The 72,089-nt window shown below is 39.5% G+C and overlaps 1 long non-coding RNA gene across 1 annotated transcript; it reads right to left on the reverse strand.

Moving 5' to 3' along the window:
* Positions 1-31,975: 31,975 nt before the first annotated feature.
* On the reverse strand, positions 31,976-45,322 carry LOC102011851. Its single transcript, XR_259986.1, has 3 exons — positions 45,171-45,322; positions 33,737-33,853; positions 31,976-32,326 (listed from the first exon to the last, which is right to left on the reverse strand). It is a non-coding gene; the product is annotated as an uncharacterized LOC102011851 (long non-coding RNA).
* Between the last annotated feature and the right edge of the window lie 26,767 nt (positions 45,323-72,089).

The raw sequence follows: 72,089 nt of genomic DNA on the forward strand, positions 1-72,089 counted from the left end.
ATACTTCAGCAGTACAGCTGTCCCGGCTAATTTTCCCTTCCTTCTTCCTTTCTTCCTTTTTCTCCTTCCCCTCATCCTAGTTATTCCTTCCTTTGAGCAATTTCTTTCCCTTTCATATTATCTATTGCATGTTTTGGGGTTTTTTTTTATGTTTTGGGTTTTATATACTCTTCCAGGTTCTTATACTAGGGAGACAATATGATGTTTACACACGTGGGTCCGATTTATTTCGCTTATGAATATGGTCTCTAGTTGCATCCATTTACCTAGAAAAGCCTCGAGTTTATCTTTAATATTATTTTCATACAGCCATTAAAACCAAAGTTCTGAAGACTACAAAGCAGTATGAAAAGTAGTTAAGATTTAATACTTAAGTGTGTACTCATGCACACACACATGTAACTGCCTCTATACTATCACTGAACATTTAAAATTATATTTACAAATGGGCAGTCAGTAGTCCATGAAGACAGCTCATCTGTCATAGTAAGAGAATGGCTTTCCTTAATTTAAAAATCTCAATTGTTCAATCATGCTCTTAAAAAAAATATTTACTGACCTGAATCAGTGACCAAAATAAAGCCCCTGTCCTTCTGGAGATTATATTCTAATAGGGGAGACAAATGATAAAATCAAGGTATTACAGAAAATATACTAGTGATAAACACTATGAAGAAAATAAAGGTACAGGGCACTTTTAATAACAGTGGCCAAGGAAAGCCTTCGTGCTGCCACTGGAAAGTGAAGAGGGAGTAAGCACCATGACCTGCAGAAAAGCATGATTGACAGGAGAAATGGAATGTGCAAAGGCACTGAGGCTGGAATGGAATGCTGTATAGGCATCTTGAAGATACGGACAAAGCTCGTGTATGCATGTGAAGCACAAATAGGATAAGGAAGAAGGGCTACAGTTATACCTATCACTTAACAACTATGTAAAAAAGCACAGAAAAAAGATGCTAAATCAATATAACAGGATGTTGATAGTGAGTTCTCTTGGTATACAGTTTTTGTGACCTCTCCGTGCTTCCTCTGTAAAGTGGGAGTGACAGTAATAAGTGTAGGTACTACAGTAAAGAAATAGGACAGGCAAAATAAAATGCCTATTTGTACACGTTTTAATCCCTGAGGCCTGTATACTACCTTATGTAACAAAAGGGGAATAGCTCCAAATGGATTAAGGTTGTTACAGCTGACCTTCAAACAGGGAGATTAAAATCTAGCTGGGCTTAATATGATGATAGTGGCAGGGAGTTGTAGTGCACACTTATAATCCCACACTTATAATCCCAGCACTCAGGAGGCTGAGGCAGGAAGATCACTGAGAATTCGTCAGCCTGGACTACATAGGGAGTTCAAGGTCAGCCTGAACTGAATACTGAGACCCTGTGTCAAGAAAAAGAAAAGAAAAGAGAAATAAGAAAAAGGGCAACAGAAAAAAGGGAGTTAGAGAAACAGAGAGAGATGGCAACTGAACTGACATCAGGCTGCAGGCTTTGAAGATAGAGGAGGAAGCCATGAACCAAGGAATGTGAGCTGCCTCTAGAAGACAGAAAAGCAAAGAACAGCCTTTCCTAGAGCATCTAAAAAAACCCTTCCCCACTGACACTTTGATTTCAGCCAAGGGAAACAATATTAGGCTTCGGAACTAGAAATTGTTAAGATAATAAATTTGTTTTGTAATCTACTACATCAGTGATCTTTTGCAAAGAAAACTTATGCAAAGAATTAGGTGGGTTTTAATCATTCATACCTAGCAAATGGTGAGCATTCTGTAAACTGTTATAATATTTGGAGTGATATTTTCTCCCACATTTTCCATTAAAGTACATGTGTATTGGTTAAATTTTCCCTTTAAAAATAAGGGGCTAAGACTAAAAGGGAGAAAACATTATTAGTACTATTGACTAATACATGAAAAGAAAGATTTTAATTGCAGGAAAAGCGAGTTGAAATTTAAATAGGAATAATGAAACGCAACACAAAGAAATTCCTTCCTAAATGAAAAAGACATTTTGTTTTTAAGTTACATTTTTGAGTTGCTAGCAAAATACCGACAAGTGGCTGGGACTGGAGTAGATTAAAAGGGGTTTCATTTTGGATGTGTGATTTATAGACTATGAGGAAAACCATGAATCCATCTAAAAATCCAGATGTGGGTCAGTAATCTGAGGCATGGAAGCCAGTAAGTTCCTTTACAGACAGGATCATAAAAGCTTAGAATTTTGCTCCTAGTAAAAGCCTCTAGGAATTTGTGAATTTCATTTTCATTCCAGCAGAAAAGTGACAAATCAAACTGTAGCAAGGCAAAAAGAGCACCTCCTCTCTCCATTCTTGGCTCAGTCAGGTCCCCAGGGCACTCAAAAATTTTGATTCCATCCAAACACTTGATAAGCATCTCCCATACGTATGGCCAGACCTCGTGTTAGTAGCGTACAGTTTACGAACAGTACATAATCAGTAACCTTTACAGTTGAAAAGAGAGAGCTTTGTTGTTTTAAAAAAAAATTGGAACATTTACTGTTCGTGCTCAATTTTTATTAAAAAATATTTGTTGAATGCCTTTCTGAATATATTTAGATAGGAAATATTTTCAAATATGCTGTGTGGATTGTCATACAATATTATGAAAGGAACAGGAAATTTTATAAATTTTCTACTTTACTACTTTGGAATTACTTTCAGATATATCATCATTTTTGCATTTGGCAAAAATAACAAAATATTTATAATTCCATTAGAATTGCATAACAAGATACTAGTCAAAGACAGTAAATTTGAAGACCTTTCTTTTTAAAAAATTCATTTTTATTCCTATTGGAGTAATGTGCGTGTGTGTACACACACACACCACACACACACACACACACACACACGTATACCTGCCCTGGACATCTGCTTTCCTAATCCCCGCCCCCCCCCAGGAACAGCCACTTGCAGTGACTTTATCTGTTTCTTCTGGTGTTTACTTCCATTATTTCTAAATTTTATTCTTTTTTGATTCTTAAAATTTAAGCCACGTCTATGATTCCTACATGAGATGAGAATTTAATGCGCACAGCCATGCCCCTCCCCCCAATTACCAACACAGTTACCTTCAGAATCCACAGGAGACTGGTTCCTCCACCCTCCAGAGGTACGAAAGACCAAAGGTGCTCAACGCTCTTGTATGAAATGACGTAGTATTCGCTCATATGCTGTGTATATCCTCTCGTACGTCTTGTCCTCCCTATATTATTTATAATATTTAATACACTGTAGATATTATACAAATAATCGTTATGCTGCGTTGTTTAGGGCATAGTGAGAAGAAAAAAGGTCAGTGCGTGTTCACTGCAGGTGCAATTGTTCTTCAAATAGTTTTAACCCCTAGTTGGTTGAATCGTAGATGCAGAATCCACAGATACACAGGCCCCACTGAGAACTCATCCTCTGTTCCTCTGAAAGATGTACACCGCTTTTCAAAGCTTAATCAGTTTTTATTGTTTATATTTTATGGCTATGGAAAGTAGTGCTGGGTAGACCAATAGCATGTGTTCTAATTTCATTCTCTTCTATAATTATTTTTTCATGGAATTAATAGTTTCCTCATTTAGTCCAGTTATTGGGTTTACTATGTAATTCCCTGACAGAGCTGAATTCAAGCTCAGTAGGAATCTCTGTCTTCCTCTGCCTCTGTCTCTGTCTCTGTCTCTCCACCTTTTAGACAAGGCTGCTGTGGTCCTTGTTTCTTTGTTTCTCTGCTTAAGCTGGACTGGTCATTTTAGAAATCAGTCACACCATAATCACCCTGAAAACTGCCTGTACCTTGTAGGTTTTACCTTCTTCTCTCTTGGATAATTTCCTAACTATACAGGCGATACACATCCTTTGGGAAGCTCCTGGAAAGGATACTCAGGATCTAGCATTGTTGAGAATGTGCAGGTCTAAACATGTATTTCTTCTACTCTCTTGCCCAATTGTTTGACTGGATATAGAATTTTGGTCTGTAAACTGAAGGAATTAAAATATGCTTTTTCGGGGCTGGGGATTTAGCTCAGTGGCAAAGTGCCTGCCTGGCAAGCACAAGGTCATGAGTTCAATTCCTGGTACTGGAAGAAAAGACAAAAGACAAAAACAACAACAACAACAACAAAAAAAAAAAATAAAATAAAATATCCTTTTTCTGGCATATTGACTTAGTTAAATGAACTTGAAAAAACAACAGGTATAAAAAGATCACTCTGATCTTCCGACTGTTTCTTACCAACAGAAGATGAAATTTTGAAGCAAAAGATGTAACATCCTCATCCCCAAGGATGAGAAGTCCAATCAAGACCAACAGAATTCTGCAAAGGCTTCGCTAAAATAATCTGTATCTTGTAAAACTCCCCACATAATTCCGTTGCTCCTTCAGAACTTACTGCTCTTTCCCAATTCAGTATATTAGTAAATGACTGTTTCTTTGGGACTTCACTTCCTTATGAGAGCTAAACATTTCTAAATAAATTTGTATGTTCTTTCCCTGTTAATCTATTTTATGTTGATTCAATTCTCAGGCACAGCTGTGACCCTAAGTGGATGGAAGTGGAGTTTTTGCTGCCCCTACAATATGCATTGTCTTTTAGCTTTCTGTATTGGTTTTAAGAATCTAATTTTATTCTGATTCTTAATCATTAATATGTAAATAATATGGTTTGAATACACTCCCCCAAATTTGTGTATTATAAACTTATTCCTCAAGGCAACAGCACTGGAAGGTGGGGCATAATATGAGGTGATGAGATCAAGAATTCTGCCTCCTGAGTGGATCATTACTGCAGGAGGGGATCAGTTTCACAACAACAGGATCATTACCAAGAAAGTCCAGCCCTCTCTAGCACACTGTTTCATTGCTTCTTGCTCCTTTGCTTTCTGCCAGTGGATAATGCAGTACAAACACCCTCACCAAATGCCAGGCCAGGATATTGGACTTCTCAGCCTCCAGAACTGTGAGCCAAATAAACTTCTAGCGCTTATTAACTACCCAGGCTCAGGTATTCTGCTATAGTAGCAGAAAATAGACTAAAATGTAATTTTTAATATCTTTTGACATGTAGAATTTTCTCTTTATCTCTAGTATCCCAAAATATTTCTGCTGATATACCTTGCTTTAATCTTATGTTTTTCATCTTCCATTTTGCTGGCCAATCTCTCAAAGTTTTTGAAAGTTTTTCCTATAATTCCAGAAATTATCTTTAGAATAGAGTTGAATAATTTTTTCTTTATTTCCACTGCTCTTTTTTTTTTTTTTTTGAGACTTCAGCTATCATTTCTCATATGGTACCAACTGCTCCTTTAATTTTCTTGTCCTTCTGCACCAATTTTAAGACATATATTTGAAATATTTATTTTACAACCTTCCCACCTTCACCAAACGTTTAATTTCTGCTATTACTTTTTTAATACCCACAATCTTTAAAAGCAACCTCTTCTTTATAAGCATATTTTCTTCTGTTCTTTAGAACATTTGTTTGTTCTTGTTGGTCCAGTTCATTGTTGGAGTCTTTCTCCAAATGTCTGATGATTTTTTTTTTTTTTTTTTTTTTGGCTTTTCTCCGGTACCGGGAACCGAACTCACGACCTTGCGCTTGCCAGGCAGGCGCTTTTGCCGCTGAGCTAAATCCCCAGCCCGTGTCTGATGATTTGTGAGTAACTGTGAGAAAATTACATGCCCCTGGGTAGGATGTGCTGACTAGTGGGCTTCACTGCGTGATGATCTGCCAGAGACACAGCGGGCTTTCTGATGAACTACCAAAGCGTACTCTGTAGAAATTCACTTCCCGGCACATTAAGTTCCCCAAATAAGAACCTTTAAGATAAGGCAAATCGTTTCAGGCTTCGTGGTTACTCTCCAGGCAGCTGAGTGGGACTGGATTACAGCTCTCATTTCCAGGGTGCAGATCTCCACCTAACCTTCTCTTTGCAGTAAAGCACCTTTATCTTGCTGTAAGAGTATATACTACAGCTCCTCTAATTTGTGAGCCCTTGTAATTCATTCCCCCTAGATAGTAAACCTCAAATCCTCAATCAGAGAGTAGAGGGGGAGTTGCCCTGAGAGTGAAAATCTGAAGGCCTAACTACTAATATAGATGCAAATTTCCAACCAATCCATCTATTTTTAGCTCCATCCTATGCCTCCTATTTTTCCAGATACTCCTGGTCTCAAATTCCTGAGTGTTTTTCAAGTTCTGAAGGATCAATCTGTTTGCTTTTATTGGCTTCTTATGCGGCAGGCTCAGGTCTTCGATTTTTCTGGTCAGTTAAGTTAGCTATTTCTAGTTTCTCCAACTTCCTGCTTCCAATTTTTGAAAAATTAACTTGCTATAAACTCATACCTTTAAGTTCTTGTAAACATATACCTTTTAAACAATTCCTTTATTGTCTAGTGACACTTGGAGAGGAAGAGGGAAACGTCTTTATTTTACCATACATGCTAGAACAATGTCTTTCATTTTACAAAATTTAATTTTTATTATAATATTTTGAGATATTGTAGGCATGAAGCAGTCTCAAAAAACTATATCATTGAAAACAGAGGCATTCTTAAGCTTCTGTCTTATTCACTTTCAATAGGTAGTAGCTAAAAGCACTTTTCAATGAAATAGTACTAATGGTGGTGTCTATTTCATAGTAAAGATTACGTGAGAAAATTCATAGAAACTATCCAGCCCTTAGGAAGGTGTCAAGTGCTAATTCTATTATATAGCAACTCTGCTTTTGCAGGGCTCAGAAACAAACTTTGTCTTTATGCTCGAAAAGTTCATCAGACCCAACTTAAGGTCATTTATTTTTAAGAACTGCAACTGCATTATATTCACTTTTTCATTAACCTTCAGGTTGAACAGCAGATTTATTTTATCACAACATGCAGGCAATTAATGACATTTGGATTTTGCAGTATTGAAATACAGGATAGGGAGAATATTAAGAAGGAAAAGGGCACATTGGTACATTCTAACTTCACGAAGACGGCTGGGACCATTTTCAGGGTTCAGTTATGGGTTCAATTATGCACCTCCATTATTCTCCACCTCCATCATTGGATGAGGTCACGGTTGTCATCAGACACAAGAGTTATGTGCAATTCCAACACTTTGGAAAGGATAGTAGACATAGTGTTTCCGTTTGTTCACTATCAAAATTCTCTGCCTTCTTAGGGAATTCCTACTTCCAGTGTGAAAGAGAATCCATCTCCTGCTGGAGAAGCTAAACATCTCTGAAACTACCTGTCCCAGGCTGGCTTCCAAGAAAGACAAAGACACATGTGCTAGGCTCTTGCAAAGACATCTACCCACCCCAGGCTTTGAACTGAGTGACAGATACTAAGGCAAAACAAGACAGAATGACCACAAGCAGCCATTGCTGGTGGCAACAGCAGCAGGGTTACAAGGTTCATATGGTTTTGACAACAGCTATGCCAGTGCTGGTACCCAGCATCCAGTGCTTAGCAGTGTACACAGAGGCTGCCCCGGCTGTCAGCTGCTTCTCCGTTACTCCTCTTGGTCCCGCTAGCTGCGCAGCATCCTCCTTTTCACTCACTCACTTCTGATTTACTCATCATCCATAGCATTTGGAAACTGGTCACGTAACACTGTAAAATTAGCGATGTTTTAAAAGTTTTGATATTTAATTGAAATTTGTATGAAATATGAAGTCCAGTTTCACTCAATCCAAAAGTAAAGTTTTTTAGAAAAAAAAAAAAAAAAAAAAAAAAAGGAGCTTGCCCTATCCCAAACACATAATTCATCATTTAATCATCTTGGCTATTGGGATTTCTGGTAGGACAGTTTATGTTTTTCTCCCACAGTTTTTGATTATCAGAAGCCCATGTATCCCTTTGCCAGAGGAGTTTTGTCCTGTTGCTGTTAGTTTGGTCCTTCCAACATGCTTCATTTTGGAATTTGTTTCTGGGGAAATTTCTTCTGGTTCCCTTGAAGCTCCTGCTACTGAAAGTGTTCTGAGAGCTGAAGAAGTGTAGACCTCACAGTGAGTTCCACAAGGCCTGCCAACTTGGACTTATCACAAGCAAACAGAAAGGAGCCATTAGTCACATCTGTCACACTAGGATCAAGAAGTCTAAGGACTCTGTCTACACTTGCACCCAACACAAGGATGGAGGTGGCTAAATAACAGAAGATACAGCACCAACTTACTACCAAAGGAGCCCTCAAACCAGTATTTTACTTCTGAAAATGATTAGGTCAGTATTTCTTATAGAAGAAAGATGTTTCCAAACCAATATGAAGTCAAGTTCCATGATGTACATGAAGGGTCACAGGGACAAACTTTCCTTTCGGCAGGAGATGCGCGTGGCCTCCTCATCAAATCTGCGAAGACACCACCTCTCTGAAAAGAATCACTCTCTCCTTAGTGTGTGTCACTTTTTAACACTGATTTTTATTTAATGGCTCTAGATTATATCAATACAATACAGAGAATTATTAAATGGGTGACATTATAGTGCAATACTAAGAAAAATATTAGCAAGACCCAAGTATGCTTGGCATACGTAAAGTACAAGTTAAATTTTATGTTTGTCATAAACATACATTTGAAGAGCTAAATGATTACTCTCAAGGGATGCATTGAGATGGGCAGAGAACTAAATATTACTTAAGACTCAATTGTTACTTCTTTCATCAGAAAGCTTTCTCTGATCTTCTGAGGTTAGATTAGGTTCCTTTTCTTTATGTTTCTGTAACCTTGTGCATACTGCTATCTTTGGGGGAAAAGATATCATATTTATGTGTCTGGCTTCTTTGTACAACTGGACACCTTAGAATTTAGGACTTACCTGTTGTGATGACAATGCTTAGTACATAGACAGCCCTCAATCACACTTTGATGGCAGACTGAATGTAATCAAGAACTATGTATATTGCACCCAAGGAGCTGTGCATGGTTCAGCTGACTGTGGAACTCACTCACTCCAAAAGTTATAGAGGGTGTTCATCATTCATGGATGATATTATAGGCCATGATAGGGAGCTTGGGTTTCATACTGAGGCCAATGGTTCTTTTCCAACAGAATGGAATAATGACCACATTAGTAGTTTTGAAAATATTTTTGTGTTGCAGTACAGAGAAGAAATAAAAGGAGCAGGGTTCCAGAGAGACTACATAATTACCTTAATCCCTCAGGCTTAAGAAAGAAAATAGAGCCAATGCAATAAAGTCAATAAGAAGAAGAGATAAATTTCATAGATATTAAAAAAGCATATTGACAGAATTTGGTAATCAATTGAATATTAGGAGAAGATAAAATTTTAAAATGTCAGTTTGGGGCTGGGGACATAGCTCAATGGCACAGCACCTGCCTGGCAAGCACAAGAGCCTGAGTTCAATTCCAGGTATATAAAAGAATGTAAGTTTCAAGCTTGGGAAACCGAGTGGACATAAGGGAAAGAAGAGGACAGATTTGTTTAAGAGAAAATGTTTCTGACTTAGAGTCACCAAGTTTGAGGAGCACCATGGCCATTCAAGTAAACACATCATCAGATTGTTCAGTGTCTGCAGCTATAGATCTCCATTAGACTCATGAAACTAAATTTCCATTTCTGTTCCAGGAATAGAGAAGTTGAAAATTATGATACCCTTTGTGGAATACTATGAAATATCAAAAACCCAAGTTTACCCATAATACAAATCTAAAACCAGAATAACTATCAGTAATATTAAAATAATATCCAGCACAAAAGACTTCTAAATACATACATGGGAGAAAATATGTACCCTTCTACCTATCAGCTCATTTTTTCATGAAATCCTATAAGACCACTGTATTAAAAGTGTCAAGACGCTAATATTGAACTTGACTTTTTAAAGACATTATTTCTAAGGTAAACAGATGTTAAGAGAACTTGTTTGTGTTTCCAAATGGCAAATGATAACACCTTACCTTGTGAGCGCACCTCTTTTGATTTATTTTAGTAGTCTAGTAACCCTAAAAGCATCTAAGCCAACTAATAGCTCTTTTGAGTGCTACTTTCAAGGCTACTTCAAATTAAAAAGTGCTTAAAGGCTTTTTCCCCTACTGTCCACTCTGTGCTACTTTTGAAAAGAGTCTCTATTAAGACTATGTATGATCTGACACCAGCATTGCTATCCCATGTGTAACAGCAGGCAATAGAGCAGTGGTGGCGAACCTGTGGCACGTGAGCCACAGCGGGCTGTTTGGTATGACTGAAAGCGCTAAGAAGTTCGCCATCGCTGCAATAGAGGCTCACCAATCACTGCAAAGATTATCTAAAACTATTTGTGTGGGCCTGATATAGTCATAAGAGTCCTTACAGAGTCAGAGTTGAGAAGCTCAGGCTGTACCACTAAAAGTTTTATCATTCACTCTTTCTTCTATTCATTAATTATCTAAATATTTACTAAGCACCACTATGTCCATTATTGTAGGTACAGAAGAATTAAATTATACAGTAATAACAATGATACCTCTGTGTATCTCACAAATTAGCAGGGAAGACAATTATTAAAACTGTTAGGAGGGGCTGGGGATTTAGCTCAGCGGCAAAGCGCCCGCCTGGCAAGTGCAAGGTCGTGAGTTCGATTCCTGGTACCGGAGAAAAACCAAGAAAAAAAAAAAAAAACTGTTAGGAAAGGAAATATTATGGGCTTTCAGAATTCTTTATAGGGGAACGAAGGAGAGAGAGAGAGAGAGAGAGAGAAAGGGATGGGGGAAATATAAGTGAGGCAACGAGAGAGATTACCAAGGCCACTTAAAGTCCCACAACTCATAAAGAAATGAAAATTAATTTACATTTTGGTTTCATTGTTTCTGATTTTTATTTATGGCTAAATATACACATATACTGTTTATGATGTATATTATTTCCATACATACCATAAAACTTAAGGGCTTACAGCACACAACATTGGGGATAACTGAGAGAGTGAATGAGCAAAGGAAGCCCCCTTAGCTTGCGCACACTCTGAGTAATGCCGAAGTTGGATCCCGCAGAGTGCGTAGAAAGTAATAAGGCAAAACGGGGAACGAAGGAAGGAGTGTTCCAGGTGGAGAGAAGAGCAGAAACAAAAGTCCCAATGCAGAGAGCACATGGACCCTTCAGAGAAATAGAGTAGAACATGACAGCTACTTCCCGGAAAGCCAAGGGAGACGGGTGTACAAAGAAGAGGTAGGAAAATACTTGGTAGTAGAGGGCCCAAGTAAGCCAACATGACAGTTAAGACTTATTTCAAGCACAGTAGGAAGCCCCTGAAGACTTCAACTAGGAATCAATCAAGATCAAGTTTATGTTTTTTAAAAGGTGACTGCAATTATTATCATGTGGAGACTGGAATACAAGCAATGAGGCACAGCAAGGTAAGGGGAAAAAGCTTGGTGGTAAACATCCAGCTGAGGGATTCAAGAGGCTTCTTAGTAAGACCTAAGTCCCCTGCTAAATAATGATAATTCTTCTCATTAACTCAGAGGCTCATATGTGCCAGGCACTGTTATAAGGAGTTTACCTATAATAACTTATTTACTCCTCCAGAAACTCACTGAGGCAGTAACCATTACTATCCCCATTTTAAAGAAAAAGAATGGGAGACACAGAATAGTCATGCATCTTGTCCCAAGACACCTGCCTAGATTTGCCTGTCGCTCCAATTTCATCTCATACCACCCCCACGTTGCAGTTTAGTGGTGTCAGAGTGTATCTGTGCAACCACCATGCCCTGCTGCCTCTGGTGACTATTGGACATCCCAGGGAAGTAATAAACTACAGTCTCCCCTGCCAGGTGAAGAGTGAAGCTCCCTGGGCCACCTCGGTCACCTGAGGAGATTGAGCCAAACCAGCACTTGACTCCTTCCGGGTCCCATTCTACCATTTTGTGTGGGAAACCAAGATTCTGCAGCCTGTTCTTTACCCAGGGGGAGTAAATGGGGCTTGAAGGTGTAGCTGCCGCCCAAGACTATGCATGAACTTGACCCTGGCTCCCAGGCTTGAAGATCTGAGTAGATGGTGTCTGCACCCTACATGTTTCTCTCTGATTGCAAACCTGCCTCACTATGCTGCTCTTCTCCCCTGCAAGACAGCTCACTGCCCAACCAACCTTCAGAACCCTCTTTTTACCTTACTGAAACCAAAAATCTAAATTTATCCTGGCTGTTTCTAAGCTGCAAACCCATGAATGACTTTCAGTTTTGTTTTTAGATTTTACATAAGGAACATGTGTTAGCTATTTAATCAGGGAAATAAAAACATATTTTAAAAATGTGTTCTTAATCAGGTATCTAATTTTTGGCACTCCGTCGTTTCTGAAGATTTAATTCAGTAATTATATTTTTAATCTGGCAACTCCAACTAACACTTAATTTACAAAAGATCCAAATTTGAAACAGGCTATGCCATAGAGCTTTCAAGTAAGAAATCAATAAAGCTACAAATAATAAAAGTTGAAAGTGTCTTCATAGCATCCACTTCCATGACTTTTAAAATACGTGTCTGTGAAACTTGGGTTCTGTAGATAAATCTCTGGATCGTAGTATAAGGTCAAGTGATGACAAAAATGAGTCTGGATCTAGATCTGTCACTTCTTCAACCAAACTATCTCTATCTTTTCTTCATAAAAGGAATTTCTCTTGACCGCAATATACCTAAAGTTAACTTCTTTCCATCTCAGTTACCATCTCTGTAATCTGACCATCATCTCTATAACTACATTATTGTAGTAACCTTATTAACTAGTCTTTTTTCTTACACACTTACCACTCATTCCAATTTCATCTCATACCACCCCCACTTTTTATTTTTTTTATTTTAAAGAGAATTGAAAAACAATGAAAACAATACAGAATTTCAAAACAAGATGACAGGAAATCTTCAAAGTAGTTGCTCAGACAACCAGATATAGGCATGTAAAACGGCTCAAACAATATAAGCACTAACTGTTTCTTTCAATGAATAAAAATTAGTAATATAATTATTTTAGCTATCTTGTGTGTATACACATATATATTCTTCTTCCTTCTTTTCTGCTTTCCCCCACCCCAGTTGTTCTTTCCTTTTGAGCAGTTTCTTTCCTTTTCACAATATCTATTCTACCTTTTGGGTTGCATTTATTCTTTCAATTTCTTACACTAGAGAGAAAATACAATGTTATACATGTGAATCTGTTTTATTTCACTTATGAGTATGGTCTCAAGTTGCATCCATTTACCTATAAAAGCCTTGAGTTTATCTTTCTTTATAGCTGAGTAGTACTCCATTGTATAAAAATACCACATCTTTTTTATCCATTCCTCAGTTGATGGACATTTAGGTTGTTTCCAAGATTTAGCTATGACCACTTGTGCTTTTGCTTACTATATTCAAGTCATATTTGCTTTTTATATAGCCTCTAAACACACTTATACTGCTAAAATAGAGTAGAATATGCTGAGATAAGAACAAACCACTCAAAAATATCAGTGGCTTAAATTAAATGATGCGGAGTCTGTAATACATAAGAAATGACTCAGAGATTCAAGCCCATTCCCTTTTAGGACACCTTCATCATCTATACGTTGCATTCATGATGTAAAAGGAGGGGCTGTACAGGCCCAGAAACAGAGCAGTGGCCATTGTCAAGAACTCAGCCACAAGACATTAATTTAAGTGCAAGAAAACCTGGAGACAGTCTTCCACGATGCCCAGAAAAGCAGAAGTGGCACAGAATTTGATGAAGAACTGATGAACCATGGCATGGTTTCTATTATTACAACTCAGCACAATTGCACTTGCTTACTTTTTCATAAACTGTCCTTTCCATAACTCTCTGGCCATGAATCTTTCTTTCCTTTCCAATTTAAGCTGTTTTAATCTCTAAGAGACCTTTTCTAATCACTTTATCCAAAGTAGTCCAATATGGCAGAGAATGCTAGTTGCCAAGCATTATTCTTTCTCTCTTTCACCTTTGGCAGAAAAAGCCTGTGTGTTCAGCTAAGTGTATTGTCTCCCAGCTTTAAAAAAATCTACATCTCCTACTTTTCTTTGCAGCCAGATGTATCAGCCAGCTTTCCTGTTGCTGGGACAAAATATCTGACACCAGCAACTTAAAGGAGAGACTTAGTGTGGCTCAGGGTTTTAGAGGCTCCAGTACATGGTCTGCTGGCTGTAAAGCAGAAACATCACGGTAAGAAGGCAAGGTAGAGGAAAGCTGCTCAACTCCTGGCATCTGGCAAGCAAAAGGCAGGGGAAGAGAACCAGAAAAGATGGGGCCAGTGGTCAGATATAGTCCCCAATGTCATACCTTCCTGACCTGCCCAGACATACCTAAAAGTGTGTTTCACTAATCTTGGAGGCATCTCTCAAGCCGGTCTAGTTGGTGATCAAGACGAAGTGTCACACTGGGTTTGTTTCAGCCAATGAGATTTAAGCGCTGCATAAAAATGTGTAAAATGTGGCTATTCTAAAATGGCTAAAATGTGGCTACTGCCCTGCCTTGATTTCATCAGCCTTCTTGAACTACGAGGCGATTTTCTAAATACAGGAGAGTATCAATTCAGCGAATGCGTCACGGGTGACATTGTAGTGTCACCAGAACAGACTTGGACTGCTTGTCTCAGCACTTTTTGAAAGAGGGAAATTAATTTCTGACTTAAAATGTGATTATTTTTATAAACCACCTATTTAGTACAATTTTACTACTTACTATAGATAAGGAAACAGGTCTTATGACTACGTGATCATAAAGATAAAAGGCCAGGAAAGAATTAGTTCTCTGACTTCCAGTTTAGTACACGTCACACATCAATCTTTACATGAAGATTTCAGTGAAACAAAACCTCAGCCAAAAAACTACTTCTGTAAGGCAAAAAGTTCAAGACATACAGAGTCCCTGCCCTTGTCATGACAAGTACATAAGAAATAAAATACAACATAATGGGCAATACAATAACAGAGACATGCAATTTAACACAGAATTATGAGGAATAGGGGAAGTTTAACTCTGATTCACATTATCAAGAAGGTAAAAAGTAACACAATGATCAGGTCTTGAAGGATAAATAGGATTTTTCCAGATAAGGATTAAAGGTAGGGAGTGAGAGAGGCATTCTAGGTGATTAAACCGGAGTACAGAGGCATGAAAGGACATGGAATTATAAGGAATGAGAAGAATGGAAAGATCAAGAAAGTAAATGAGTGTAGAAATGGAAGTTAACAGCAGACTCTAAAGGTCATGTATACAAACACAGCACAGGACTAGATCCAGTGCCCCGGGAAAAGGCACAATACGGATAGAAGTTCAGTGGATTTTTATTCTAAAAGAAGTCCAGTTTCTATTATTGCAATTGACTGTACAACTACATATGTAGATGTTGCTTACCTTATAGTGAGGTTATGTCCTTAGTGAACTCACTATAAGTTTAAAACATTCAAATCAAAATGTGTTTAATACACCCCATGTACTAAGCATCCTCATTTGACAAGCCAGTAAACTATAGAGTGTTCTGCTCAGGACCAGAAGGCTGGCTGGGAGGCATGGGTGGCTGCCCCTGCCCAGCAACACCAGGGAATATCAAAGAGCATATTGACAGCCCAGGAAAAGATCAAAATTCAAAGTACAGTTCCTGCTGAATGCGTATGGCTTTTACACCACTGTAAAGCCAAAACTTAGAAGTTGAACCTTCATAAGTCAGAGGCCATCTGTAGTCTAATGGGACCTACCACAGAGCCTCCACTCACCCTTATCCATGGAAAACCATGTACCTCAAGCTAGGGCATTCAGACGCTACTGCATTGGACCCTGAATCCTGAGCAGAAACCTGAGAATATGTAAACTGTACTTTCAGCCAGAGGATTTTGAGTATTTGAATAGATACAGCAGATAACTGCTACACTAGCTCTGCAACCCAGGGAAAGGTACATAACCCTTTGTGCCTCAACTTTCTTACCTGTGAAGTATGAATAACTCTTTCAAAGGCAGATGAAAAGATTAAATGGGATAATACAGATAAAAAGGCGATCCAGCGGATTGACAAAGCTAAGTACATACTGATTTTGTGTGCATGCGTGTGTGTGTGTGTGTGCATACTTGTGTGTGGATGTGTATGTGTGTAAATGCACATGTGTAGATGTATGTGTGGTACTAGGAATTAAACCCAGGGGGTGGCATATGCAAGGTAAGTGCTGTGGCACTGAGCTATAATCCCAAGTCTGAATACTATTAAAGGTGAATACCGGAAAATGCTATTATCATACTCCAATTCCATTATCTCTTCTTAATAATCAAGAAGGATGAATACAGCTGGGCATGGTGGTACATGCTTGTAATCCCAACACTTGGAAGGCTGAGGCAGGAGGCTCCCTGTCAGGCTACATAATGAGTTCAAGGCCAGCCTGAGAATATATAGCAAGACACTAACTGAAAAACAAAGCAAGAATGAATAGGCCATTATGAAGTATATTTTAGAGTATGTTCACCAATGTTAGAAGAAAACAGCTTTCCCCAATATTAGTGCTTTCCACTCTGGACAATTTTCTCTAAATTCATCTTTTCTCTCGCCACAAAGGTGAATGGGCTTGGGTAAAACACACACACACACACACACACACACACACACACACACACACACACTTTCTTTGATGTAGTGGAGTAAAGGTATTAAAGATCCTGAACATGTGGGTTGGTCTCTTCCCTCCTAATTTGCCTAGCCAGGAGAATGGGTCTGAGCCTTTGAATTCCCTCAGAGCTATTGTTCTACAATGGGGACTGGGGAGCAGAGAGCAAGTACCCTAAATTAATCAGTACACAAGGCAGCGTTCATCAGTCTACCTCTCTCTTATCCATAAAACCTCGCTGATTCTTTTTATCTTACTTCTCAGTTAGTTCAGAGCTTAATCAAGGAAAACAAAGCCCATGTATTGGGTCCCTGAAAGACCCCAAACAACCTACATTGCTGGGGTTAACTTAGCTTAGGACAATTCCACGGGGAAAGTACTCTCCATTCAATATCCTTACTAGCAGCAGGAAGCTCTGACCAAGCACAGAGCCCAGGACTGAACTCTCATCTGCTAACTTAGGATTCTGTATTATTTTCCCTAAAAGGGATTGTCCAGCTGGCTCCATGACCCCACTGACCCCTCTGGTTACTGTCTCAAAACTTTTTCTACAAATTCAGAGAAATTGGTGATCGTTTTATCTTTGTTATGGCAGGAAATTCATGTTTCCCACAAGGAGTCTTTCAGGCTTGACCTAGATAAAACCAAACGGGCTGTCTCTGCATTCCTCTGGATCCACGGAGCAGCAGCAAACTCTGAGAAGGGAGTGTGCTTTAGCACAGGGTGCAGCGAATTTCCAAGTCTTCCTTAATTAAAAAGGGATTTAGAGAATTTATTTTATCAAGATCCTCAGATGATTCAAAGAACACATTTTTTGAGATAAATGATCATGTTACCAAGAGTAATAGGAGATATTATTAAGGGTTCCATAAATATTTAGAGAATGACAAAGAATTTTAATGATGCATAGTAGAAAATTTTCCTTCCTCTAAAAAATAATTCAGACTAATAGAATATCTTGAAAGACATCTCAACTATCTCATTCCAGTCCTCACATAAAAACAGAGAGATAGATCCTGAGATGGTACTATGAAAAAGGAGCTACTTCACAACCTTTTCGATATTTCAATCCTGACTTTAACGGTTAAGTGAAATTCAAGTGGAGTGAACTAGAGAGCATCTTCTCAGGATCACCTTTCTGGATTCAGAGATAAACTCCTATGAAAAGATGCCAGCAGCTTATACTCTCAGCCTTTCTGCTACCTTTCATTAGAAAGGTTTTCCTGTTGTTCAGGGGTTATCTGCAGGCTGTCATCTCTGTAAATCATTGAATCATGTACTGCAAAGCAGGAACTGACTTTACAAATTATTTATTCTGCCACTGCACTTGACCAGCAGATAAACTAGAGTATAAACCAGTTACTTAGGCCCTCAGTCAGTTAAAGACACCATCAGGAACCACCTCCACCTGCTGAAAGTCACGAGTTTTTCACTACATAGGGTACTGAAGAGAGAAATTGCAAAACAAATTTTTTTGTCTTTTGCCATTGGAGATTGAGGGGAAGTGGTGGAGGGAGATGTATGACAAAGAAAAGTTATCCTAACATCTGGTAATAACATTCCTAATGGTAGCAGGGTGGAGGAATTTGAAAAAAAATACGTGCTATGAATGCCATTGACTAGATGACTTAAACTACAGGTGTTTATTTTCTGACAGTTCTAGAGTCCGCAAGTTGGAATGCAGGCACAGTCAGGCTCTGGTGAGGTCCCTCTTCTTGGCCTGTAGATGACTGACTTCTCACTCCCCTCACATGCAGGAGAGAAGAAAGAGGCAAAAAGAGAATTCTGTGGTATCTCCTCTTAAAAGGGCACCAATCCTATCAGGAGGACTCCATCCTCATGACCTCACCTAACCTAATCATTTTAGAAAGGCCTCCTCTCAGAATATCATCACATAAGATCAGGACTTCAAATTCGCATTCAGGTTGGGGGATACAATTCAGCTCACAGCACGAAGGCACTTGGAAGGAAACAAGCTCTAAGAACACTGGGAGCTGAAACATCCAAAGTGATGGTTACATGTTTTAAATGAGAAAGAACTTTTTTCTGTACAAGAACTGTGATTGGATGTTGGTGGTGGTGGAGGTGTATGGATGGTATAAGAAACAAGACAACAGAAGACTGTGAGAGGCTAGGAGGGGAAAACTGCCAAGCTAACCTAAGGTGGAGGTATCAGGGATGGGAGAGGCATGACCAGGGGAAATCCAGGGTGAAGTACCTGAAGGGCTTTGATGCATGGAATGCCTAATATTCCATTTTAAGTCTGTTTACATTTGCTTTAGTGAAAACGTCCTCTGCTCCTCAACTTTCCGTTGATCTTACTACACAAATAATATGCTCTGTGAAGTATGTCTTCTTGTAGGAACCAAAGAAAGGGCCTAGTTTTACACCTTCAGCTTCCCTACACCAGGGATGGATGCATACACTGACAAAACCATCCGTAAGTTGTGGAAAAGCCAAAGATAACCTAGAAAAGGTAATCCCTCTCACTGACCTAGAAGCCAGTGTTATTTGGATCCCAAAAGCAGGGAGCCTTCAGCTAACACGGCTTAAACAAAATATCACACGCATTTATTCCATGTGGACCAAAGACATTTTCAAGGCCTATCCTGAGAAGACACCATGTGGAGAAAGACTTGCCTCCCTGAATGTCTTAGGGTTATGCCCAGGCTCCCAGCTCTCAGCTGAGCAATTCCTAGTGAGACAGCTGCTGTATCAACTGTCCTCCTGCTCTCTTAGTCAGCAAGAAAAGCCAAGGGTTTCTTTTTCTTTTCTTTTTTTCCAGGCTAACATATACATGTAGTGTTTTCTTTGTTTGAGAGCGGGGGAAAGGAAAACCTTTCAAGTAAGTTGTCCTTTCTGTCCCATAAGTGATCAGACAGTCTTATTTGAGTATTTGCAAAAACAGTTACACTTCGGAGGCACATGTATCATTCCTTCTCCCGGTCCTGATGAAAGAGGACTCCAAATGTAATAAAATGGGCTCCAGAGAAATCTGTTTATTTATCCCAAATATCTCCGCTAATGAGAAAGCCAGTTTGAACTCCTTTTCCTCAGAGCCTTTGCAGCCAAGCTCCCTGGCAGCATCCTTGCTGTGGGCACTCTGATCTGCTCCTTCTGCCTACATGATTCTGTGAGGCCCACTCTCACTCCAAGCTTCTCGTTATTAGAAACACCATCACTCACCCCTGCTGGTGCCTTTACTGTGCTCGCCCCACCCCACCAGCCTCTGCAGTCTCCTCTCCCTCACTCCACTCCACCCCTCCCACTCTGCAGGGCTCCCTCCCATTCTGTCATCCTCCCGTGTGGCTCCTGGCAAGAAGCTGCCTTTGATGGATTCCGCAGACCCCTGACCTCACTTTGAAGTCCCCATAGTTTAATCAAACATGCCCACCCCAAGTCTCAGCACTGCTCCCTTGACTGGCTTACAAACTCGAAAGGATCTAAGGGAGCCAGTTTGCCTCCTGTGTGACAGAATAAAAAAGGTCTGAAGGAAAGAGAAGTGAACTGAGTGTTATATTCTTGCATATGCATGATCGAGAAATCTGAGCTTCCTTTTGGAAGGAAGTAGGACTGCCCTTGCCTAGCTCTAGCCAGGACTGCAGAGCTCAGGCTTTAAGGACAGAAGGATTGAGATAGACAAGGGCTAGATCCCAGGTCTGTTTGGTTGAGACTGACCCTGGGCAAGCTGTGTCCTCAGAGTTTTTCACTGGTAATCATCCCTTTATGTCTTTGTGAAGATTAACTGGCTAAAGTACTCAGCATAGTAGGTAACAAAATGTGATATCACAAGCACTAATTATTACTCACACCTTGGTAACTGACTGCTTTGAAACTCATCAAATTTGGTACTTGATGCATTCTGTCAGAAAAATTTGGTCCTGATACTCACCATATGTTTGGAACTCAAGTGCAAACTGCAACCTGTTGGTGTCAACTGTCTTGTGACTCGCTACCCTTTCCAGTCAAAGCAATTGGTGTGGGATTCCTTATTTTTCATACTCATTTCGCCTTCCAGAACCAATTAATGGCAACTACTGAAGAACCACTGCATTGTTCTTTCCAAAATTCAGCCACAGTGAATGGCAGAGCATTTACTGGGCCGCCCACAGAGACACACTTTTGTCCTCCCACTGAAATTGCTAATAGTTTGAGGTCAAGGAATAATTTCTATCACTTAAAATGATATTGTACATTCAGATACCATAAATCATCAGTGATCCAAGTCTAAGAGAAGAAAATAGTCATGAAATCATTTAAATGGCTAATATCTATGGCCCATTGACTTTGGAGTAGGTACTTGGATGAGCAATTGAAATATAACTATGCCATTTTGTTAAGTTTTACACTCCATATTTTACATAAAAGCAAATAGAGACTCTGAAATTTTACATGACCTGTTTAAGGGTCTGTATACTCTACAGAAATCAGTGCACCCCTTCTTGAAGAGATGATGAAGTACCCAGAAACTAACCACAGCAGTGTTAAACTGTTAGCATCGCTAGGCTTAAAAGGACTGAGTGGGGTTTGCTAGGGGAGGAATGACGTTACCTTAACCCAGGGGGATCCACAGTCCTAAAAGAGCAGCCACCCAACAGGACATACTGCTGTAAGAGGGAGGCAAAGGGGTAAGAGCTGTACTGGAGCTAAGTATCTATACCCCAATTGTGATACTCTCAAACCCTGATATCTTTCTGGTACTCCTCCCCCACCCCCACTGAGTGATCCCAACAAGAAACCAGAGGACAAGGGAGCTGGGGTGAGGCAGCCCGTAGATGTCAGAATCCCTAAGCACAGGGAGGAATAGAGGAGGCTGAAGAAAGGACCACGGGCCTAGGGGTACAAATAAAAATGGAGAAAGATCAAGAGTCACTTGGCTTCGAAATGGGAAACATAGGACCTCACTGAGCTTGTAAGTCTAACACCAAGCCCGTTTTCCCCTACATAGATTCCAGTACAGGTTTCTTCAGTAAATGAATCACCCCTGGCTATACTCCAAATATAAGGGAATAAAAATTCTAGAATGCTATCAATTGGAGTGTAAGAACTAAACAAATCTGAATTTGAATCCAAAGACCACTATTCATCCTTCTTTGACCCTTCGGGAAAGTGGGTGTCTTCTCTTTGGCTCATTCTGGGACTCAAGCCTCCTCTGTGCATAAGGCCCTTTCGGGGGAAGCAGCCCGGCTGAGTCACCCGCCTGGCCTCCCACCTCAACCTCACCCACCCTCACAGAATTCTGGGGAATTAGATCGTCTCCATCTGGTTACACAGTGCAACAGAGTGAACACGCACCTTCCATGTGCTAGAAACTCTTCAAGGCTCTCGATGTCAGCAGGGAAAAAATAGACAACAATTTCTGCCTCCGTGGGGCTTGCATTCGATAATCTATCTACTAAGCAAAATATTTCATGTACTAGAAGATGACAAAGGCTAGGAAAAAATAAAGCAGAGAAGGAGCATGAGGGGTAATAGCATAAAGAGGTCTTACCCCTTCGAATAAGGTGGTCAGAAAAGGCCTCAGTAAGAGGTTGAAAAAATATGGAATGTTTCCCAAATTTGCAAGTCACATTAAATGTTAGCTATTATTACTGTCAAAACTGAAGTTTCTGACAAGCTATACCCTCAGTTGCTTTCCCTCCATGGATACCAAGGACATGTACCTGGAAAGGTTTGAAAATCACTCTTTAGATATTGTGGGTTTAGTACAAGGGTACAACAGAATATCATACATTTCTCTCTTCAGCTGTTCTCAGATCCAGCTGTTTTCAGGCTGAGATACCGAACAGCCTTCATGGAAAAAGTCATTGGCAAAACAGACTTTGAGCTCATGTAACTCACCCTTCCTAAGTGTACTTGGGAAGAAAGTGTCGGCTGGCTTGGGTTGCTGATCTTCTATATGGACTCCCCTGTTGGGGAGAGCTCTTAAGCAAGTTAGGTGAGAAACAGCACCTTCCCTTGTGATCATCTATCTTTGGATGCTCTTGGTTTGATGCAGAATGGTGTCAGAATAGGGCAGAATACACTCAAACAGTAAATTAACTGAAATCCCAAGAGCTTAACCCAGTAAAAGTTTATTTGTGACTCATGCAACATCTACCCTTGGTTTGGTGACCAACAAGGTCAGCTCCTTCCAAGGCTGCTTCAGTCTTACGGTTCCACCAACTCTACACAGAGCTTCCTCTTCAATAGTAGAGGAAGACAGTACATGGGAATTTCACATGTGCTCTGGCATTTCATCCTGGAAGTGATGCTCATAAATTCATAGTTCAGGTATAGTGACATGGCATCATGACCTTACCTGCTGAAGGTAAGGTCTTGTGACTACTTTTCTACCAATAGCAAAACAGACCAGATGTTCGAGAGGTTTAGCAATATCCACCAGAATCGCTTGTCCCTGCTTCAGACAGCTGGGCAAGGCAGTAGAAATGGTTTTATGTTGTGAGTGCCAGCTTAGCTCATTTTGTACAGAGCGCATGACTGAGAGCTGTTTTCTCCCAAAGGTTTCTGTTAGAGCTCCCTGGATAACTTTCTACTACCTACCCAAAAACCAAACATGCCAACAAGCCTTTTGAAAATTCTTTGTATACCCATTGATCTTGATGTTATTTCTTAAGTGTGATTAATGTTATTTTAATATTCTTTCTTAAAGATATATAAAAATTACCATGAAAACCACACAGCAGTAATTTCTCAAAATTCATACCGAGTGAATATGTAACTCCTCCCAAGGGCAAGGGGTTACTTAATTAGTCTCTTTCAGAGGTTGTTGACAAAATGAGTCAGATACAAGAAATACTCACAAGCCTAATGACTTATATCTGACAGTGACTTGGCTTCTACCTGTTAGAAAAGGTCTCCTAGAAGAGATGGTCTAAGTGTTCTTCATCATGGTCATCTCTGTGCACATCAGGGATTCCTCAACCTCAGCTGGTATGCAAAAGTGTTGTGTAAAAATTTAAACTACTGGTTATTTTTGATGAGTGGAATGGAGTGGGTATAACTATGGCTGTTCATCAGCTGAGGTATATACGTCACCCAAAGTGGTGATACCAGTGTTTATAGGATCTGCTTTCTCTGTATTCTATTATACACGAAGTCTACTATCCAGAGTTGTCCTTATATCAGTGACAGCCACAATACAGTATTTTCTTCATCAGTTCTACTCTCAGATACTCAATAATTAACATTTCCTGCTGCATTGACAGCTTCAGGAAGAATGCTTTGGCGCTTAAAAATTCACAAAAGGACTACTGGGCAAGTGTGGTGAATGTAACTTTGCCTGGCTCCAGCCAAGATTCCATTCTAGGTAAGGCGCTACCATCAAAGCAGCAAAGACAAATACAATGGCTCTAGCTGCCATCCCACCTGCAAGGTTCTGCTGCATCTGCTCTCTGCACTATACCCAGATGCGTATTACTGGCAGGCTACAGAGGAAACTCCACAGTTCCTACACCCGCCCAACCCCAAAACTTTGATCACTCGGTACTGTCAGGACTGAATGTGTATAGCATGCCAGGACACAGCTTCAGCTCTGTCTCTCCTTATGCAGCTGCTGGGCTTGTACCACTGACTAGAAAGAGACAAGGACTTCCTCTCCCTCACAGCTATTGGGCTATCAGTGACATGCACTCTTCTCTAGTGTCAATAGTGCCTGAGGAAGCTATCCCCTGATAGGGGTCACCATTCCCATTGGAGAATCATTCCCATTGTAGAAGCAGCTACACAGTTGAGTACCCTACACCTACTGTTGTCTGCTTCATGCATGACTGAATGCTAGTGTTTCTAGTCTTTCATGATCTGCACAGACAATGGGTATAAACAACTCTATCATTGTATCTACTATACCCAAAGTAATTAATTACATCTGACAAAATCTGTAGGAAGACTGGTAGTTACCCAGCTAAAATCAAAGCCAGCATTATACAACAAACCAACACTTACAGACACACAATCAGGAGACGCTTCATATTACCAAGACTACCTCACAAAAGTAGTAGAGATATCTGATCTATAAGATGTGTAAATCTCAATGCAGTAGCAACAAAAAAACACCACATGAAAAACCAAGTACTATGCCAACTCCCCCCACAAAAAAAGATAATAACTCCACAGTAACAAATCCCAAAAGAAATTGGTTGTAGATAAAATGCCTAAAAAAATTTAAGTGATTATTTTAAAGTGCAATGAAAAATATGAGAATGCATAAAGACAGCTAAATGCATTAGAAAGAGAATGCAGGGGATGAATAAGAAATTCGTCAAATAAAGACTGATAAAGAGGCAAACAGGTATCTTGGAAATGAAGAGCTCAATATGTCAAATAAGAGGCTGGGGTTTTAGTTCAGGGGACTGAGGATTTAGCTCAGTGGCACAGCGCCTGCCTGGCAAGCGCAAGATCGTGAGTTTGATTCCTGGTACTGGAAGAAATACAAAAAAACAACAACAACAACAAAAAAAATCAAATTAAAAAATACAGTTGAAGGCCTCAAGCACACACTAGATCAAGCAGAAGAAAGACTATCTGAACTTGAGGAGAGGTCTTTGCAAATACCCCACTCAGATGAAAGAAAGAAAGGTGGGGGCAGTGGGGAGAAAGAGAGGGGAGGGGAGAGAACGAATAAAGAGCATTCAAGGCATTTGGGACACCATGACACAAATATCACATTTTCAGAATAACAAATGCAAGGAGAGAAAAAGTTAATGATGTAGAAAACCTGTTCAATGAAATACTAGAAAACCTCCTAATTTGAGGAAGATATGAACTTCTAGGTACAGGAGGCTGACAGAACCCCACATAGACAGGAACACGAAAGACCTTCAGTTTGTATGCTACCCAAACTGTCAAAGGTACAAGACAAAGAAAACATTCTAAATCCTAAAAGAGAAAAGTGCCAAGTCATAGTGAAGGATATCTCCATTAGGCTAACAACAGAATTCTCAGTTGAAACCCTAGCAGCAGGAGGGAATACTGTAAAATTAAACACTCCAAATAAAAATAAACTATGAAAAATACAAGGCCCACAAGGCTATCCTTCAGAAGTTAAAGAGAAATAAAAGTCCTCTGAGCACAAGCAAAAGCTAGGGGAATTCATGACCACCAAATCAGACTTACTAACAATGTATAGGGAAATCCTACATCCAGAAGTCAAAGAAAGAAAATTACCATCTTAAAAACACGTGGATGTTTAAATCCCAGAAGAACAAATGCAAAACAGAAGTATAAAAGAATCAAACATTATCAATATAGTAAACTATCAACCCACAAAAATGAATAAGAGACGGAGAGAAGAGAGCAAAGAAATATTCCAAAGAAAAATAATGAACAAAATGATAGAAGCTAGTTCTTACTTATCAATAATAACCTGGAATGCAAAAATTCTCCAATTATTAGCTATGATTTGCTGAATGGATTAGAAAACAAAGTCAACAATATTTTGCCTACGAGAAACTTACTTCCTCTCATGACAGTTCAGATTACTTCTTCAGAGGGGAGACTATTATAGGCAGCTGAGTTAGATAGAAATATTATAGGCAGTCAGACCGGGCCAGGTCCTTGAAGGAGCCGGTATGGAAGACAAGATACCTTGCAAATGGAGAGAAGGTACTTGCAAGCAAGATCTCAAGACAAAAGATTAAACAAACACATCCACATACCTCCCTAAGGATGGACATTAGGGACTGATATTCTAAATAGGTAGTGATCACCTTGAAGAGTCCCTGACCCAACCCCTTACAGGAAAAGCCCCTGTTCTGTATTCATGCCTACTTGCTACATATTCGCTTCCCCATTTGATCCCGATTTAATCAATTTTACCTGGCAATTCTTATTGGCTGGCCATAGTTTTGTCCCACCTCATGCTTACCTTGTGATTTCCCATTTGTCCCCCACCTTGGACCCACCTCAGCTCATGGTTTTGCTCTATAAAAATCTCTGGAAAAGACAGATTCCCTGGGCAAGCTACTCGGGCCCCTCTTCTGGCCCTCTCAGACAGAAGCTTGCTTTTTCCTAATAAATATATTCTGCTCTTAAAAAAAAAAAAGAAACTTTTTTTCATCTATAAACTGCACACAGAGACTTAAAGTGAAATGTTGAAAAATATAAAATATCCTATGCAAATGGAGCATACAGCAAGAAAGAATAACTGTACTTACGTTAGACAAAATGGACCTTAAGACAAAAACTATAAGAAGAGACAATGAAGGTTACTAGGTAATAATCAAGCAATCAATTCAAGAATAAGATGTAACAATTGAAAATCTATGTTTCCATAATGTCAGAACACCAAATTTAATAAAACTAAACACTATTAAATCTAAAGAGAGAGATGTTTCAAGATGATAATAATGGAGATCTTCAAAACTCCATTTGCTTTGGTGAGTAGATCATCTAACCAAAAAACAAAAGAAATGAAGGAAACCTCAGAATTAAAGTATACCACAGAAAAAATGACTTAATAGACACAGACTATTCTACCCAATAGCTACATACTCTTTTCCTCACCTTACGGAACTTTCTCTGGAACAATCCGTATATCAGGTCACAAAACAAATCTTAAATTCAAAAATGCTGAAATCATATTCTATAACTTCTGATCACAATGGAATAAAATTAGAAGTCAACAACAATAGAAATTATACAAACGTGAAAGCTGAAAGAAACACTTTTGAATACACAATGGATCACTAGAGAAATCAGAAGGAAAGTTGAAAGTTTTCTTGAAATAAATTAAAGTTGAAATATAGCATACCAAAATTTAAGGGATACAGAAAAAGTAGCACTAAAAGTGAAGGTGATAGCAGTACTTATACCCAAAAAAAAAAAAAAAAAAAAAGGAAAAGTTCAAATGAATGTGCATCTCAAGAATTTAAAAAAGAACAAACTGGGAAGTGAATAAAATATTTTTCATGGGACTAGAAAAAGTCCTAAAATTCATATGGAAGTACAAAATACCCTGAATAGGCACAACAATCTTGAAAAAAAAAAAGTTGGGGGCATCATAATATCTGGTATCAAAATATTATAGAGGAAAAAAAACATGATAGAGCCATAGTAACCAAAACAGCATGGTACAGGCAGAGCACGATACACATAGACAAATGGAACATGATAGAGAACCTAGAAATAAACCCATGCATCTATAGTCAACTTATTCTCAATAAAGGTACTAAAAACAACATTGGAGAAAGAAGAGCCTCTTTAATAAATGATGGTAGGAAAACTGAACAGTAACAAGCAGAAGACTGAAATTTGACCTCTATCTCTCATCTTGTACAAAATCAACTAACTAGGGATCAAAGATCTCTATGTAAGATTTGAAACTGGAGAAGAAAACACTTGAAGACCTTTGTACAAGCAGTGACTTTGTGGATAGAACCCCAAAAGAATGTGAGACAAAAGCAAAAATTGGTAAATGGGAATACTTCAAACTAAAATACTTCTGCACAGCAAGGGAAGGAGTAAAAAGAAAGCTACATTGTAGGAGAAAATATTTGCCAAGTACTCATCTGATAGAGGGTTACTATCCAGAATATATAACAAACTCAAAAATCTTAAAACATTAACTTCAAAATGGACAAATGGTCTAAGTAGATATTTCTCAGAAGAAATAAATTAAGTAGATATTTCTCAGAAGAAATATGAAGATTTCTCAATGTCACTGGCCATCAGAGAAATGTAAATCAAAACTACATTGAGATATCATCTTGCCCCAGCTAGATACTATATCTAATAATAATTTGGTGGAAATATAAATTAGTACAGCATTATGGAGAACTATATGAAGGCTCCTCAAAAAAACTAAAACTAGATCTACAGTATTTTCCAGCTATCTCATTTCTGGGTATATGTTCAAAGAAAATGTAGCCACTCCAAATGTGCACACCAAAGACACACCAGTGTACCCATGTTTACTGTACCACTATCTATGATAGCCAAGACATGGAATCAGTCTAGGTGGTCATCAACAGATAAATGGATAAAGAAAATGAGGAAATAAGGAAATCTTGTCACTCATAGCAAAGTGGATGGAATTGCATGTTCTCACAAAGTTAACCTGAAAGTAGAATAAAGACTATCAGAGATTAGGAAGGTCTTGGGCTAGGGATAAGAAAAAAGACTTTGAAATTTTATCCCTCTCTTAAATGCATATATAGAAATATCACAGCAAACCCCATTATTATGTATAATTATTATATGTTAATATAAAAAACTATGTACTTGAGGGTAAAGATTAGAAAAATACATTTTTCACCTCTAAAATTAGATGGTGGTTTAATAGCATTTATTTAGAATCAGTAACACTTTGTCAAGTGTTTGAATGCACTTCGATGAATACTTCTCTGATTCATATAAAAATCGCCATAATAAAATTCTTTATAGAACAAGAAAAATATTCATATGTGATAGCAACAATTTTCTGTCTTGCATTTAGTTCCTGTGCTTACTTGTAATCTAAAGGAAAAATGTGTTTTCAGGACTTCGTTCAGGTTAGTGTTTCAGGTTAGCGTTCTCTAACACCCTGTACTATTTATTTTAGAAAATATTTAGAATAGTTGTTCTCTACAAGGTACTAATTATGAAAAGACAATAAAACATAATTGAAAGATAATTTCAAAAAAATAGAAACAAAATAAATCTCTACCATCATTTAGCATTTTTTGAAACCCTCTGAGTGGGTGCATGGTTCTGTTCCCGTTAGTGTTAGAAGTAATCTACAAATATAGTCAGTTCAGAGGACCATGTGAATATACACTGATACTTCCACTGTCTACACACGTATGTTCATTCATTTGTTCCATAAATACAAACTGACACCTTCCGTTGCCCAAGTGACAGAGGGGCAACATGACCGAGTCCCTGCTCTCCTCTAGTTTTGATTCTCAGTGGAGAACACACACAATCAGCATACACACAGCAAGAAGACAAACAACATCTTTTTTTCAGACATCAGTGTTATGCAAATTAGAATAGGGCAATGTTTAGAGATTAGAAGAGACATACTATAAGGGGTGTGGTTAGGAAAAGGCTGTCCAAAGTAGGAACATTTGTGCGGAGACCCAGCAAATCACAGAAGATGCGATGAAGACTGTTAGGCAGAGGTGGAGCAGGAGTAAGCTACAGAAACAAGGCTAATGTGATGTATCAGAGGAGCAGAAAGAGACAGACAGAGGCCATATAACAAGTTGGAATTTTAACAAGAAACAATGGGAAGGTTATGAACACAATAGTGACATCATATGACTTTCATATAAAAAAAAAAAGAACCTTCTTGTTGCAGTAAGGTAAAGGGGTTGCAGTGAACAAGAACAGAAGGCACAGTTGGTTTAGGTAAAAGAAAAAAGCGACATGGACTCAGGCATAGGCAGTGAGTAGTGGTCAGGTGGGGATACATTCTGGCAATAGAGACAGTAGGACTTGTTGTGAATGGAGAGATGAAGATTAAGGATAATTCTGTAACTTATTGCTTGCACGGCTGTCTCTGTTATGAGGCAGTGAGCTCCTTACTCATCAGAAAGGTACATTTTCACCTCTTTAACTTCACCAACTAGTACAGGGCTTAGAATGTGCCTCCTCTTATATAATGACTGTTATAATAAAAATACTTTTAAAAGGAAGCTTTGTTATCTATATGCATTAATATATTATATGTTTTATGTGTGATCCAAGCCATCATCCTCTTTCAACATGGTACAGGCAGACCAGGTATGTCCAACCCATGGGCTGCAGTTGGATATGCTTGTCCGAATAAATATTTGCGGGTGATAAATGGTAACATACAAATGAATGGAAATTGACGGTTGTTCTTTTCCCAAGGAACAGAGAGGGGACAGAGGTGAACAGCAGCTCACAAGGCTTTCTATTATAGCACTAGCCACTGCTCTGGCCAGATAACCAAAAACAATTCCTGGGATCTTATCTCAGGAAGAAGGGAGATGGAATGCATTCCATATAGACAAAGAATAAATCTATTAATTTTTGTTTTAATGCAGATACCAACCGCAAAGGAGACAGGTAAAACACTATACTCACCAGGAAGTACTAAATGCCACTCACACCTGTCCACAGGATATTCCTACATGGACCAGTTCAGTATTTCTTAATTGCCCAAAGGTGAATCTTAGTGTTTCCCCCTACCTCCTTCCTGTCGTCTCTTCAAGGGACAATCACAGATCGTATGGAGTCTTCTTGGGTAACAAAGTCACCTAACTGTTCTCTGACATCACCCCTGAGGTCTGCAATGGAAATGTTTCCATAATTTGGGGCACAAGATTTTTTTCTTGCCTCACTGCCTCACCTAGTTCCTACATGTTTTAAAACATGACTACCTAAAGTTGAATGAGATTCTCACATCTCATCTTCAGGGCAGTTCCTTCATTAACATTTTTAAGTAAGCAACAAGAAGCATTTTCTCCTTTCACAACAGATGGCAGAGTGAATTTACACTTATAAAAATCAGTGCTTCAGACCCCAACAGCACTCAGCTCCTCAGCATTGAAATGCCTTAGAACTTCGATGCCAGCTTTAACAAGCATAAGTGAATAATCCATTCAATACTTAAATCATGCATAATCCCCAAATAGGAGCAAAATGATTGTTGAAGAACTGAATGAATCAAATCACTTTTTACACAGCATATAATTAATTATGCCATTTCAACAAACATGTGGAGGAGCCTTCAAACGTATTTTGAACTGATGTGGATGACACTTTGATACCTCAGCCTCTGGAATTTTCACTGTGGATTCAGATCAGTGTAACCCTTTAATTTCCTTCCTTTAAAAAAAAAATCCTTCTTTCTTGCTCCCATTGTCTATCAAGGCTAATCTCTTAGTGTTGATACATAAGACCCAAACACATAGGTCAAGGTCATTAAGTTTTAGTGAATACGCGGCCATTTTGTGAGCTCTTAACAATTATAAACTAATTCACTTTTGACTAAAACTCCTTTTTGGCAGCTTCTCTTTTCATGGCCAGATATTCTCCACACCTATCTTCTGCTAAGTCAGAGATACCCGTTGAACAAGTATTGCAATTTTTTTCCAATTTGAGGTTCCTCAGTCAAGAGCCACCATAAGCCAAGCTAGCCGCTCTCTAGGAGAGCCCTGACGCGGCAGAAAGGGCGGTTCAGATGCGTGTGTCAGGTGAGACAGGATGAGGGAGTGAAACCAAAATGCATGAAACAAGAAACTTCCTACTCCAGGCCCCAGAGAAGTTAGGGTGCTGACAGGAGGCTGATAGCTGGACCTCCATAGCAGCAGAGAGCTCAATAAGCAAGGTGGGAGTAAGATGGGTCCTGAAGGGTTTGCTTTACAAAGATTCACAGCATTATCCCTTAGCTTTCCCAGGCAGGTTGTGGATTGTGTAGCTCAAAGACCATGCCTACAAGGAGGGAATACAGTGTTTATTCGGCTCAAGTTGTGAGGTCTATTAGTTTCTAGTGAGAGAAACAAGGGATGAATCTCTTTACTACATAGTGACGTAGAGTTTTTCTCAGGTCAAAGGAGATTGACTGGGTATGCCTAGGTTCCAATTAATTTATGCCAGATCTACAAAGGCTGCTGGGGCAGCATCTAAACAGATTTCTGACAACAGGTAGCACAGAAATAAGGTGTAAAATTGACATCCATGCAGCATCAATACAATGGGTGATTAAGGCAGCATACGAGGGCATGGCAGTCCAAAAATATCACGTGCGGTGAGTCAGGTAAACGTTGGACGGTGCAATCACTGCCTCTCCGCAGGAGTTCCTGAATGGAAAATAAGACATAAAAGCTGTTATAGCGCTATAAAATTATCCACATTTATTGTAACACACTGAACAATGAAACATACATATAATAAAATGCAAAAGCCACCAACTCTTCTCCCTCCCTTTCCACCTCATACCAAATTCAAATAGCCTCGAAGATCACCATGACCAACAGATTGGTATTACCCTTTTATATATTTTTTGCACACACATATTCTTTTCATTTCTACACACTGGTCTCTACTACATATTTCCTGCCATTTGCCACATACAGTTGATAGAAAGTTGCAGATATCCCAGGTCAGTACACAGAGATGTAGTTTTATCTCTCTAATGGGTTTTAAATATGACAATGAAAGTTGCTTTTAATTTTTTTTGTGGGGTATTGTTTTGTTTTTATTATTGGAAACACCTCAGGAGCATTTTTAAACCTATATCTTTGTACACCTATTTGCAGGATAAATTTCTAGAAGCAGGATTGATTGATTAAAACTGGGCACCTGTGAAATTTTGATCGATAGTGCCCATTGGTGGTACAAAATGGCTGCACCAGTTTATAGTCTCAGAAACTCTTCTAACTGGTGACTTTCCTTGAAAATGAAAGTGGAAATGATGGAGGATGAAAACCAGGGACCTTGATTTGACTTGGGAAGTGAAGCAAAGAAGCAGCAAAACAACAGCCAAGTCAGTGCTCTATCCTCCCGGGCTGGGCCCACTGAGTCCAACACACAGTGGGGAAGAACTCAGAGAAGAGCTGCGGGCTACTCAGCGCTTCACAGCCGGCCGGGACTTGAAACGCCTGTTTCTCAGTAATAGACACTTTCAAACATTGAAGGTGTGATGAGAGGAACATCTTCTAACCTACCTATCTGGCTTTGTTCAAGGACCTCTGTATTTCGCTCCAGGAAGGGAGAGAAGAGAGGCCTTCTGGACAAGGCTTTCTTTCAAAAACAACAAGAACAAAATGTTTGAGTGGTGGTAATTTAATTCTAACACTGCTCAGAATTCCCAGAAGAAACAAGATCCAGCGCAATAAATGATTGAATCATTCAGGCAAAATGGGTTAAAGGGGCTAATATGGATAAATTGGCTCTTTCTGGCCTTCCCTAACTATATTAATAAAAATCTCATGAAACATCTTAACCCTATGCTTGTCAAGGTCTGAAGCAATCCATTGCTAGTTGCCTGCTTGGGTTTTCTAAGAGTGAAATGCAGAGATATCTGATCCCAAAATAAAATCCCATAAGGACCATTACCTGCTGCCAAGAAACTTTCTTCTTGAAAAGCAAGAATAAAAATTGTTTGTAAAGGAAAAATACATGCCAGAAGCAGGCAAGCTTGCCGCTGGTATTTTCTCAAAATGATCCCTTTCAGCGTGTAGAAAACTAGCCATCCCATTTGCACCCACCTCTCCCTCTCCTGATGTCATGGTCAGCTAGGTTTCACCCTCTTTTGAAAAACATTTCAGTGATATATCTCCATGGCCCCAAGTTGTCCATGTGCTGATAAAACGTCTGTCACAATCCTATGAAGGAGAAGTATTTAAGAGATATGGGTCAAATTTCATTGTTCACAGTAGGGAACTTCTACAGAGTTGTTGCAGACGCTGAATTGAAGAATGACATTGTTACTAGTGGAAGTGCAAGTCTCATTCCCTCCGCTTGTGCTTGCAACATTTTCATCAGTAGAACAATGTGTATCCTTGTTTTGTGTCTGTTTCTGCTTTAAGACACCTAATTTAATACATATTGTTCATTCATCTACCCTGAACTCATGGCCAACAGCATTTTATGCCTGAATAAAACTTATCAAACACATATATTTTCTCTGAAAGGCACACTGTAGCCTTCTTCTACTTTAGAAACAGCAGGCAGCCATTCAGAATTAGATTGATGGGCATTTTAAACAGTAAAATAAAACAAAAACACAAAAGTGCAAAGCAAAATATGGCACTCAATGCACTTTGAAAAAGTCTTTATAAGATGAGAGCTGAAACAAGAAGGTATATTGTTACTGGGTTGGGGCTGTACTGGTGTTATGGTTTGTGTCTGCATGTCCCCCCAAAGCCTTGTGCAGTCATGGGGCAGGCTTCTATTCTAGAGTTTATGATTGATCATGGCCCAGTGTTGGAATTATGCCTGTGAGTGCTACACCCACCCTGGGGCAGGTAGTTTGCATATAATGTAAAGGAGAGAAAGAGGCTGCCTGCTGCCCCTCCTCCCTTTAGCTCTTATTGCTTTTTGCTATCTTCTGCTGTCATGAACTATTGCCCTCTGCCATGTGCCACTCTGCCTTGGAGCCAGCCAGGTACAGACTAAAACCTCCACAAACTGTGAGCTAAATAAACCTTTCCTTCCTTAATATTTGACATCAGGTATTTTGTCTCAGCAATGAAAGAAAAGTAACTAAGCCAACTAGGAACACATGTGTTGGACAACTCAGATTTTTGGCCTATCTGTGCTTTTTTGTGAGTGACCAAGAAAGTGCCATGAGTATTGATTTTGGGGTTACAAAAAGATTTTTTTTTTATTTTTGGTTTTTTTTTTTTCAAGTACCAGGAATCAAACTCAAGACCTTGCACTTGCCAGGCAGGCGCTGTGCCACTGAGCTAAATCCCCAGCCCCACAAATAGATTTTAAACAATAGGTGAAGTCCCAAAAACAGAACCTGCAAACACTGAGGGTTAACTGTTTCCCACTCAGGCCAGGGCATTCCTCCCCTACATAGCCCTGCTATGCCATTCCCAACCCTTCTAAGTGTGGTGAAGTTTAGCTTAGAACCTCCAACAGATGCAGCATCTTTATAAAGGCACCATGAACTGACCCTCTCTTCCCTCACGCCCACCTGCTTAGTAATACTGAAAGAGAAACAAGCTGAAAACTAGTGATGATTTGAGAGCCAGTGTGGTAAGTGGCATTGGAAACTAATGAGGTGAAAAAGGTGGTAAGTTAAGAAGGTATGAAAGGACTTCCCATAGTTTCCCTTTGTTTATTTATTCCTAATTAAACCCTTTTACAGCACAAAAATTATAATTATTTCAGAAGCAATACCAGGAATATGATTCAGATTCAGCAAATCATAATATAGGACACCTAGTTAAATTTTGATTTAGGATAAACAAATGATATTTTGGTATCTCATGTTTATCCTAAGTACTTTATACTTATACATTAAGTGCAGTATACCCCCTGCCCTAAGCAGAGTCAGTAGATGGATAGACTAGCAGGTGGGAAATGCCTGGGAGCCACAGGCAAGAACAATTTTCCTCCCTGGCCCCACTGATCCTCCTAAAAGTTACCTAGACATTGCTGGACTTTGGGATCTTTATCTCTTTTGTGTGCATAATTAAACATTGCTCAGTTTATAATGGTGAGAACACATACCATGAGAGTGTTCTCTTAACAAATTAATTGTACAACACAGAAATGTTGACTGTAGATACAGCATTATACAGCAAATCTTGAGAGTTATTCATCTTGCTAAACTGAATTTTATACTCACTGACTAGGAACTATTTCCTACCCCCTGCCTCTGACAACATTCTACTCTTTAATTCTATGAATTTGACTACTGTAGATACTTCACATAGGCAGAATCAAATAATAATTGTCCTTCTGTGACTGACTTATTTCACTTAGCATAATGTTTTCAAGATTCATCCATGTTATGACATATTGCAGAATTTTTCTTTTTTAAGGTTGAATAGTATTCCATTGTGCATAGACTGCACATTTCTTTATTCCTTTCTCAGTGGACATTTAGGTGATTGTCACATCTTGAACACTGTGAATAATTCTGCAGTGAACATGGGGATGGAGGCATCTCTTTTGAGATCCTGGAGTTTTTTTCCCAAGGCTGTTGTGTCCTGGGATATTTCTATACTGCCTGTCTTAGAAAGGGATAGAATTGCTATTTTTCACCATAAGGAATATAGCTTGCTTCACAGTTGTTCTAATTGCTTTAAGCCTGGCTTTCACTATGAAAAGTAAAAATGTTCATTCTATGTTTATACATCCCACCTAACATCTGGATATTCTGAAACTTCTCACTGCCAAGTTTTCAAGTTTAAAATGGATGCATGTTTATTTTGTAATGTATGATTCTGAAGCTCCATCTGTTATTTTATACCTTTATTACCATTTCTACAGTGAATTATCCACAATTTGATTTTCTTCTTGTTTACTCCCTTTTCAGAGCCAAGAAACAATGCATTTGGACAGCAAAGACAAAGTCAAGGAGCATGGCACTCAACCTGTAACTTCTTCCAAATGGAACCATTAGTTCACCTTGATCTTCTTACTTAGTTTTCATACTTGAGAACTCAGTGATGACACCATTACCTGCAGTGCAATGAAAATCATTCATTCAACAAATCTTTATCTATCATGAGACTCCAATGGGTAAGTCCCTATTCCAGGCAGCAGTGAAAGAGCAAAGGACAAAAATTTGACAAAAATCCCTATTCTCTTAGATCCCACATTCAGGGGGCATGGAGGACAGATACATACATGCATAGATATGGAGAAAGAATAATTATCTTGATTGAGAGACTTTAATTCACAGCAGTTCCTGTCAGAAAACAGAAACAGCCTGTTTAGAGTTCAAGAGATGAATGGGATGGCATAAAAATGTGGACACTAGGCCTGCCCAGAGGTGGCCTCCACTAGCATGGGACGGACATCATATAGCTTGTAGAAATAGGTAGCTGAAGGAAAATGGTCAAGGTTGAAATGAACCAATGAGCTAACAGAATAGAAGCAGTGGGAGAGCAAGGACTAGAAGGCAAGAGGTAGGCATGAACATCTCAGCTCTGCTGGTGTTCACAGCAGCTACTCAGCCCCTGCAAAGTATGGCCAGAGACCAAGGATCCTGTCCCAGTTGGCCTGGAGTAGGTGAAGGGCTCACCTAGGTAGGAAGGTGGGCATACAGCATGAGACAAAGGCTCAAGTTCTAAAGTAGACTATGAGATAAGAAGCCTAACCATAGAGGACAAGCATTCATCCATTCAGTATCTACTATGTGTTAAGTACTGTTCTAAGCATTGGATATACATGTGGAGGACCACCTAGGTGACTCTCCCTGAAAGAGGAGCAATTGCCTCCATTTTGGCTGAGCTTAACCCTATTTTCATGTGCTGATATGTACAGAGCTGGCTGGGACCCTTTCCTTATCCCTTCACTTGGCTTCAGCAATGCATATCGGTCTAACCAAGGTGCTGATTGTAGACTTTGGAGATGGCAGGCGTGTTTCCCCAGACCCCTGTTGCTCCTAGGAGTGAGCTGGGATGAGGTGGGATGTGTGAGCCAGTGCTCCACACCGTTGACTGGGATCAAGCCTTGGGATAGAGGCTGTGACTTCCTGGAGCTTCAAACATTACATATCAGAGCTGAAGCATCAACCCCAAAACATTAGATATTATCTCAGTTATGTTATGCAGATTACTATTTCTGCATATCCTTCTCTCTGTATATGGCAGAGGTGATTTCAGACCTCCTACCTAGCCCAGCTCACAGCACTCACCTATTTCCCACGGTTCTCACAGTCACTCATCCTAAAGCCACTCCCTTCTTCACAAATAAATAAAACCTGGGTTCAGCCTTGGGTTGAGGCCACCATCATCATGGTGGGACTTAGGACCCCCGGCCTCCCCATAACTACAGATATGCCTTAGTGTCTTTATTCTCACCATGGGTTGTACTGGATGTGGCAGACTGGAATTAACTCGCTAGAATTCCAATAACTTTTCATGGGATTACAGATATAAACTTCCTGGGCCTCGACGAAGACCAGGAAGGTCTGTTTCTAATACAGACAATAGAGACATAACTCCCTTCCCCCATGGAGGTTGCAATTTGAGGTGGATGCTAAATCATAAATAAATAAAGCAATTTTAAACAGATTGGTCTGAGGAGGTCTTACCGAGATGATATTTGATCTGTCATCTACAAAAAGGTGAGGATGATTACAGACCCAGGAACAAGCATGTGCAAAGGCTCAAGCGCTCCCAAGGAAGCAAGAGGAAGTCGCTGAAGCCAGAGCAGAGTAAACTGGAGGGAGAACTGGTTTTCTGCTGAGGCCAGAAAACCAACGTGGGGAATGGATGTGTGAGGTATAGGGAAGGGGTAAAACAAAGATACGTAAGTCACGGTATGAAGGTTTGCTTTTAATTTCAAGGAGCACAGTGTACACCATGGTCTGTCTGAGATTTGAACACGCTCATTCTTCTGACTGCTGTGTATGAGGTAGACTACAGAGAAGCCAGGGAAGTTTCTGAACTCCAGACGTTAGTTAGGCAGTAGATGGAAGAATGCCATTTGTGGGAAGCTGAGTCAGCTCAGCTTCTGCCCTCTGGTTCTTACATATCAAGATTAGTGGTACAGCCTGTGGCAGGGGCGTGACCACCACAGCTGGGGACAAAGTGACATCAGCTGCAAGAGAAACAGGACCGGAAGGCAAGAGTCCTAGAGATGGTGACTTCAAAACCCAGTTTCACATCATCACCTTAGGGAGCTTTTAAAAATAGGATACAAGACCATACCCATACATAGCCCTATTTAATAGTTCTAGGGTGGGGTATTTTGATAAATCTCCAGGTACTTGTAATTTATGGTCAAGGCTCAGAACCACTGATGAAGACCACTGCAATTTGATGCCACAGAAGAGTACGTGGTTACACATCCCCTCACAACACATTTCAACAACATTTATCGTGCCCAGCAGGGAGCTGCACAGCCTAGCACACTGAAAGAGTTCAGGGAGCACAGCATTTTACTAGCATTACCAGTGAGAAAGGTTGAAGGATTTTGCCCTAGGGAGTAATGTGATCATATCTATGCTTTGGAAATTGTGTCTGGCCATGGTAGGCAAAATAATTGTAGCTGGGGGAGAGAACCTGGAAAAATAGTTAGATCAGGGCCCTTCATCAGCATGTATCAGAATCACCTGAAAGCTTGTAGTACCAGATTGCTGGCCTCTGCCCCCAGAATTTCTGATTCAGAGTGTCCAGGGAGGAGTAGTTGGATTTCCATGTCTAACACAGTTCCAGAGGATATTCGTGCTGCTGATCCGAAGGCCAAACTTGAAGAGCTATACTGCATAACCTTTGGCTATGGTCCATGCTCAGGTAAGAGGAAATAGAAGTGAACAAGCTGAGGGGTGCTGTGCAGGTAAATTCAATATGGAAGCTGCAATTGACTGGAGAGGAGAGGGCTGGAGAGAAGGAAAAGGACAGGAAGTCTATGATGATGCTGAAGTCAAAATACGAGTAAGCTGCCCAAGATGATGAGCAGCCTCATTTTTATGGCATTTATTTTAGCTCGCCTCTGTAAAAAGCAAAAGATGTTTTTTGTTTTTCCTGTATAGGTTTTTGCCCTTCTTTTCTGCTACTAAACAGGACAATAAATTCCACTGCCTTATTTGTTTCATCAACTAAAAGACTGTCAGCCAATACTGTGAGGCTAATATTATAGCTCAGTTCCAGAACATCTTGTAGTGGTTATTTCTGACATGTTCTAGAATCTGTTCTTAGGTTGCTTAGTTCTTTAACCAACCCATATTCAAAGTTGAGTTGTTAGTGCACAAGCTTATCAAAGTTATTATGCCTACGGAGTAATTTCAAGCAGATGTAGACCGGTGAGCTACCGTCTGATGCCACAGATTATTTTTGTTATCTATACATTTGAAGGCTGACCGTAGAGCAATAAATATTATGAAAGTGTTTGTCTTTTGACTGACTTTTCTATAGATGAAGCAGTACAAAGAGCTTACCATGTGTTTCTCATGAAGTGACACGAGGTCGGCAGATCCATACTGTGGTGGATTAATCAATGGTCACCTTGCATGGGAATGCCCAGTGAATTGAGTCAGCATGGTTTTGGGCATGGAAGACCCACCTGAGCTGCCAAGGGCATAAAAGGAGAACTGCAAGGGGCTGGGGATTTAGCTCAGTGGCAAAAGCGCCTGCCTGGCAAGCGCAACGTCGTGAGTTCAGTTCCCGGTACCGGAGAAAAACCAAAAAAAAAAAAAAAAAAAGGAGAACTGCAGAGGAGGATTTCATGCTGGTTTTCCTGGAGAAGTTTGGCTGTTTTCTTCTCTTGAGGGAAATTTGGCTATTGTTCGAGGAGCTGCGGTCCTTGCTGTTGCTAAGGATGGCTGTTGTTGTCCTCAGAGGCTTTCTGGTCTTCCCTTTCCTCTTGAGCATGTCTTCCGGCTCCAGTGTAGATGCTCCAGCCTCTAGCACCATCCCTTGGGCTTTCTGGCACAGACCCTTCAGTCTTCCTTCAAGGGTTCCTTGACCCCCTGATAGGAGCTCACAGTGGGCTCCAGGCCTTCTGCTGGATTCTCCCGATCTCTAGTATGTGGACAGATCTCTTGCACTCTTCTACTTCTGACTTTGTGAGTGAATATTGTAAGATAATCTTATAAATTTATGTGTCCTTCATTAATCTGTTCTCTTGCAAGCACTAATATAATACCTATATTTTAATACACTGGTACAGTGTTGAGGTGGTGTTAGGAGACTTAACAGTCTAGCAACTTGGAGAAATAATGGGGATATCCCTTTTAAAGTCTGGCTAGAGTGTAAAGCAAGCTCTTCAGGCCTTTTTTCCCATGGCACCTATTTAGAAAATGCATACTAGTGGGCCTGGCCTGAGACCTGAATATTTTGGCCGATCTCAGGATCCCCATTTAAAATACAGATCACAGGTTAAGAGCCATTGGGAGGAAAACACTTTGGGTCCAAACAGCAGGTAATCAATGAAGAGGCTAGGAAAGGAAGGGGTATAAGAGCTGGGCTTTCCACACAAGTCAATGCCTACCTGCAATTATGTACCTGATCAGCAAATTTCAGAGCAGAAACAGATGTCCATGCCGTCCAGCACTATAGTTTGTCATCAGTGTGAAGAATCTCCTGTCAGATCACGTCTTCATCTCTTTCAGCACTAACTACATGATCATGTTTTCTAGTATAGACCGATTTTTATGGCTCTCACCAACCAAACTTTTATGGTCATCATATACTTTAACTTACTCCCCAGCCACTAATTATATATTTGGTACCAGAACATCTAAGTGGAGTCAATCTGAGCAGGGACCCTGAGACACTGATGTTTCTGTCTTCCAGCCACAGACTGGTGTGAAAGTGATGCACATTCGACTGTACTTTCAATTTTGATCTTTCCCAGCTAATAATGCACAGCCCTATCCTCTCCCACGATATTGAACACTGGCAGCAAGTTGTAGCTCCCAGTCAACCGCAGGATCACAAGGGGAAACTACTGGGGCTCACATCCATGCTGCTGATCTGAAGGCCAAACTTGAAGACCTATACTGCATAACCTTTGGCTATGGTCCATGCTCAGGTAAAAGGAAATAGAAGTGAACAAGCTGAGGGGTGCTGTGCTGCTAAGCTATGGTGTTCAGTGGGCTTGGTGTGTTTAGTGCATTTTGACTTACAGTGTTTTCAGTTCATGGTGGGCTTATTGGAATGTAAACCCACTGTAAGTTAAGGAGCATCTGTATATAAGGTTGTGATATGTATTCTCTCCTTTCCCAGTGTTAAAAGGAGAAGATTCTATGATTTTTTTCCTTTTGTTTTAGCTTTATTGAGGCACAACTATAATAAACTGAAGATATTTAAAGATGAAATTTGATGGCTTGTGACATGTATGTACAAATACAGTATATATTCCTGAAATAGCTGTCACAATCAAGATAATGACTATTATTTGCCCAACAATTCCTTTTGCCTTTTGTGATTTCTCCTTTCCCTCCCTGCCCCACTCTGTCACCAGAAACCACTGAATTCTTTTCTGATGCAATAGATTCTCTAGAATTAAAATATACATATATTTATATATAAAGAGTTTATCTTCTCTTTTTTTCATTCTGATTCTTTCTTTCCCGCTACTTATTTTGAGGTGCATTTATGTGTTTTTGTTTGGTTGCTTGGTTGGTTTTTTTGTTTTTTTTTTCCAGTACCAGGAATCAAACTCATGACCTTGCGCTTGCCAGGCAGGCACTGTGCCGCTGAGCAAAATTCCCAGCTCCAGGTTCATTCATGTTGTTGCATATAACAATAGTTCTTTCTTCCTCATTGTGTACTGAGACCTCATTGTGTAGAGCTACCGTTCTGAGTTTCTCCATTCACCTGTTGATGGATGTTAGGGTTGCTTCGAGTTTCTGGCTACTATAGTACAAATAAACTGCTCTGAACTTTTACATACAAGGTCTTTGTGTACATGTTTTCAATGGCCTTGGATAAATACCTCAGAGTAGAATGGATGGATCCTATGGTAAGAATACATTTAACTTTCCAAGGCACTGCTAAACTATTTTCAAAGTAGTTTTAAGCCACCAGCAGTATCTGTATAAGTTTCAGTTCTTCTATGTTCTGGCCAGCACTTGACATAATTGATCCTTATGATTTTAGCTATTCGATGTTATGAGGTATCTCATCATTGTTTCAATATACGTTTTCTAATAGCCACAGATTAAGCCTGGCAAAGGCTACTATGGTTTTCTAGGAAAAGGAAAAAATGCAGTATAAGGATGAGAAGCCAGTAAAGTCAGTATCAATCCCTGTCAAGACTCCCAAGCGATTAATCAATCAAGCAGTTAATAAATATTTAGAAAAGACTGGCAGTATCTGACCTAGATTTAGCCCCAACAATTCAAAATGAGCAAAGATCTAATATTTTGCTAAGCCATTATTAGATCAGCAGATGAGACCGTCTAGGATCTAATCTCTAAATATAGTCATCAACACACAGCAGTTGCTTTTTCTTAAATACTTGTGTGCTCCTAGCTTGTGATATCATAAGCACCTCTGTGTCCCTCTTTGTTTCCTAGCCTTTTCTGAGTCTCCTAACTCTCATTTTGCAACAGCAAGAATCTCTTCTTTATTGTTGAATTAAATCCAAGTCCTCCAACAATCTCATGTTTCATGACACTAATTTCTATTTCAGTGTGTACTTTTCCATTCACAATGGCCCTCTTCCAATCTTCTACATGTTTTTCCATTTAATCTAGTTGTCAACTCAGGATATTTTATGAAAAATCACTTGTATGTTGCACGCCCATAAATTTTTATAATTTTCTAACTGGCTTAAATACAATGGGCTAGTCTATATGCTTAATCATTATATTATCTATTCAGAACAATTTCCCTACCATAGAGTGTTCATGTCTATTAATATATAATTGTTTTTGTTACCCTGTTCATACTGTGGGTATTAAACTTGGCTCCATTTTCGTCTCATTTTCAATTTTGTTTGTGCTCCTTAATCCTAAAACAATTCTGAATTTAAGCCAGTCTTAATCTACACAGAGTCTCTTATTAAAGTTGAATAGTTTCCCAAACCTGCTTTAGTTGTCAGCAAGAAGCAAGTTAGAGGTAGTTTCCCTAAGTGAGGAAGGAAAAAAAATAATATCTTGTGGAAAAGGAGCTGCTATGGAGTTTTCCCTCAGAATACTCCCAACATGCTTCCAGAAATCAAAGGTACTATGTCTTACCTTACATTTCTAATAGTTTCTATAGGAGGAAATAAAATTTTGGCAGGGTCAAATAAATTTTTATATTTTTTGGCAGAAAAGGAAAACTACAAAGACTGCTCATGACTTTTTTTTTTCTAAGTTAGGAAACTATCTGTAAGATGTGCCTGTCACAATAGAAGGAGCTAGCAAAGAACTTGGACATCACAGAGTCCGAGCACACTAAAAGAAGACTTTCTGGGAGTAAAAATTAAAGGCTTTATGCACGTACAGAAACAAGACCAGCTTGGAAACTATCTGTGCAGCTAGAAATATTTTCTAAATGTCTAAAGATTATTTCTGTTAGATTATTAGCACATTACAAAAAATATTCTAAATATATTTAAGGAGCAAATCTGTTCTTAAACAAGATCAAGTGCAAGTAAGTTCACAGGTAAGGGCCAACTCCCCTTTCTCAGCCTGAAAAGCAGTAAGTTCTTGTTTTGGTTTGTCTGCTTGTCTTTAGTTGTTTGCTAACAAACTATAATTTGAATTAATAAGAGGTGATAGCAGCATTTCTCAAAATATAGTTTAGGTATCATAATCAGCTACGGATCTTGTTAAATATGGAATCTTACATTCATTCCAGGCTTCCTGAATCTCTAAGGAGACCGTCCAAGCATATGCTTTTTAATCCAGAATCCAAGTACATCACATGCTCAAGGAATCCTAAAGACTATTGCTTTATGCCTTTGAAAAGGATGTGTTGTAGGTCTAGTCTGATTCTAACATAATCATTCCAGATACAAGACTAAATTTGTATTTTTAAATTTTTCAATACTGTTGTAGTTTATACATCATGTTACTCTGTTACTAGGAAATTTTCTAGAGACAACTGAAGATTTTGTTGAACTGAATATCCAGTACATACTACATAAAGCCTTCTACATTCAATTGCTTGCATATGAACGTGTACATGATGATTTGTACTTTGACTTGGTCCTTCATTAACAAATCTTTGGTGTAACTTTGGAGTCAATTTCTGTTAAATCTACCCTGAACATCTTTAATATGCCTAGTTTAGTGCCTGTCATATACGAAGCACTTAGTAAATATTTACTTAATGAAGATACAAATGAATGAATTTTTACCCATCTCAACTTTTCTACCCCTCTCTGCCTTCAAAACCTTCCCTCTATTGTACTGTGCTAATTAATATTACCAGCTGCTAAGGTTTGAATATGTTCCCTCCCAAACTCAGGTGCTAAAAGTTAATATGATGGTATTAAGATATTGGAGCTTGGAGTTATGATTAGGTCATGACAGTACTTCTCGTGAATGGAATCAAAACCTTTATGAAAGAAACTTACCACTGCATTAAGCACCCTTTCACCTGACCTTCTGCTTCCTGCTAAATGAGGACCCAGGATTCTTCCTGCCAGAGGACAGAACAACAAGGTGCCATCTTGGTAGCAGAGAGCAGCCTTCACCAAATAGCCAAACTCTGATCTTGAATTTTCCAGGCCCCAGACTGTAAGAAAATTAACTTTCATTCTTTATACATTACTTATTCTATAGGATTTTGTCACAACAGCCCAAATGGACTAAGACACCATCCACCCTAGATTCTCAAGTCAAATCTAGAGAGTTACCCATGAACCACCTTCTCATTTATATACGTTTTTTGTTTGTTTGTTTGTTTGTTTTTCTTCCGATACGAGTAATAGAATTCACAACCTCGCACCTGCCAGGTAGGCGCTGTGCCACTGAGCTAAATCCCCAGCCCCTCATTTATGTATGATTGGTCACAGAATCCTTTCATATTTATACCATCTAGAATTTTCCTACACCTAATAACCCCATGGTTGGGTTAAATAATATGTTGGTAAAAGGAATAGTAAATTGAAGAAGTAAGGACAATGAGCATACGTATACCTGAGAGTGTCTCCAATAAATACATATCATGTCATCCTATACAGTGAAAATTAAAATTATAATTGCAGATTTTCACAACTCTCTCACAAATCTTTAAATCAAGATGTTTAAAAAGCAAAAATTATAGGGGATTTGAATAACATGATTAGTAAGTTCAAACTAACAGATGTTGAGAAACATATCCAGCAAAGAATACATGCTGTTTTTGAGAAAACAAAACTATGTGCTAAAGTCCAAATAAACAATAGTATTCAGATCATATTATCTCATATAATAAAATTAGAATTCAGCAATAGAGTATTTTATAATCTCATATGGCTGGAAAACTTAAGTAATATATTACTAAGTCACTTGGGTTAAAAAGAATACCATAAGAAAAATTACAAAATTCTCAGAACTGAGAGATAAGAAAATATTACCTGCCAAGTTTTTGGAACATGGCTAAGTAAGTACTTCAAAATTTCTAGTTTGAATACATGCACTAGCAAATAAAAAAGACTGAAAACAAATCTTATGTATTCAACTCAAGAATCTAGAAAGGGGAGTGATTTATAAAGTTCAGTAGAACTGTTCTATACCAGTATTAGGCAATTAGAAATATCATGCCACTTACAAGGGCAACAAAACCTATGCTTATTTAGGATTTCATCTAAGAAAGAATGCACAAGACCTTTATAGGAAGAAAAACTTAAATTAGTTACAAAAGAAAATCAAAGTAAAACAAGCCAACATATCAGGTTCTTGGAGAAATAAAGTCCTACAGTGAAAATGTCAATTATACTCAAATTAAATCCCAAATGTAATACAATTTCAATTTAAATCACAATAAATGTTTTTTGGCAACTTGATTTTCTAAAACACGTAAAGAAGAACACAATTGCATAAATAGCTGTGTCAACTTTGAAGGAAGAACAAAGGAGGCTCTACCAGGCAGGTATTAGATTATACTATAAAGCCAGAATAATAAAAACAATATGGTAGAAGCTCAAGGACAGATCAATAGATAGTGGAATAGGAATAGAATACAAAAATAGATCCATGGAGACAATAATGGCCAAACAAACCTATGGTGAAGAGAAAAATTATTAAATATTAACTGGACAACTAGCTGTAGACAAGAGGAAAAGTAAAACCATATCACTGCTTTGTGCAATATACAAAGCAACACTCCAGTTATGTATAGGAAAAGAAAACCATGAAACACAAGAAAATATAGAATAATATTCTTATGACTTACTAGTATAGAAATTCTTACTATGCAAGACTCCAGAATTAGAAATCATGAAACAAAAAACTTTGTTGGATTTGACTACGAAATTAGCTGTGAAAATGTTCAGTCCTAAGTGGGTCAAAAGCATTTGAAAACATCACTGGTATAATGAGTCTCCATAATAAAAAAATGAATTATTGATTTTTTTTTTAAAGCCAAGATATAACCTCCATGCATCAAGATGTCTTTTTTTTGTGTGTGTGTCTTTATAGCATGCAGCTCTCTCACAGTGTCTAGGACATAGTATGTTTATTAGATATTCAGTAAATGAGTGAATGTCTCATTGTATTTTCTTCTCTATATAGTAGAACATAGAAATATGAAATATGTTTTAGAACAATTTCCATCAAACAATCTTAAAGTTTTTAAGATTCTGTAATTAAAGAAATAATATTCAGTTACTTATAAAATATACTTATGCAGGATATTTCACTTCCCCATTATGGTAGCTAAGTAAGGAACTACCAGGGCTCAGTGGCACAGCTCCTGCCTAGCAAGCGCAAGGTCATGAGTTCAATTCCTGGTACTGGAAGAAAAACAAAAACAAACAAAAACAAACAAACAAACAAAATAAGGAACTACCTTATTGTTGTTTTCCTTCTTTTTTTTTTTTGCAATACTGGAGTTGGTGTTCAGTCCTAGCTGAATCATGTTACAGTTAGATCTAAAACGCTCCCCAAAGCCTCGCCTGGCGATTGGATTATGGAGGTGTCACAGCTGATTTGCAGTTAGGAGGTGGGGTCTGGTTGGAAGAGGCGAGTCAATGTGAGCGTGACCCGGAAGGGTTTATCTCCTTTCCTGGCTCTTCTCCTGACTCTCCGCTTCCTGGTTGTCATGAAATGAGCGACTTTCCTCTGCCAGACCCCTCCACCGTGCCTTCCCACCTTGGAACCAACCCATTATGAACTAAAAATGTGAGCCAAAATAAACTTCTCCTCCCTTAAGTTACAAGTGTCAGGTATTTTATCCCAGCAATAAAGAAAGTGACTAGGACAGTAGTACAATATTGTTGAAACTGGGCAGATTTTTGCAGATACAGACAGAAAAACAAAGGGAAAAAAAAATTCCATCTCTGAAGCTACTTTTGTTTACGAAAGATACTAAAACAAGATGTGATAAATAAACATAATTATTGTTACAGTTATATGAAGCCCTGAGCAAGACTAACCACACTCATTTAGTCACCCCGTTGTCATGCAAAAGCTTTTCATCACCTGGACTCTCGTTTACCTAGAAAGCCTGGGAGCCTCCTGTGGGTGGTCTTTCACAACTTGCACTCACCAATTTCAGGTTCTGTACTGGGTGGCTTTGGTTATAAACCAAAGGTAAGGCTCTGAATGGGATCTGTGTTCCTATGAGATTAAACTCCTGCCCACACACTTGTGACTCTAAAGTTGCACTGCCATTGCTAATTCCCACATGGCCCTGACTCAGTCGGGATCAGATGCTCCTGCATAGGGGCAAGTTTGTGTCAGAGCAAGATAGCGTTTACAACAGCTGCTCAGATGACAGAGACTCCAGAACGGTACTGAGCAGGAAACATCATGGTCTCCCATCACAGAGCATCAGTGATAAATACATCAGAATAAAATGAAGTTATTCTGGCATCCTATGGACCTCATTGTCTGTACTTCTGGAGTAGCACCTGAAGTATTTTTAGTTTAACTCATGAAAACCCCAACAAATCTAGAAAAGCCATAGAGAAAAGGAACAAATTATACCAAATGGTATTAATGGAATAGAAAATCACTTCATAATTAGGAAACATTTTCTTGGGGGGATATAAGGCTTCCAAATTTATACATGCCTATTAATGATATATATTTATATTTACATATGTAAAACTGACAGAAGAAAAAAAGATACTTAAAAACATCTTCCTAAAATAAGTCACTTCAGTCCAAATCACAGAGACCACAATTGCTAGAAGCAATGGTCTCGCATGATAATTCTTTTTTTTTGGTTTTTCTCCGGTACCAGGAACCGAACTCACGACCTTGCACTTGCCAGGCAGGTGCTTTGCTGCTGAGCTAAATCCCCAGCCCCTCACGTGATAATTCTTAGTGGCTTAGGCTTCTGCCTGTCAAGACTCATTTACCACAGCTCCTGAGCAATCCCGTCTCTGGCGCAGAGGACCTGGGACAGCAGTGCACCATCTCAAGAACACTGAATTTTACTTCAAGTTCAACCTCCAATAACCCCACTGTTAGATGTCACCTAATGGCTGGGTGGGGTGGTTAAAAAGCAATGTGGCAAAGAAAATTTTATTTAGTTTTGTGAGATGTAAAATGAATCCTAACAATTCCATAGCACATGCAAGACTTTATCATCTTGTGAAAAAGCTAATCATATCACCACAAAAGAGGCCTCCAAATTTACAGAGCATTTAAGGCTCTCACAATTTTAGAGAAAGCAGGCCACTTACAGTCCTTGAGGACCCAATAATATTTTATTAAAATTTTAAGTGTCAAAAAGTCATGAACTTTGTGAAATATTACTTTGAGTGTTATATTTACAATCAATGCTTTTAACATGATTTAATGGTTGTAGTGTAATAAGAAAATATGTAGAACTATAAATGGGTGGGTCTTGGTGAATGGGAAGCCAACTTATCTAGAATGCCCTTGTGCCCACACCCACAGCTAGCTCCCCCTCCATCCACAACCAAGACCAACAGAAGGCCTAGGATACATTCACTTGCTATTTTGACTTAAATGAAGTAGACCTAATGCGTTGGCCTTAAGACTCAGCTCACTGGAGTCCTATCTTTCTTAAATTAAGGTTTTTATTACTTTCTTAAAATAGTAAATATTTTCTCTAGAATCAGATAATTCCTACAAAACTGTAAGAAGAGTGATTACCAAAGGGTAGCTTTCTGATCAGGAATACTCCTTGGACATATCAAGTTAAACCTATGGTGAAACTTCTTGTGCTAACTTTCAATGCTGATTTAATGTGAAAGGAGATGGAATTCATAAACCATAAAGAGAGATGATACTAGTAAAAGCTAGAGAGCTAAGTTTGATGACCAGTTACTGATGGAGACATCAGCGTTGAGTCTGACCACTTGCCCACAGCCAGCATGCAGTAGAGTCCACCTATCGTCCTACCCATCTGGGCCTAAGACCCATACACTCTCAGTTTCACCCAGACCGTTCATTGTATTCAAATGTGTTTGCTACATTTATTTATTCATTTCATTCTTTTTCTCATGTAATCTTACAACAAATCTTTCATGGTGCCTAATTCAAGCCACTAGGTTCAGTCTTAAGATAGAATAGGGAACAAAATAAGGCCATGACCCTCATAAAGCATCAATTGAATAACAAGACATAATATATTGTCTTGAAAATTAATATATGTAGACAGATGAGAAATGGAACTTTGGTTCTTAAGGACTCTGCACACCATAAGAAAATTAATGTTTTAAGCAATACACACTAAATATATACAAGCGTTTAAAATAATAAAGAGGCCCATGCTGGTCTGGTTCCTACATATAATATTATTACTCTCATATAACTGTAAAATTATTATTCCCTGATTCATACCATAGGAAAATAGTAACCAAAGAGGGAGGGAGAGAGGAATGGAGAGAGAGATTAAGGCATGTAGGAGTGTCAAGAAGAGAAAGAAAAAAAAGGTGACCATCCATATTTCAAAGAAAAAAAACTAGAACATAATCTTGGACTATATTCCTCCTGGGATACATCAAACTTTCTTCTGCACCATTGACAGAAACTATTGCTGTTTTGGCCAAAGGTTTGAGGATTTAAGGCTAACTCAGTCTTGGTTAGTGCTAAGCTGCTCCTGTGTAACACCTCTGGAAGCCTAGTCTTTATTTCTGCCTAGATAGTACCTGATTTCTCATCAAATTCAATTCTAGGCAGTCACCAGGCATCTGCCACGAGTAGTACATAAAACAGTCTGAAGAGTTGTGGATGCCCCGCTGCTACTTATATGTGTTTGTTTGTTTGTTTGAAATATTTATGCAAGTTTTTCAATGAGTTTACACTTGGGGTAGTCTATAGGTAGTCAGATGGCGTCTATCATCTTTCAACACATACCACATTCCTTAAGGACACCAATGAGAGTGCATTTGGATACACAAATGGCAGGACAGGGCATAGCCAGGCTAGCCAGAGTTCACTCACTCTCTGAAAGGCATTTCTGCTCTCTCTGTTGGAGGGCAGGAACTTTAACTCAAACATAAAAGCTATTCAGCTTATCCCCCAAACATAAAAATAAGAGAATACACATTAAAGAACTGAATCTCCTATCTCCCAGGCCTTATTGAATTGCATTTTTTTAAATTAAAAGAAATTTCATTTTAATTTTTTTCATTTATTCCTTCACAAATCCATTCAATCAACATTTGTTAAGTACTATGTTCCAATTACTGAGGAAGAGATAGGGAAATAAAATTCAGAAGCCTGTAGCACCATTCCAGAGATGCACATTTCATGTATAATCCTTGAGAGAACTAGGCAGAAAGACATTTCTGTGCACCATGCACTTTGTAACAGTCCCATCACTCTAAGCAGCGTTGTTTATTTAACTTTCTTATAAAGCTGCATTTCAAGGTCTCCAGTTCTGTCCAGGCTCAGGCTTCCAGAATCTACACTAATTCTCATAGTTTTAAATTACTTTAACTCCTCAAATATAACTGTTTCATAGAAAATGAAAATAGAGAAGCACTCAGAAAAATATTAGCTCATATTTTTGAAAAATGAAAAAAATGGAATAGCAATAAGGTAAAACAGCCTTATCATTGTCAATCTTACTATCTTGGCTCTATCATAAAAAAATGGCAGTGGCCACTGGGAATAAACTTGGTTTTCTAAAAATGTACTACTTTTGGGTACTAGAGTTTAACAACTGCTTTTTAAAGTCACTAAAAATGGCACTTAATTTCCTTTTGGTGTCAATACTTCTCAATTATTATATGCCAGAAATTGTACCAGGCACTGGTGATATACAGATAAATATGAGACCACTCCTACTCTCGAAGAAATTTGATTACCTCCAAAATGAATGCTTTGGTCCCTATGACTTCCAAAGACTTCTATGGACTACTATAAAAAAAAAAAAATGTATCTCACCAAATAACATTGTCAGGATGGTAATGCAACTATTTTTTAAACCCAAGACCAAAATATAACTCAGGAACTCTCAGAAATCTAAAACTAGTAAACAAGAAGATAATAGCTTTACACAATAGGCTCTAACTGAGTCCATAGGAAATGAGTAGACTGCTTCTTTTGTTTTTGTTCCTGATACTGGTATGCTGCTACTGTTCTATTTTTTGTTTGTTTGTTTCTCATTTACTACTCTCTTTAAAATACAAAATAAATAAATAAATAAATAAATAAAATAACACAGAAGAAAAAAAAGAAAACCATATACAGATTAGAAGCATTTAACACAAAGAGAGAAACATGTTTAGAAGATTATAAAGAAAAGTGATGAATGAATAACAGGATGTAGCAATGAGGATTGTGAAAAGATGTGGGGAGTGGTGGATCACATGGTCTTGGTAAGATGTCAGGACACCTAGACCTGACGCTGTAACACATCATCCCTGAAAAGCCTTGAGAATGAGCAGTATCATTCAATTCCATCAGTACAGTGCTCGCAATGTTTAATAAGCTTTCCATTATCCTGAAATAACCCTTGTCAGAGAATCCTGTGACCTATGGAATAATGAAAAGATCATTGGGAACAGACTTTTATCCAGAATCATGGATTCATTAGTTAAATTCTCCGTTAAATTCTCATTAGTTAAATTAACTTTATAAGTTAATTTCACAACTTGTAAAATTTGGATAAATTAGTTGTTTAGATTAAATTACATAATGAATATGGTGCATCTAGGTGATGTCTACAGAGCATATGGCCTGGATCAGTGGGATTCCTGGGAAACAAGGTCTTTGTGATTTTCATAGTACATGCCTAAGGCTACCCAGTATTGGTGTAAATAATGGTAATACTTATAGCAACCAAGATATTCTGGCCAGCAGCAAGTAACAAACAAGTTTATAAAAAAGCCTAATTAGGAAAGACTGGAATATAAGCTAAGTGTTTAGGTGACAGGCAAAAGTCTGACAAATAAGAGCAGAGGACCATATTGAACTCAAAGCCTCCTAGCAAAGGAGATCTGTGGTGCATAGCTTTTAATCTTTGTGGCCACACAGGACCTTTTGAAGGAGAACATCATCCTTCTTTGTGAATTCTGCCTCCTAAGAGAGAAGCCAGGCGCTTACTTGCTTTACTTTTTCTGCAGCTAAAGAGCAAGCTTGTGACCTGATTTGGCTAATACATTGCAACTAAGCAAGAACACAATTCAAAAAGCACTCACATAAAGGGAGAAGACACCAAGCAAAATCCAGTCTGAAGACTTGGAGAGATATATCTTTCTTTTTTTTTTTTTCTTTTTTTTTTTTTTTTTGGTTTTTCTCCGGTACTGGGAACCGAACTCACGACCTTGCGCTTGCCAGGCAGGCACTTTTGCCCCTGAGCTAAATCCCCAGCCCCGAGAGATATATCTTTCAGAGGCAGCCTCTGAACAGGGCAGAAACCCTGCTGCTAGCACTCTTGCTCTGGAGTTCATGAGGCAATCTGAAGGGCCTGTGCCAGGTGATCACAGCTGGAAGATCTCAAGTAGCAGAGAGATGGTGGGATCTGGGTGGTGTTCTTTGTCACACATCTAACAACCCTGACTCTCTGACTCTTCCAGATGATCTGTAAATGACCTCACTGCTTCTTCTGCATAAACCGACTAGAGTGTGTTGTGGGTATTTGTGGCCAGTACCCTGACTGATACAGGTGCTTTAATATTCTTTCTGCCCATGATTGGAACTATACCCCAAACAAGCAGTGTGCCCAGGCCTGGAGGCATATGCCCATAATCCCAGTACGTGGGGGGTTGAGGCAGGAGGATCACTGAGAATTCAAGGCCACCCTGGGGTACATAGTGAGATCAAGGTCAGCCTGAACTACATAGAAAGTTTCTGTCTTAACTAAAAAGTAAAAAGCAATGTGATTTTTAAAAAAAAGGGGGTGGGTGTTCTAATTAATCTTGATTGTCTACTTGATTGGATTAAGAAAGTCCCAGAGAAGGGATTAGAGGGCACTAACCTCATCAAGGGTTTAACCATGAGTTCATAGCTGACTGGGGTATTTAGAGGCGGGGCCTAGTTGGAGGAGGTGGGTTGGGGGTGTGGCCACAGAGATCATGCCTGGTCCTTTCCTCTGTCTTTTTTCATGTGTTGCACTTCCCAGCTACCATGAGGTGAAAGGCTTCCCTCCACTATTCCCTTCCACCATGCTGTTTCTGCCTTGAAGTCAACCAGTAATAGACTGGAGCCTCTGAAACTGGAGAGAAAATAAACTTTATCTCCGTGAAGTTCTACATGTCAGGTATTTGTTCAAGTGATGGAAAGCCTGACTGATGTAGAAAGTCGGTACTGGAGAAGTAGTCATGGCTGTGACTGTGACCACGTGGTTGGTCAGCTTTAGGAACTGGTTTATGGAAGAAATGTGGCGACGTTTAGATAATTGGGTTAGAGAAGACCTAGAATGCTGCAAGCAGAGGTTTATGGGTAATTTAGGTGAGCACTCAGAAGATCAGACTGTGGGCAGTAAAGATTACACAGGAGGTTTCAGATAGGAATAAGGCATCTACTGAAAATTGAACTAGAGGCCATGCATGCTAAATTCTGGCAAATAACTTGTCTACATTTTTCCCATTCCTTAACACTTTGTGTGAAGCCAAGTTTAAGCAGGATAGACTAATTGATCTGACAGAAAATTTCAAGGCAATCTAATGTTCAGTCTGTAGCATGGGTATTGCGGGCTACTTTGAGTCAGATTTGTGGTGAGAATCAGAAGCAAAAGGTAGAGCAGAAAGATGTGAAAACCCTTCAGTTCAGCCAGAAAAGAAGCACATGTAAAGGTGATATTAAAGGAAATATGGTTGCTGAAGAGATTAGTGCCATGAAAAAGAAACTAAGAAGGTACCTTAAAGGGATTTCCGGATCAGGAAGACCCCACCTGTCACAGGCTTCAGGGTGCAAAATATGAACATCTCGTTCGAGAATAGAGTTCCTAGGCTCTGTGCTCAGAAACGGCCACCTGGGAAATTTGTTCCCCTGGATTAACTTCACCATACCCAGCCATCCAGACACTAAGAGGCCACTGTAATATGGTCCAAGAGGGCCTGGTTTATGGAAGAAGTGTGCCACTGCTCAAGCTGGCAGCATACCTTGGCATCATTAATGTGATACTGGTTTTACAGGCAAACAGAATGCAAAAGTTACAAGGAGGAACCATCCCTGAGAAAATCTAAAGGAGAGCTATCCAGACAGAAATGCCAGTAACTACATTAAGAGGTAAATAAAAGCGAGGCATGCCCAACTGAGTCCACATATGGAGGCTGAGGTACTTGGGAGTGATTAAAGTGTTTATATCCACCAGGAAGCTGTGTGCAAGGATCTTCTGAGCATGCAGAAGTGTGTGTGTGTGTGTGTGTGTGAGAGAGAGAGAGAGAGAGAGAGAGAGAGAGAGAGAGAGAGAGAGAGAGAGAAATATCTGGAAGTTACTTATCAAGAAAATGGCAAAGTGGTTATCTCTGATGAGTTGAGTTAGTGATACAGAAATGAAGACGACAAAAACTCAAGTCCCCTTCATACTTTGCTCTACTGTACTTTTCCATAGTAGGTAAATACCACTTTCATAATTTTGTGTGGGATCAAGAAAATTATCTGTAATATGAAGCTGGAGTATACTCAGTGGACCTGGCCCTGGGGATAGACAGTCTAGCACCTCTACACAGGAAACACTAAACCCAGACTTTTGAGGGAAAATGTTGGATTTCAAACAGAGTTTTTAGCAGTGTATACTACTCAGAAGGCAAAATAAACATGTAATGTATGAAGAAAAATTTCCCCTGTACATGTTACCTGATATCTAAATGTACTTCCTATAATTATTTCAACCAAATTTAAAATATAAGTTGAATATCCTTTATCTGAAATGCTTGGGACTAGAGTGTCTTAGATTTCATATCTTGTAATGTTTATATATATATATATGGATAGGATATCTTAGGGACAGGACACAGGTCTAAAGATGAAATCAATTTGTTTCATATCTATACTATATTCATAGACTGAGAATAATTTACCCAATATTTTTAATAATTTTGTGCGTGAAACAAATTACCATGGTGTAGACTTTTTGACTTGTGTCATGTCAGCACTCAAAAAGTTGCAGATTTGGGGGCATTTCAGTGAATTTTCAAGTGAAGGATTCTCAGTCAATATCATTTTTTGGAAAGAGAATGTTAACATATGTATTAAACCTATGTTTAGGTACCACTCCTTAAAGAGCACTAAACCAATGTACTCCTCTGGAGGAAGGAAAGCTACATAAAACAAGCAGACATTCATTCACTCCCCGAACACATACTGAATCCCTACATGTGTACACCAGTGGCATTCTGCTAAGAGATGCAGACAGAGAAAAAGGTAGCGTCAACAGAAGATGCAAAAGACCCCAAAGGGATGGTCAGCCAGAGATAGTGGGAGGACCACGAGGGGCCGAAACATACCGACCACCAATTACTCCTCCTTTCTCCTGTTAACCCACCAAAAATGACCAGAATACCCTTTCATGAAATAGTGAGAGACAGAGCTGGGGAATCACCACTGTGAGAGACAGGAGCAGAGCTGACTAGCTGCAAAGAGGTCTCAGGGATAGACCGTTCCACTTGCGAAGGCTTACAGCTCCTAACTGTAGTACAGAATGCTCTGGGGCTCCAGATTCTCTGGAGGACAGACAGTTCACTTTGAGTTGAACATACCTCACCTCAGTGTAAAAAGAATTTAATTAATACATGTTATTAGTATTGTCACAGGGTAAATCTCAAAAAACTATTTGGTATACAGTTTCAATGAAAAAATATATGATGGAGCGTGTACCAAGTTCTGAGTTTGGAATGTAACACAATTCTAACCACTGAGCTACAATAAAGGCATTACCCAAAGTCTTTAGAAGTTAACAAAGAAATAGTAAGTAACCCACAGATCACCATACCACCTGCCAATGAAATAAATTGCTTTCTAAAATGCTGCTAAAACAGGGTGAGAAGAATAAACAGGGTTTTATTGTAAGCTCACGGCTCAGTGTGTTCCCTGAAATGCTGACTTGAAGCCATTACGATATGTTCTTGTTAGCCACTAACTGTGCTTTCACCCCAACCAGGTCTTTGTGCTGGAGAAAAGGATGGCTGATGCTGTTACCATTTATTGCAATCAGCTATATAAAAGGGTCTCTAAAGGGAAGTGCCTTGACCATAAAAGACACGGGGGAAACAGGAGCAGCAGGGCAGTGGTTGTCACTTTCCTCAGAAAAATCATTCTGAACAAGTGCTGGGAGAAAACACATGTACTGATTATGCCAAATGCGGGCCATTTAAGAGAAAGTTTTGGAGCTTTGTACGGTGTTCTTTTCAATACTGTCAAGTTCCTACAAAAATGTAAGAGTTTCTAGACCCTGGGGTTTCAGTATTTCATTTATTAAGGCTCTTCAGTATACGAATTCACTTTCTTTACACAGACTTACAATGTACCTTGCTTGATTTGTATATATATCAAGCAGCCATGTAAAATACACTTTTCCAGGGAGACAGTCTTGGATACAGGAAACACACACACACACACACACACACACACACACACACACACACACACACACAATGCTTTGGCAGGCAGCTGCCCACATACTTATATGACAATCACCTTTGCACCCAGTTTGCAAGATACAAATAGAGTCCTGCTCTTCAGAATTTAGATGTTTCCTCAACTACCTGGGAACTTCCTTAGTGACTTAGCCACATTAGTGAAAACAGCTGTGTTTGATGGAACCTAGTGCCTTTGCACTGAGCTACATCCTCCACACTCCTTTTTCTGGGCTGGGGATAGAGCTCAGCGGCACAGCACCTGCCTGGCAAGTGCAAGGTCACGAGTTTGATTCCCGGTACCAAAAACACAACAAAACAAAAAACCTCCTTTTTCTTTTTGTTAAGTTTGAGACAGGGTATCATTAAGTGGCTAAGTTGCCCAGACAGGTCTCAAATTAGTAATCCTCCTGCCTCTGTCTTCCAGAGTGCTGGGATTATAGGTGTGGGTCACCGTGGCAGTCGCTTCTTTTGATTATCACCAACTGAAACAGAAAGTTGCTGTGTTCTACCTCTTTAGCAATATGTATGATTTCTTTCACTCAGCGTGTTTTTGGGCTTCCTCTACATTGTCGAAATGATGGTTGTCTCTTCCTTTTTTTTACTTAGTATGCTCCCGTATAAAACACAGATGGATTTTTGTATATTGATCTTGTTATCATTTATGTACTTATTATTTCTAGTACCTTTTCTATTGATTCCATCAGATTCTTCCCCATAGATGATCACATCAGTTTTGGAAAACTAAATTCTTCCTTCTCAGTATTTTTAATTTGCCATATTCCATGGCCAGAAACTCCAGCGCAATCTTGAATAGAAGTGAGAATAGACAGCCTTGCATTATTCCTGAATTTAGAGGGAAAGTATTGTCAGAGTAAACTGGGGCACAACCGGGCCCAAGTCAAGTGACGTTGAAGCAATAAGCAAAGTTTATTCAAGCCCAGGTGCAGGAGGGCCAACGGCAGTAAGACCAGTGTCCCCGAGTGACGGGTGGAGGGAAGGTTTTATAGGGACGTTTGGATAGGGCAGAGGTATGGCAGGAAGGAGTGGGAAATTTTTGTCTGGGTCCGGGGGAGTTGGGAGTCTCGGTGACATCCATATCTTGTAGGTGCGGCTGCCAAGGGTGGAGGCTTGTTCTTCTCCTTTTGCAAGCTCTGGCTCCCTGTTATCTGTATCTCTGCAGCTGCGGTCAGCAGCTTTGCTTGGGAGTTTTTCTTCTCTGTCTGGGTGGGGGTCTGACAAGTATTATTTCACCATTCATCTGAAATGAGTCATAGATGTCCTTGTCAAATTGAGTGGTTCTCTAGTCTTAGTTTGCTGACAGCTTTTATGAGAAAAGAATGTTCAATTTCATTAAATACCTTTTCTGCCTCTATTGAGATGATCATATACTTTATATGTGTCACAGTAAATTGCATTTATCTTCAAAGATTTCCTTAAGCAGTCCTTCTGCTCAGGTTGTGTCCCCTTGATCCTCTGCTCTTCTCGCTGTTTCACTGCCCTCCATGTGTTTGCCTAAGAAAAGATCACAACTGATACATAGTCAATAGTCTGGTGGCCTCAGAGTCATGTGATTCTCTTTTTATCTGGTGCACATATGATTGCCCTTATTAGAAGAGTGCATGCAAGTTCATGTTGAACTTGCGTTGTGGCCAGAAAATTGGGGTGTCATGAGAGAAAGCAAAGCAGCTTATGTGGCTGGAAGTGTCTTTGGCTGACTCCCTGGAAGAAGACTTTGGCTACGTGGGCCCCTTAAACTCATTCCCTCTTCTCTGTTACAAATTAGGAAGCTGCATCTGCCTTTTGCATGGGCCCGTGCAAGCCCAGGAAAGCTTCCCCATAGCAGTTTGCTGAAATAGGACTAGCACATACTTCCAGACCTCCTTGAAAGTAGAAGAGTCCAAGACAGCCAGAAGACACTGCAACTCTTGCTGCTGGACATAAGCAATAGACAGAGACTGACACATCGCTAAGCTAGCTCCAAAACATCAACTGTCCTAAGGAGCAATACATTATATATAGAGAGAAAATGTTAGTTTATTCTATCAACTTCTGGATTGCAATAAAAGTTAAAGAGTATAATACATCTACAGATCTTACATCGTAATATAAATTTGTGACAAGGAAAGAAAAGGGGACTCTTCATTTAAAAATTTAGATCACTATTTACTCTCTCCAAAACCTTCATGTCATAGAAAAAGTCACACTCAGAATGAAGAGACAGGCAGAGACTGCCTGGTAAAACTCAGACCTCTCTATCTCAGCTATTTTCTCCAAGGTCCAGGAACAACATAACCCTGGTGTGCAAGTTTGTTTTAGTTCTCTGAGCGGCTACTTCTGCCAAGAAAATCCTTGCTGCCTTTTTGTCTTGCTTGTTGTTCCACTGATCACTTCCACAAAAGAACTGAGAGCTCATCACTGAGCAGAGGAAGGAGTCGAAGCCTGAGTGTTTGTTATTGTTAAACTCACCAGTGTCCTTCTGAAAAGTATGCACATGTGTAAAAGAACAGGCACATGCGCTGGACATGCTAGCCTAAGATTCTTCTCCAACACAAGGGTGGCAGACGTGTGGCTTTTCAGAAAAGCTTATCTTTTTTTCTTTTAGCAGCCTCTTTTCTCATTTATTTTCTTTTTCAGTGACTATTCCAGAACCAATAATGGGATATTCTATAGTGAACATTATAAAATCAAGGGAAAATATGGTGCTGGAAAAGGATAAAATCAAATAATCACGTAACCCAACTACAAAGAGTTGAATGGCTCACACTGTAGCAGGGATACAAATCATGGGAAACTTGGGTGCTTCGTTGTAGGTGCATGCCCACACACGTGTATACACACACACACACACACACACACACACACACACACACACGACAGCAATTGAAAGTGGCGAAAAGCACAGAAATAAGAATCATCTAACTGGAGCTACATCTCAGCCTTAGCACTTACCAGTTACAGTATGAACAAATCTTTCTAAACTCTGAAATGTAGTTTCCTCATGAGTACATGGAAATGACAATGACATCTGCCCTCTTCATTTCCCAGGGGTAGCATAAGGATGGGGTCCCAGGGGAAAAGTGGCTATTTTATGCCATCATATTTTTTCAATAATATAATTCTCCATGAAATAATAATAATTATTATTATTAATGAAGGAGGAGAATGATTATCCATTCACTCAAAAATTACTGGGTCTCTACTATTTGTCAGACATTCTTACTTCACTCTAAGAAATAACCCAGTTTTCTAGAGTCCTGGGTGATTTTCTATTTGGAAGTGATTTCACTGTTTTTGTATTTTCATATAACTTTCATTACTAAACCTCCACATAACAAAAAGGAACGTACACATTAAAAAGGGAAAAGATCATATCAATGTTATTGAAAAGATATCAACAAAACCAAGACAAAAATTAAATCTGTATAGCATTGACTTACCCAAAAACATGCTCTGCTAAAGTATTTAGAACAAATAAATTGCAAATAGTTGTTCTTAACAGCTTTGTAATCTGTGTTCTCAAAAAGAAAAATATAATTCACAAAATTTATCATCATTTTATCTCTGCTTCCAAACGAGTGCAATCCCTCATTCCCATCGTTTAAATTTCTTCCTGACCTTCTACATTCTGAAGTCTTTATAGATTGAGGATCTAGGCCCTCCAAATGTTTCATTACCCTGCTGACATCAGTTTTCTCTATTGCTAGCCTGTCTGTTTACTAAATTCAAAAAGATAAAAACAAGGGGCCAGACCTTATGCCCAGAGTTTGTGTTGCACTCCATCTTGAACTTTCTCTCATTTCAATAGTCACTGTGGGTGATTCACTGGAAGTGCTTCATGAATAAACAGTGAAAAACTGATTCCAAAATTGGAGGATGATTTAGGCTCCGTGTTTTTCTTTCTGCATGATGTAGAGTTTAAATAAATAGACAAATTAATTTAATTCATAACAAAACAATCAGTCTTTTAGTTTGTCATATTCATCAGATGACTTCAAGTAAAAATCTTAAGTGAAACATATACTCTAAATATTCTGGTGGTCTTTTATGTTCCTCATTAAAATGTCTAGGGAACGGCTTCTTTCATTTTAAAGTATATTAAAGCGCTGATTATTTGTATAGGGATATATATAGATTGTATTGTATCTTTTTCTTTGCAAACGCAAATTTTAAGATATTAATGAAATAAAACACAATTGAAATGGATTTGCCAAGACAGACCCACAAGGCATGTTGGGCCTAATTTTTCAGACCTGTGAGGGGTGGAGTTGTTTGTCATAGCCTTTAGCTGACACATGCTTGGAGCTGTGTCTTCTCTCTTCCTTCTGATTTGGCCAGGAGTGCAGGGCCATACTAATCCACCTGCCATCAGTATCTGCACACGGCCACATTGCCTGCAAGACCAATCCTCTCTCTTGCTGTCATCCCACACCCCCATCACAGCTCTCCCCTTACAAGGATACATTCAAAGTACCCAAGGGAAGGAATAGCTGCATAGACAGTTCACAACTCTACAGCGTCACTACATAAACAGTTCTCCACTTTGGTTGACCTTTGCTTCTCTTTCATAACCCAAGATGTCTGTAAATACCTCCAAGAGAAGCACCCAAGATGTCTGTGAGTATGTCCAAAAGAAGCAACAAAGACTGGGCTAATAATGAAACTGCCAGAATAAAACAAGAGACACAGCTACTGCTGACAGCTCTGTAGTGCGGTTACCATGTTAAACCCACCCTGCTGCTGAGCTCCACCTCTCCCATGCTAACCCAGCTTCAGGCACCTCAGCTCACCCAACACAAATCCATCCCATAATCACCAGTCCCTTTGGAAACATACGGCCCCATACAGTTCAATGCCATTGCACCTAAATAAGATTCAACTTTGGAATGGGATACAGAGGCAAAGCTCCCAACTCATAGCATTCTTTCTCCATTTTTGTAAGAGTTCATGTTCTTTTTGGTTTTTTTATAAAGCAACCACCACTATATCCCCTTTCATACACTGAAAAACTGGAGAGAAGTGGGAAGAAGAGAGGGAAGGGAGGTTATGGAGATATCACAGGCAGCTGAGCAGAACTAGTTTTTACTAGGGTGTGGGAAAAAAGAGGAAAGAAAGTGACTTAGACTTTTTTACATTGCTATAACAAAATACTTGAGGCTGGTTAATGCAAAGAAGTTAATTTGGCTGATGCTGGGGGCTGAAAGATCTAAATGCCACTGCACTGTAAGCACCTTAATTAGTGCACAATTGTTGCATCCGGCATGACAGAGAAGAAGAAAGGGAAGCAGACGTATGTCCAGGGACACGTGTGCAAGCAAGGAAGCAAGAGCCTTGGAGGGCCAGGCTTGTTCTTCCGTATCAATCTCCTCTCATGGGAACCAATCCATTCCTGCTGAGACACATTCCAAACTGGGCCCACTCTCATGAAACAGTGTCCATCCATTCATGCGGTAGAGCCCCCTCCCCGACTCACCATTCGCAGGGCCTGCCCCTCAAAGTTTCCACTCCCTCAGCACCACCACACTGGGGACCAAGTTTCCAGCACATGAACTTTTTGGGGACAAACCATAATCCTAACCATAGCAGAAGGCAAGAAATGTACAGCGTATTTCCAAGTGTGAATTCTGTGTGAAAAGTCCACATAACCCTGAAAATGTGGCCCAGTATTCCCACTTTTGGATACCGGGTAGTACAAATGCATGTTCTTGAGTTCACATCTGATTAAAAAGAAAAAATTTTAAAATTGGTAATAACACAGGCGCATTCAAAATAATCACTGCACTGGAATTCCGTGCATCCTCATTAAGTCAGCGCAGATAATATTCATTGCAAGGTCTTTAAATCTCAGAGCCTGTTTATGGTTTTGAACTTTGAACCTGTGGCTTTTAAAATGGCAAAAGAATGCTTACACCAACATAGCCAATTTCTTTTCTATTTCATCTGTCTTTTGGGTGAGCAGATTTTCCTCTGAATTAGATCACACTGACCCAACCTCCCATTATCTACCAAGGAACCCAAAGAAATAACAGAACTATTTTCTGCGATGATGACTGTGATTTGGTTTTTATAATGAGCCCAAAGAAAGCTCTGAGTCTGCTTTGGGCTCAAAACATAAATCGTTTTGAGAGCTCAAAATGCCTTGACTTGTGAATGTTACTTTGAACAATTAGTTGTGATAGAGCATCATTAAAGTGTTTTATTTGGGCATGTTCTGTATATTGTGTGTTCTTTTCAAAGACTATCAAGGGTACCAGCAAAACCCTAAAAGTGTGTCCTTAATGCTAGAGTGGAGAACACCACACCGTGGTTATAAATACAGGTAATTAGTGCCTGTCTGGCCCAGGAAACCACACAACTTGATGGACGATGATCCAAATATAAAGAATTGAACCATGATTGTTTCTTAAGTAAGATATGTTTTATGAGAAGTATTCACAAACCATCACTTTAGATGCGTAGAGAGTCAAGAGCATCTTCCACAGAATGTGAAGGGCAGAAAAACTCGAAAATGGAGTTGTTTTCTCACCTTCATCCTTTGTAAGAGGGAAGAGCCTTACATCAATGACTGATAAAATTGAATGGCTTCTGTTGCAGATAGGAACAAACAAAAAGCAATGAATGAAAGTCACTGAATTTGGTATCCTGGAAAAAGAAGTGACTCAGGTGGAAGGCAAGATGAGAAAGCCAAACCTATTGCAGCCATCTTGTAGGGATGAGGTTTTATGAGAATGGGAATGAGGCTTTATGAGAAAGACAGGAGACAGGGTCTTTGATCCATGCAGTCACCATACCAGTCCTTACTAGGCTACTTCCAGAGTTCTCTTTCATGTGATAACATGCATCTATGTCAGCTAATACTTTCTTTGAGTATTACTAGCAGCCAACCCCAGCCCTGGCTCCCTATTAACTTTCCAACTGATTTAATGATGGTGATGTTAAACTAAATTATTAAAGTTTAACCAAGATTCCAACTTTAATTCTGCAGTTCCTAAGCATGATCACTTCAATAAAAAAGGATCTTTATAATGCAAGAGAGGCAAAATTAGAAAAAAAATTTAGGAAGAATTAGGAGTCTTTCAGTATATGTTAGTGCTATTTAAAAAATTAAAAGAAAAATGCATTATAAAAAGCAAATTATGGGCAATGGCCTGTGGAGAGGGGGAGTCATACACAAAATATGATCAAAACTAAGAAAAAAAGAAAGAAGCAAAGGAGAAGAAAGAAAGAGAGAAAAGAAAGAAAGGAAGGAAGAGTATGATTAACTCATGGGGGTTAGTGACATGGACAGTAGTTGTTATGGCTTGTGCCTGCATGTCCCCCCAAATCCTCATGCAGTCATGGGGCAGGCTTCTAGATTTTTGATTGATCCATAGTTCAATGCTGGGATTATTGGTGTGAGGGCTATATGTACCCCTGGGGCAGGTAGTTTGCCTACAATATAAGGGAGGGAAAGAGGCTTGCTCTCTGCAATTCCTCCGCTTTTGCTCTTGTTGCTTTTGCTGTTTTCTGCCACCATGAACCGTTGCCCTCTGCCATGTGCCACTCTGCCTTGGAGCCAGGCAAGTATGGACTGAAACCTTCACAAACTGTGAGCTGAATAAACCTTTCCTCCCTTAATTTGGGCATCAGTTATTTTGTCTCAGCAATGACAGCAAAGTAACCAAACAATAGTGTAGTACAGAAATACTAATAAGGGAAACGATCTTCAGACATGTGAGTTTGAGACCTGTAGAATTAAAGGATGGGTATGATGTATCAGTGGTAAAGAATGAGCTTTAATAGGGGCATTTAAACAAACTAAAATGAATTAGATTATGGGGCCTAACGAAGCAGGCTGTTAGCTATGCTTCTGAGAACAAGGCTCAAGCCACACTGGAGAATGGGCTTCACGAAGGCTAATCTGCCGTGCTCACTGTCACTGATCGAGCCACTCCACTTGGAGGCCACGGCCATGCTGCCATTTGTGCATCAGGAGCTGGCCTCTGCTGGCCTCTTGCTCAGCAAAAAAAAGAGAAAAAAACTATTTCCTTACAAAATCTCCTCTTATTTTTGTCATGCATCTTTCTGCAAGACAGCCTGGAAATTTGAGTGTCAACTTCCACATTGAGAGGCAAAACTCATAACAAAGGAATTTCCCCAAATACACAAAGAGGCTTATCAAAATATGATGGGAATTCATGAATAAGATAAATGTACACCACACAACTTCAAAAGATGAAGAATTCAGGAAGGTCCGGTTCTTAAACCAAGGAAAAGAAATAATTGGTTAAAGAATTCACTCAACAGGTGAAAGTCCAGTTTCAAAGTGCAGCTAGAGGCACATTGGACGGAGCTAAGGAGTCACAGGGTCCACGATCTCAAGGCATATGTGTTCTCTGCAAATACTTATGGAGCAGCAATAACTGTGTAGCTGGGACTTAACTAACATAGATGCATTTTTTTCTCATGAAAGGGAACTCTGGAGGTAGCCTAGTAAGGACTGGGATGGTGACTGCATGGATCAAGGACCCTGTCTCCTATCTTTCTGCTCTTTAGAAAGCCCTCCCACTCTTCCTCTTAGAGCACCGGAGATTCAACAGTAAACAAAATTGATTAAGGTCCTAGATGATGATAACCTGGATTTCACCAATAGAACAAACAAGATCTGAAGGTCCAGATTTAAGAGTAAGTCCTTGCATATCTGCAGTTTGGGCAGACATACTGAGCCATGTTCCCTAATTCCTTTCCTAGTATCTCCCCAAGTGTGTTTTACCAAATGATAAAGTGCACTACAAGAATTAAAAGAGCTTAGTTCAAATGCATTTGGGAATATAACAGAGGAATAAGAATAAACAGGTTTGCTGAAGGCAGAATTTCTCAGAGCCATTAACATATTTTTATAAATTGGAAGTCCACAAGAAGCGGGGAGGGTATGTATACCCTGTGGCTCAAACTTACACCCTGTGTCCCAAACTTAACCTTGTTGAACCTTTGTGGGAAGAATCCTCCAACACTAGAACTCTCAAGGATGGTTTAAAAAATGCTTCTTCACTGTAACAGCATGAATTTTGTGCTCTGAAAGTAACTGCTAGAGGAAGCTGTCAACCTGGTCTGTAACAGCAGCAGTGACACCTGGCTTGGGCTACAATGTAGCCAAGCAAGACAATACTCTCTCAGGCTCTCCCTGTGAGAACAGCAGGAACAGGCAGTGTGCCTGAGAACATTTCCTTTCAGGAGTCCTAGCCCATTTTCACAGGAGAGAATTCACTTAAGGAAAGAAAGAAAAAAATGAACACCATGGTTGACTGCTAAGGGGACTCAAAAATAAAAAAAAACATGAAGTGTGTGGGTACTCAGCTATCTTATATTCTATGAAGGGGTTCTCATCACAGGAAAAAAATTAATTAAGGATCATATACAAAAGAAACTCTCTCTCCCATGGAGAGAAATATAAAATGTAGAGTTAATATTCTTTTCAAACGAGCAACAAGGAACACAACATTGAAAGCAGTAATTTTGATCCCTTTCTTTACCAAACCTCTCATTAGAACCATGAAAAAAACTAGCAAATAGCTCTGCTTTGATCTGACCTGTCCATACCCCGCCTACAAATCATACACACACACACACACACACACACACACACACACAGAGAGAGAGAGAGAGAGAGAGAAAATGAATAATCTTTACATTGAACAATCTTTACAGAGTGGAGGGAAAAGCCTGTAGGTGATTGACAGGTCACAGAACCCCTCAAAGGGAAAAACAAGAAGCCTTGCATACAGAATATAGCAAACGTAAGGGAAGAGTTTTGAAAGGTTATGTAAATCCCACCTCCTTTCCCCAGAGGCCAAAGTCAGGTAAAGTGGATCAGCATTTTAAATCCTAGGCCCTCTTGCATCTTTCAAGAGTCCTGACTTAGAATATCCAGAGTTGGAGACATAATTCATGTTTTCGTGTCAGTAAATGGGGAAACGCCACATTTTTGAAGATCTGCTTAAAATGAACACAGTAGGGAAACTGCTGGGAGGTGTGATTAAGTCACATATTTTCTAAAATTCAAGAGGTATTTTTACAAGGTCAGAGGGGAAACAATCAGCCTGAATGCACACAGACAAAATTATTTCTAATTAAAGATTTGCCTAGAGCACCCCCTCCTTGCATTGTTGAATTTTAGCCGGTTCAGTATATCTGATGAGGCATACATGCTGGGCCCATATTGATAAAAGTAAATTTCAAAAATTACTCAGAGCAACGGCTATGCCTCACAACGACGTTGGTTATTATGAGAGATATATTAAAGAAGTAAATATCATCGTCCTGCCCTTGAGGAGCTGATAATCCTTTTGGGGAGAAGAGTTTATACATACATGGGAAACGAGCAGATTTGTAACAAATGAGGCCCACATGGCAGCAGGCCCTGACCCTGGCCTAGGACAATGGGAGAGGGGCCAGCCTCACAGAAGGAAGGAATCAGTCTGACACGGGACCTTGGAATGTGCTGCAGAGAGGCCAGAGGGCATGCAGAGAAACGGAGAAAAAGGGAAGGAGCTTTCTGGGAGTCAAAGCAGGAGCGAACCAGGAAGAGAGAGAAAGAGATTATTGGGAAACAACCAGGGGCTGGGGATTTAGCTCAGCAGCACAGCACCTGCCTGGCAAACACGAGGTCATGAGTTCGATTCCCAGTATGGGGGTGGGGGGAAACAACCCAAAGCCAAGAAAGGGAGGCATCACGGGCAGCCTGAAATGCTTCTTCAGAGTGGAATGCAGCAGCCACATCTGCTGTCTTTCATTCATCTGCCTCTTGTGCTGTTATAATAGAGTGCGGAATTCTCTGCTCTTCACAAGTCTTACACTGTGTTCGTGCATCTTTTCTTTGTTAGATAGTGATCTGCTTGGGGCTGGGGACCAGGTCTTATTCCCTCTAGGGTGTGTAACAATACAGCAGCAAGGGTGCTGACCAGGGAGTGGGATGGTCACAGAAATGATGTCCAGCAACCTGGGTACAGGAGAAGGTTCAGGAGCCGTGGAAGAGAAGAGTGTGGCAAGCCTAGGAATCCGACCAGAAGTCTGGGTACATGAGTCGAAAATCCAAAGGACAGAAGATTGCGAAGAAAAATTCTGACAGCTAACTCAGCCTCTTTTCATTTTCATTCTCCTTCTTCCCTAAAATTGATGTTTCTAGCCAATGTCCTCCTTTAAAAGATACATGGTTTCAAAATACAACCTCCGTTGGACATCAGCCAGAATTTTCCCATCAGATATATTAAAGTCTTCATCTAAGTAGACTAGCAGAATTATGTGAAGCTCCTGAATAGATCACTAATTATTTTTAATTCTTGCCAAAAGAAGAAAGGAAAAGAAAGTGACTCCCTTGTGATAGGACCATAAATTCCCCAACCGAACCACAGTCATCTGTGGGGCTGGTATGGTCTTGGTCCAGCCAAGCCTCTCTACAGTGAGAAGCTCTGGAGCTGTCACCCACTTGGTCATGCTGGCCCCTCTCTTGCCTCAAGTGGCATGCTGTTCCACGCACACTGGCGTCAGAGCCCTGCCATCAGGGGTAGAGTGCGTGGCCTCCTAGCTCTGCCCAGGTGGGTGCTTCCTTCTCACTCTACGTGCCAGATGCTCTCTCACAAGGCAGAGCATCTGTGCAAGTTTTCTTAGGAGAAAACTTTCTTAAGCTAACTAAGACTGCGTTCCTTTTCTCTAGTAGCTAAAAAATGTATAAACCAACTGCCTCAATATTTGCAAGACACAGGTAGGTCTTTCGAAAGATAAATATAGTTATTAAAGCAGAGTTACCTTAGAGCCAAAGACTGTACCAAATCATGACAAAGCATATATTACTTTTAGAAGATATATAAATGGCAGGTCCGTTCACTTAATATCTAGGCTGAGAATTATACTCAGTCCCTTGAGGAAGCACATCCAACCTCCCATGCCCCTCTGAATCACTGTGACAGTTGTCTGTTTACTTGTCTCTCCCACTGGACAATAAGCTACCCAAGGGCAGGACACAATCTTATAGAACCTTTGTATCCTCTGCCTCCAGTAGAGGGAACTCTCATAAGAGATTCTCCAAAGCTGTCACTGAATGAACAATGACTAAACGTTCTTCAAAAGGAATATATAAAATAGTATTTTCAGTACAAGGTAGAAAATAATAATTGTATAAATGAAGTTTTTATTTTATTTTGTTTTTTTTTCCTGGTACCGGGAATCGAACTCACGACATCACGCTTTCCAGGCAAGCGCTGTGCCGCTGAGCTAAATACCCAGCCCCGCAGTATTTAAAATATACAGTTGATCTTACTATTGCCAGAAGTCTCACTGTGAACTCAGAATTAGCAAATGCTAGCCTGTTGAGCCTGGGGAAAATACAGGATTAGGTTCCCAGAAGCCTATGGTCACACTTTCTTCAACTGACCTGCCATGTGTGTTATATAGGTTTGTCTGTCAACTTCCTTGTACAACAAGCCAAGCTCACCAGCACTGAAAACCTGCTCCCTCATAGGACCTTTTTCTTATATAATACCTAGCAAGTATATTTAGTCCTTTTGCAGCCTCCAGATCTGCAGAATCTGCCTCATCTACAAGTTTAGCATCTTTCACGTCGCTGCACTTCTTGGAATGTGTGTACCAGCCAAGCCAATACTAGCCAAGAAGAGCTTGATGTTTTCCTAACCCTGGATAATGTGACTGCAAATTTCTTTGGCTCTCAGCCTCACAACCATAGTGTACACTATGTAATTTTTTTTATCAGTTGCCATCTCATGAGTCTACAAATTCAGCGACTTTTCCATTTTTTTCCAGAGCTCCACCATGTACTAGAAATATTACTTTTAGGACTCTCAGGAGTGGCCTCATGCCCAGATCATTCAATTTCCCCATCCTTCCTCTGGATATACTGTATTACTGCTTCATTAACACTAAACTCAAGGCTAACAGTACTATAATTCATACCTGAACTCAGCTTATGTAATGTAAGTATTTTCTTTTAAGACATATCAAAGCCTTCTTACTCTTAGGTACATTAAGATAGCATTTCAGTACTGTGCTTGTAAGCAGCAAGATTACCAATAAAAGTAAAAAATGCAGAAACTGCTAACCCTACACTGAGAAAATTTAGTGAGTAGGTGCATTTGCAAATATAGAATTCAAGAATAATAAGGAGCTACTTCACTGTGGAGATGAAGTCCAGAGAAAGGAAAAATCCCTGAAGAAATTACCTGGAAATTCAAATGATGTCATACATATAAAAAGTTAGTGCTTTTAGACATGCACCTGACATAGAGCAAGTAATAAATACATTTCCACTCTCTGACTTAGAGAGAAGGTAACTATTGAGCAGACCACTGAACAGTAGAGAAGGCATAGACATACATGGATGAGAAGAAAAATATTCCAGGCAGAGAGAACAGCATAAGGTCAAGGCAAAGAGGCAGAATATTAAGGAATAGGCAGAGCAGAAATCCAGTTACTACATGTAGCTGAATCACTGGATACATAAAGGAACTTGGTAAGGAAGAATTTGAAAAGGCAGGTTGTGCTAATTTATAGAGTGCCTTAAATGCCAAACTGAAGAATCTTGTAATGGTTGATACACTGTGTCAATCAGAGAAGCTTAGAGACTTACTAAGTAACTCAGTAGTTCCAAATCCTAAGGTGTAGAGGACATGTCCTGCATACTCCAGGATGTTGTACTGGTTGATACATTGTGTCAACTTGAGAAGTTCAGAAATTTAACTAAAGGAGGGGCTGGGGGGTTAGCTCAATGGCACAGTGCCTGCCTGGCAAGCATGAGGTCATGAGTTCCATTGCCGGTACTGGTAAAAAAAAAAAAAAAATTAACTAAGGGACTCAGCAGGGGGTCCTCACTTTGTAAACATCCTCATCCTGTGCAAGAGGAGGATAGGGAGATGGTGTGAGTACTACACCCGCCCCAGAGCAGGTAGCCTGCTTACAATATAAGGGAGGAAAAGAGGTTTGCTCATCCCCACCCCGCTTTAGCTCTTGTTGCTTTTGCTGTCTCATGCCACCTTGAACTGTTACCCCTGTGCCATGCCACCTGCCTTGGAGCCAACTGATTACAGATTGAAACCTCCACAAACTGTGAGCTAAATAAACCTTTCCTTCCTAATTTTGAGCCTCAGATATTTTGTCTCAGCAACAAAAGAAAAGTAACTGAGACAAATCTGAGCTTAATACTACAGGCAATAGACAGGCTTAGTGTTCTTTGTACAGGAAAATAGTGATCAAAGCTGAATTTACATAACTCATTCTTTGGACAACTTTTCACAGATTTTCTGATAGTTACAGGTCCCCTTGGGGTCCACAAATCCATGGTAGTAATGCTAGATCTTA

Source organism: Chinchilla lanigera, unplaced genomic scaffold (assembly GCF_000276665.1).
Source record: "Chinchilla lanigera isolate Chin_1 unplaced genomic scaffold, ChiLan1.0 scaffold00011, whole genome shotgun sequence".
Lineage (NCBI taxonomy): Eukaryota > Metazoa > Chordata > Mammalia > Rodentia > Chinchillidae > Chinchilla > Chinchilla lanigera.